The sequence below is a fragment of the Arctopsyche grandis genome, chromosome 2 (genome assembly GCF_051622035.1).
Source record: "Arctopsyche grandis isolate Sample6627 chromosome 2, ASM5162203v2, whole genome shotgun sequence".
Taxonomy (NCBI): domain Eukaryota; kingdom Metazoa; phylum Arthropoda; class Insecta; order Trichoptera; family Hydropsychidae; genus Arctopsyche; species Arctopsyche grandis.
This window is the reverse complement of record NC_135356.1, coordinates 5,630,534-5,702,622: the sequence shown is the minus strand read 5'-3', so window position 1 is coordinate 5,702,622 and position 72,089 is coordinate 5,630,534.

Here is a 72,089-nt window from a genome sequence, read left to right as displayed (position 1 = left end):
CCCAGTCACGGTCATTTTTACTTACCTCTTATTAAGTTCACATGGTTTTCGTGTTATTTATATCTCTTATCTCTTATCTGATCGTTTTCATACTTTGCCATATTGCTCATGTTGGTCATCAATATACGTTAATGTATCGTCTGCCATTACGTTGGAGATAAAATATCGTATACAATGCGTATCAAATATCCAGAATCTCGGGTACGGTGACGTCTATGACGGTACGACAAGCTACCATAATCTATCTTCAACCTTTTCGCCTTGATATGGCGATATCAGATTTTAATTGTTTAAACGCCTATAATTCACTCTATATTTTATAAAATTTGCTCTATAGGTTCTCGTTATCTCTAATATTTAAATATTTATAGTTTTAACTCTCATATGTATATATAAATTTCAAATTTGGCTTCTAGCTTCATGTAATGTAATACACGATATATATTGATTTATGGCCAAATATGTCAGATCTGACATTTCACGGCTAAAAGTATATCTCTTCACGGAGTTTAATCTGCGAGATAAGTATTCAATAAGAAGTTGTGCTGTATCTAATTGTTAATATGATTTACAATAAGCTTACATACATTTAGTTTTTTACAATAAGCTTATTACCAACCTCTTCTTAGTTCGGAATCGGTTTTGTCGTGTGATGAAGTTTGGGTTCTTATCCAATCGTTTTAAAACTTTGCCATTTTCCTCGGTTTATTCATCGATATAAGTGGAAATGACGTCAACCATTACGGTGATAAAAAATCAAAATAAACACGTTTTATTCAGATGTTTCCATAAACTATTGATATATTGCTAGAAAAAAATCTGATATATGTATGTTGTAAAGAAAAAAACAAGCGGCAGAAGCCGTTGCCTTATATTGGATGTAGTGAAAGGTAATAATTTTGTGTTTGTGTGAATAAAATTTTCATTACATATATATATATATATATATATATATATATATATATATATATATATATATATATATATATATATATATATATATATATATATATATATATATATATATACATTTATTGGGAATTAAAATGGTTAATTACCTAACATGAAAGGCCAAACGTTCAGTTAATTTCTGTGTCAGACGCATGCACTCTATTTAATTGCACAAAATTATTGTTTCGGCACAAATTTTACGTGTATTCAAAAACAAATACACACACACACACAACAAAGAGTCTATTATTAAAGCTCAGAAGGATTTTTTTTTTAATTTACATAGGACGTGTTCAATGAAAATATTGGCGATAGTAATTGCGTTTCATAAAATAACTGAGTTATCGATTGAAAACTGAAAATATCTATGTACATATGGTGTGTATTTATACATATTGTATAGAATTAGTTTAATTTAACATATAAATTATAATCGACAATAATGTCAAAAAAGAAAAAAAAAGATTGGCATAGCAACAGAAATACTATGTGATTGAAATTATATGCATATTATATTTGAAAAGAAGAAAATGTGCGACTTAAGATAAGATGAAATTCTCTCGGAGACTGGAAATAATTTAATATTTACTTCCATGCGAGTATACTAAAGATAAAAATGTCATTTTGTGTGAAATGAAATATCCAAATATTATATAATATTATATTATATATTATAATATAGCGGTGACCTTTTTCATATAAAGACTATGAAATTGGATAAAATAGTTCATTCAAATCAAGTAACTGTGTAGTGTATGTACTTTATATCTCATGTCAAATCAACAGGCCTGTATTTGAAATGAATTTCATGTTTTTTTTTGTATACACAAATAGTTCTTCTGTGAAAAATATAAAATGATTCAATTTTATTTAGCCATACGTAAACTTATAGTAATATCGAATTGATTCAAAATCTTAATTGAAAACTGTATAGTATCAACTGTACTGTATCGATTATATCTGATTGTAAGACCACTTTGTAATATGTTTATTGTTGATTTGCATTATTGTGTTGATGATTTTGAATGCCCAAAAAACAATTGACTGGATAAAAATGCTGAAATTCATATTGACATTTCTAATTGACAGAACTTAATTAAGATAAACATGGATCCATATAGATGTTTGAGTATATCAAAGAAATGTTAGTTCGAATGTTTGTCTTATATGCAAATCCGTGGTTTTTAACTTAAAACAATCAAATTTGGTATATTTTAGTTAAATGTTAAAAAATGGTTAAATGCATATGGAATTTAAATTAAGACAATAATTTAAAAGCCGATAAATAAAGTAGGTATGCACGCATCCGATTAGAAAGATGGCCGTGTGATTAATCGTCATTTACTTTTAACCGGTTGTTAAACTGAGAATTTAACCGCGAGAGAGAGGTAAAGCGCGTTCACGTTGAAACTTTTAAAATATGAAAAGACCCATCACGTCTAGATTGGAAAACTTTACCAATAAATTTCGTCAAACATTTAATATAGCCACCGACAGTGGCGGCCGAATAAAAATACATTTAAGTATATATGTACATATGTATCGATATAAATGTATGGAAAAAAATCAATGTGTGTATCAGTAGTATCGTATCTGTTATACAAAGTCTGAAAATGGTTCATTTTAAAAGTCACTATTCAATGTCGGGATACGTCTTTTCTGACTGATCTTTTATGTTGAGGAAATACAGTGTAATATACATAAATACAGTGTAATATACGTATATATATATATATATATATATATATATATATATATATATATATATATATATATATATATATATATATATATATATATATATATATGTATATGTTTAATTCAATTCCTGAAATATCTCATTGAAATTAGAGATTCCTTTAACAAAATATCCTGGATGAACATTCGAGAAATGTCCTATCTTCTTTTTCTCATTTGAAAGATATTGTTACAAAGGATCTTTATTTTTTTTTCTATTTATATGATTTCGTCTCCAAATAATTATGTAATCGAATGGTGTCGTAAATTTAATTATTGCATACTAATTTAATATGTATATTATCAACAAATGTATCGTAATGTATTTCGAAATGTCAATTAAAGTGTGTATAGTTGAACTGATCTATTGCAGCATCAGACAATCACATTTCGTTTCAGTTTCACATTTCTTTTTGGTCAACAAATACAACAATGTTCGTGCGTATGCGGTCGGTAAAATTTGACATTTTTTTTGTTAGAAATTGAGTTTGTGTTTCGTATTTTGAAATATTTACATTAATAAAATTTTAATATAAAATACGTAAGTTGTTGATATTATTTATTTATTTATGGCATACGTATATATTTTATATTAATGGAAATTTATATTTTTTTGACGATAAAAGTAATTGTCAACTTCATGTTACGGACACCAGAACTTACAGTAATATTATTAAATACCTTGCATTGAATTATATTGTAATACTTAATTGTTCACGTTCGTGTCACACTAATAGGATCGACTATAGTATTATTATTAAGCACGTGGTTAGGAAAATAGTTTTATTTTCATTCCAAAATATCTCTAAAGAAGATTTGTCGCATTTTGAAACTAGGCCAATGCACTTTGATTTTGGAATTTGAAAATATATGTACATAAGTGTCGCCAGTCAGAATCCCGAATGAGAATCCAGTACTGACAAAGTCGTCGAAAATGTAAAAATCGATCGAAATTATCAACGTCTCGTTTTTCGTATATGTAGGGGATGAAAACAAATTATCATTCCTGATTTAACATGACGTTTAACATGATTCGATTCGATTTGACGGCGACTCAAATCGAATCTCTAATAAGTGGGTCAACGAGAAATACGATGAGTTTGTGAATTTATTTTGTGATAAAAATCCGACCCATTGAAAGATTTGATGTGATGTAGTATGTGTGTAATTTATTTTTTAAGTTTACGGTCGCAAGTGCCATTTTTGTATCTCGTAAACTTGTACGCTTTTTATGTTGCATCAAAGCTTTTATCCTGAGTGTGTGGCGAATTAATAATTCATATACTCGTGTTGTATCATGTTTTAAGCCTTTAGCATAATGAATATGGTTTGTTGTAAGCACCGGAAGCCGAATAATAAAATAATTCTTATAATACCACTGTGTATCAAAATTACATTACGAATTGTATTGTAATTACATTAGTACACACTTTTGAGTATGTATGCAACACATATGTGAGCCGCTATGTTTGAAAGTGGATGAAGTCCAATTTTCAGTTCCAAAAAACACTATTTATGTGCCTTAATTCACAAATTGTTATCACTTCTTTGAATTTTATATGTCCGTTATCTTGGAAAAGCAGAATAAACGTATTAAAGGCCACCATTATTTCCAAATATTGTTAAACGCAAAACATTATATTTAATGTTTTGCGAAATATTTCTCGATATGAAAAAAGTAGACTTAGTAAATTCTGTTGAATTTTGCAGACCATTGGCAGAAAAGTGGGCTATAAAAAAATAATGAGCAAATTCACCCCCTCCCTTGTGATTTTAATAAATGAGAAAATGGTGCCGTAAGAAAAAAAGCTTTCACAAATTTAAGTGTTTTGGTAAATGTAAACTTCGGTGTTATATATTATATAGATATTTTAACTGTCTCATTTGATCTCATCTTAAGCTGTTTTTTTTATTTTATTCAAATTGCGAGTTATTTGTTTGTATTTATGAAAGAAAAAAAACATTAAAAATTTCATCAACATGGTAAAACTACTGGCTGTAAATAGAAGCTACATATTTTCCAATTAAACAATCTTAAATGGAATTGTAATTGGATTCGGAAAGTCATAATAATAATAAAATAAAACCGTGGTACATACGTTTTTAATTTTTGCTATTGTAGAATAAATATTTCAAATGATGCAAAATAAATAGATAACGATATTTAAAACTGTCATTAGATTTAGTATAAAATGATATGCTGTGTCGCATATCATTTTATACTAAAGCATATCTTGATCATATCTTGCCAACAATTAATATACCTATGTATATAATATTACACATACATATGTATAGTATAATTGTAATCCCAATATGATTTTATAAATAAGCTTAAATGTCTTTAAATGCCTTTGATGAACATTAAGCATTGGAAAATGATTGAAAATACGGGTAAATTAACGTTCATATTGTATGCATAGTCAGGTAAAAATAACATTGTTACAAAATGTAAAAAGGTATATATATACAAATACAAAATGATAATATAATTCAGTTCATTCGTTACAATAACGATCACGATAAAATTGAACCATTCTCCAATTTAAAGAAAATATTTCCTATTTAACTTGAAGTATTCGGAGTGGAACAGATTTATTTGACTCGGTATTATGACCGTGGCTTCAGAAACTTTCCAGCTTTTAAAGTGCCCTCTAAAATTATCTTCGAATATATTTAGACTACTTTACTGCATTCAATAATGATTGAAAACATAATAATTTTTATATGTATGTACATATAACCCAGTCATATTGTATATGTATATCGATCAACGGAAACTTGTGACACTATCGATTATAAGAACTTACATATAAAAAAGTCATAAAATCTTACAAGAGTCAAACACACTTTATAAGTTATATGGTTTTATAAAGTTTGTGTAAAAAATGAAACACTAGCACACTTTCATAAAAAGTGTTGATTCGTTGATTCATAAAAAAGATATCATTTATCTAATTCAAATTTTGATTTCGTCATTGAAAATTCGCAAAATCGGCCTGTTTGAAGTGCGTCGAAAATTCTATAGAATATTTGAACTTTTATATGTGTATGTACATTTTATATACATATATAATATGTGTATATATATATATATATATAGAAAGTGCAATAATTAAAAATTCGCATGCATGCAAAACTTTAGGCAAAATCTGCTTGTTGCAAAAAGTGCGTCAAAAATGGAACTTTTATATATGTACATATGTTTGTGTGTTTTATATTTATATTAAACTAATGGTTTTACCCGGCTTCGCTCAGTATTTTTATTAAATTGAACGTCACGAATTCTACGAACCAACAATAGTTACATATAAAGTCTCATTCGAAATTATATATTAAATATGCAATTATTACACTACTACATATATAATATGTAGTTATCACTGTACAATACATATTATATATTAGATATGTAGTGTTAAGTAGTTGAAAATTCGCATGTATGCCAAAATTTAAGCAAAATCGGCAAAATGTGTATATTTGTATTTTATATTTATATTTATATCTAATATATAATTTCGAAAGAGACTTTGTAAGTATTTAAGTATTGTTGGTTCGTAAATCCGTGACGTCATTGAACAAATGAATATACAAATAAAATAAAACTATTCAAATAAATTGAATAAAATGTTAACTTTTAGATTGGCCATGTTTAAGCGGTTTATATTACAAATACCGAGTGAAGCCGGGTAAAAACACTAGTATAATCTAATACATAAATTCGTAAGAGACTTTGTAAGTATTTTTGACTCGTAAATCCTTGACGTCATCGAACAAATGAATATTCAAATAAATGTTTATCATTAGATTGGCCATGTTTAAGCTTATTATATTACAAATACCGACCGAAGCCGGGTAAAAACACTAGTCTAATCTGATACATAATTTGGAAAGAGGCTTCGAAAGTATGTATTTAAGTACAGTTGGTTAGTAAATCCATGACGTCATCGAACAAATGAATATTGAAATAAAATAAAACTATTTAAATAAATTTAATAAAATGTTTGCCATTAGTTTGGCCATGTTTAAGCGTTTTATATTACATACAAATACCGAGCGAAGCCGGGTAAAAACACTAGTGCTATATATATGTATATAACATATATAGAATTTACAGTAATTGAAAAGTTCATGAACGCTCATAATCAACGCGAAAAGTTTTCGACAACTGGCAACGTAATAAATCACGATTTTCACGCGACACACATTAAAATGACAAACAAATCGGGAAAAGTTTCGAAAAAGTTTCAGCGCGGCTTCGAAACCGTCAGATCGGTCGGCCGGCGTGCGGAAAAGCGCGCCCGGAAATTATGTATATGGGAAAACTCACATCGGTTGAAATTTTCCGAAATATCGCAGCTCGCCGGCAGGTCGACGTCCGTCGACGGCGCGAAGCACAAACTGAACGGAAAACTCACTTAGGAAAATTGATCGAGAGAGCGGACCGGAAGCTGTTCACGTACCGCGTTTAACTGTTCGAGGCGAGTTCGATTCGCGAACTTTTTGGCCGGTTTTGGCGACAGGCCGTGCTCGCGGATTGCCGTCCCCGTGCGGACTGGAGCCGCGTCGCGTTTGCCACGCTCAGGAGTGGGTGGGCGCATGCGTGGCTAACCCTTCTCCCTTATGTCCCCTGCTTCCTCTGGCCCTCTGGCCCTCGCTACTCGGGAATACGTATGGAGACCGCTAACCGCGCCAAAAATCCCGGGAAATCTTGTCGAACGGTGGGTTACACCTGGGTGCAGCCGAGCGGAGCTTTCGATGACTAAATGTCGTGAGAGGGTTAAGCGTTCGCCGGATATTGCAGGAGGGGTGATATTTGGTCGCGGTTCGCAAATTTATTTTGCCAATATGTACATATGAAATTTTTAGGCGTAAAATTTAAATATTGAATTTAAAAAAAAATTTATTTTATTATTTTTTTTTACATATGTACATATATACTAGAGCTTGCAATTAGCCGTCAAATTCCAATAGCCGGTAAACGGGTAATAACTTCTCCCATTACCGGTTTACAGGTTATTTACCGGTAAATATGTACTTATGTACTTAAATTACTTTATTTTTCCTTTGTAAGGTCTCACCTTGAATTTGCCTCAATTATCTGGTCACCTTTTTATTTATCCCATATTAATTGTATTGAGAAAGTTCAACTTAAATTTATTAAATCCTTACGCTACCTTTTTCCTACCTATACCCATTCTACTGTTTCCGACATTTTAAAAATCCTTTCTTTTGACAATCTTTCTGTCAGGCGACGACATACTGATGCTATATTCTTCTTTAAGCTCATAAATGGTTTCCTTGATTGTTCTGATTTACTGAATAACGTTAATTTCAGAATTCCAGTTCGGTACTCTAGACGCGTTGCACTCTTTTCACTTGATCCTTTCAATACTAATTCCCAAAAATATTCTTATCTGCAGCGCGTTTATCGTATGTTTAACGGAGAGCTGAATGAGGTTGATCTATTTGGTATTTCCCTACATCAATTCAGGTCTAACATCAAGAGAATCTTGACCGATTGATTCATTTCTTCTCCTATTCTATTTTTCCAATATTTCCAATATTTTTATACTTTAGTTTAGTTATGTAATGTGCTATTTAATCATATTATAGCTTTCATTCTTTTCCTTTTCATTTGTTTATTTTGTATTTACCTTTTTCATTTGTTTTATATTTGTAAATTTCAATTTCTTCTTATATTCTATTTTATAACATTTTCCAAATATTTTAATACTATAGTTTAATTATGCAATGTCCTACATATTTTGTCATGCCTTTATTCTTTACTTTTTAATTTGTTTTTCTTATATTTATCTTTTTCATTTTTGTAAAAATCTATTATTGGACTCGGATGTTACATATATTATTTATTTACTATTTGTTTTTTTATACATATCTATGTACATCCTGTCTGTTGATTTTTCAATAAATAAAATAAAATAAATGGAAAACAAATAAATAATATAAAAAAATATTGGTTTTGTTGAGTTTATTAAAAATTTTATTTGGTACAATGAATTTTCAGAATTAAAATATGCTCTCTGGAAACAAATCATATCAATACTTTCATCTTTTAGACTTGACCTGAATTTTGTACATATTTGTCCCGAAGATGAAAATGCTCGTTTTGATTCACCCCGTTATGGTCGGCAGGTTACAAGATGTTAAAATGCAATGTTTAAATATTTGCCACGAATTTTTTTGACTTCCAAATACGAAATTTCTCTCTGAATAATATTGTTTACATCTTTTTTCGGTTTATCCACTTTATTTTTGTCGTTTAATTTTTTATTTATTGATAGTTTAAGCTTTTCTAATAATTTTAGGTATCTAGCTAATTTAAAAATACATTCTTAATTAAAATTTTATGCATAATTTCATATGCACTGTCCTTCACAGAGGTGTCTCTTCGCACCTCGCAATAATGCATCCACGGTCTTAGAAGACCTGACCCACTCAGGGAGGGCATGGTACATGAGCACACACACCCCTGTGATAGACACCGCCAGCTGTCTTATTTTTTCTTACTCTACCTACAACTAAATTGTTCTTATTTCTAGTATAATAACTAAAGGTAGGACCGGAAGCGTACTTTTTCTATGAAATAGGGCGTTTTGAGTCTATTTTCCAGGAAACAGGACAACTATAAAGCTAGAGAGCATAAAAAAAGGTTCATCATAAAAATGAACAAAGAACGGCGCAAAGTTGGTACACTCTTTAATAATAACTAAGTATATCTCTATTTCTTATTGTATAATCCTTAAAATACTTATGATCTTACTTATAAACAAAAGACAATGTACTAAGATTTAATATACTTCGAAAGTCTCTTGATTGCTTTCAAATAAATAACTCATGTTTTTAATAAAATTTCATTCCAATACACACATCAGCATCGACATCATCTATGTACATTTCAGCAATTCTTTTTTCCACCTTTCGTCCATTTTTAGAAACCTCTTCTTACTTCAGAAACGATTTGGTCGTGTGACAATGTTTGGCTTCTTATCCGATCGTTTTCAAACTTTGCCGTTTTGCTCGGTTTGGTCATCAATATATGTAAGTGGAAATGACGTCCACCATTACGATGGTGATAAAAAGTCGTAATAGACACGTTTGAAAATATTCCAAAATATTCCATAAAATTCCATCGAATTGATCGTACAGACCGTTCTTCCAGTTTGTTCGTTTTAGCCTCTTCTTACTTTATATCCCTTTTCGCCGCCATCTCGCTACGTCAGATTTTAATTGTTTAAACGCCTATAACTTTTTATTTTTTCACTCTATATTTTATAATTACTAGCCACTTATTAGCTCGCTTTCGATTTTCTCGTCTGACAAAATTTGGATTCTTATCCGATCGTTTTCTAACTTTGTCATTTTGCTCGGTTTGGTCATTAATATACATATATGGAAATCAAGTCCGCCATTACGATGGTGGAAAATAATCGTAATATACACGTTTGAAAATACTCCATAATCTTTCCCGGTGACATCTGTCTACATTGCCACATTTGTCCACACTGTTCCGATAGTTTTTTCCCTTTTTGCCAACCTCTCGCTACGTCGGATTTTAATTGCTTAAACGCTTATAACGTTTTCTTTATTCACTCTATATTTTATAAAATTTGCTTTATAGGTTCCAATTATTATACTTGTTTATTATGATTAATTTTCACCATCGTACTGGCGGAATTGATTTGAATATCTATTGTTGACCAAACCGCGCAAAATGGCTCGGTTTTAAAACGAGCGGAAGAATGTATGATATAATATACATATGTTGTCAGACCAATGAGCGAAGTGAAATATAAAAGAGCCTTGTAAAAATGGAAGAAAGGTGCAATAAAGCGAATTTTATAAAATATATGTAGAGTGAAAAAAGAAAAATAATACAATTTATAGCACGCCCATGTATGCTAATCTGAAGAAACTACAGGCCGGGAACAACATTATGTTAGTCATAGACATTTCTAATAAACTAACCAGTTGATTCTATGTATTACAGAATGACTAATAACCAGAGCTATGTATAGTCGGTTCAAATTTTAACGAATCCGTCTTGACATGTAATTGACATGTAACCCAATTTCTTGAATTATTGGTAATGAAATAGGAATAAATAAAAAGTAAGTACATACAAATTGTATATCAATGAATTTCATACGCAAACAAATCCCGCAACAACACCTTAAAATACGTGCAATTCAATGATTACATTTATAATTTAATTTAATTTTTTATGATTTTTACAAAAAATCATTAACTTTCAATTTATTAGTGGATTTACTTTATAATAAAATTGGACACTCTAGTTGACACATACCGTAATAAAGAAAATAGTAAAAAGGAGTTGGAGTCGGTTGATTTTATCAATAGGTTTTTGATATTTTTTCCCTTTCATGCTGTACACTAAAATCTGATAATATTATAAAAAAAATATATAAAATAGAAAATGATAAGTTACTATTATAATAGATATGACGTATTGTGAATATTACTTATAAATAATAAAAAGCATTTCAAAATTAAAAAAAAAACATATATAAGATAGATATCGTGTTTCACGTGAAAATGTATATAAATTTTATAAAAAATTGAATAAAGCAGTCACCAAATTTTGAGAAATAATGACCTGATAATAATTCGTACGATTGGAGACAAATGTAAAGAAGCTGTATTCCAATTTTCAATTTAATTAATAGAAAGTTTCTTGAGTTGTGTTTAATTTACAATACCTATTATTTTTCTCGTTACTATGTGAAAAATATACGGACTCTGATTACGCGGATTTCGGAAAATTCGTAAGATTCATAAATAAACTAACTCAATGAATTAAAACGGATGGAGGAGGTGGGGTGGAGGGCTTTGTTTAATTTAATTTATTTTAAATAAATATATTGAGTTGTATGTCTCTGCTTAAAATATCACTTACATGCGAATTTATGTATGTATATTATAACGATAGCGGCATCTTTTTACCGAGGAAATCTCAATTTCGCAAGTGCTATTTACTGTTAGTATGTACATACGACATGGACATTTTAAAAGAAAACTTGGAAAGGATCTAAAGCTTGCGTCACTGTTACATACATCTATGAATTATGCATAATAAATACAAAGTACCTTTACTTTAGAGGCTGGTCTTAGTGATTCTGCTTTCATACAATATTTTTAAAATACATGTACTTGATAATAAATTATTTATCAAGCTTTGATATTTTAAAGACCTTTCCAGAGGGACAACTTTGTGAATTCAAAACCGTTCTAACAATAATGATAGACATATATACATGTATCTTTGGCATGGATTAAAGTCACTAAGATTTTTTAATATTTATTTCGTTGCTCCTACTACTACTACTACTACTTTTTTGTAAATGAAAATTCTTATTCTTTGACATTACATATATGTTAAAGGAAAATATATATACATATTTTTTTTATATCAATTTTGAAGGATAAAATCTTAGAAAAAATACCTACATTGTATATTTCCGATAAAATGATAAAATTTTCTTATTTTTATACCTATTATTCATTCACTATTGACTGCTAGATGAAAGGCTCTATAAATACAGTTTAATTAATTTCTGTTTAGCGCAACTCTCATCCATCTACCTAACATTTTTTTCTTATTTTATCCACACATCTTCTTTTTAGTTTTTCTTTCACTCTTTACATACACTCTCTCGGGTACCATTCCAGCACTTTCTTTGTCTATCTTTCGTCCATTTTTCTAACTACATGACCCAACCATTGTCATTTCAATCTCTGCACTCTCTCTATTATATCCACTATCCTTGTTATATGTACATCTCATCCTTGTATTCCATTTCCTATCTCTCCTCGTTATACCGAGCATACAGCGTTTCATACTTATTTCAGTATATTGGACTTTGTGTAACTTTTTGGTTTTCATATGATTCAAGTTTCACATCCATACGTCATCACTGGCAACACACATTGATCAATGATCTTGTTCATCAAGCAAAGTCCCATTTTTTATTTGAAAACGGAGTTCATTTATCCAAATGCACTTCATTTTAATTTCATACGTCTCTTTATTTCCTCTTCCTTGCTAGCAGACATGTCTATAATTTGATTATGCTTATACATTGGTATGAAGACTTGATATCAAGGGTATATGAAGGCGGCAAAATCGTACATTAATCTGATAAAATTTTATTATTATAAAGCAGCAATTATTAATAATATCCAGGTAGGATATATTCCAATTTTCATCCCCTTAATAATGTGCATGTAAATAATTGATTTACATATATTTCAATTGGAGGATTTTCGGTGACAATGTCCGATAGTTTCATGTGGACTAAGTATTGGGCTTAAGTATACACAATTCGTTGAATATTCATTGTATCAAACACCATAGTTAAAATTTGAGTGTTTGCGTTCACACGTCTATTTTAACGAATGCGTTGAATCATGATTATGCTATTATGAATCATGTACATATGTAGAAAAATCGTTCGTCGAACATAAAACGTTTATGGAATGAGTTATCCCAAAAACTCATTAACAAATTGACGAAACATCTGTTAAATCCACCAAATCCCATTCCGAATACATTAATATAATACATATATACATTAAAAATACTTTTAAATTCTCTACTTTTACATACTGTTATAAGGAAAACATTATAAATTCAAAAATGAAATCAAAGCAAAGATACGATAAAACGGCGGTACAACGTACTTACCAAGTAAACGATTGGATACTATTGAAAGCATCCATAGTACCTAGAGCTTTAAATAAGAAGCTACTTCCAAAATGGAAAGGACCATACAAAATTGTGGCAGTCCACGATTTTCAAAATGTATCAATATTAATTGAAAGAAACAAAATAAAAAGAGTACATACTAATTTAATTAAAATATATCATGGTAATTAATAATCTAGTATAATTAATCTAATCTAATTATTATAAATTTCAGAATATTATCAATCATCAACTTAGTCTACGCGACCATCCTCCCTATTACCAAAGGAAGTGGTCTTTATTTTAACCAAATTGGTATGCTTAAGCTAAATGAAGAGACATGGACGACTATTACTTACATTAATACAACTATTATCCCTAATGAAATTCAATACTTAGCACAAGGAACTAATAATGTATCATATAAATGTGAAACAACAAGTAAAAAATTTGCTAGAAATGATTGTAAACGACAAATAATAATGTTAACTAAGGGTATAATTAATTTAGAAAATAAATATGAAAATATAATACATCTCACAAATACAGGAGATATAAACAAACGAGTAAAAAGAGGATTAATTGACGGATTAGGATCAGTATTTAAAACAATTTTTGGAACATTAGATGCAGATGATGCAAAGTATTACGATGAATCAATTGATAAAATAAATAAAGATGAACAACATCTTGTTGAGTTAATAAAAGATCAAACGCATATTACTAAAGATGCTATAACTAGATTCAATAATTCTATAATTAAATTAAAACAAAACGAATACTTAATTAGTAATGGTATAAAGAAAATTGATGTGGCATTAGAACAAACACATAAAAATTTAGATTACACAACAACCATTTTGCTTATTGAAGAACAGATAGAACTAATCCATGCTAATATTGAGAGTCTGTCTCAACGTCTTGAAACTATAATTACTTCTATTTTAATGGCAAAACAAAACATACAAAACACCCTGAAGTTTTATCGCCTATCATACTTTTTAATGAATTGAAAGAAAAATATAATTTATTACCTCATGGAATAGAATTTCCAGTACCTTTGATATTAGAAAACATACACCTTCTGATAGACGTTTCTAAAATCGTAGTTTACCATAAAAACGGAAAACTTATATATTTACTACAGATACCATTAACTACCTCAGTAGAATATAAATTATATAAAACTTACCCTTTACCTATACCTCATACAGATACAGACATATACTCACTCATTATACCAACATATAAATACATTGGAGTATCAGTCGACGATATGAGTTATACTATTTTTGATAATTTAGAAAATAATTGTAAGAATATTATTAATCAAATTTTTATATGTAATAAATTAAATATACTTTCGACACTAAGTGAAATACATTGTGAAACAAAATTGCTAAAAGATGTTACTAAGAATATACCTGAATATTGTAACACAAGAAATGTTAAAGGTAAAATAGACCTATGGCAAAAATTAACTAACAACAGATGGCTATATACCTTGTCGGAAAGTAAGAAATTCACAATTAATTGTAAGAATAAAAATAATGAATATGTTGAATTATTCCAAACAGGAATCATAAAGTTAGATAAAGGATGTAAAACGAATAATGGCTTAATAAGCTTAAATGCTGATAATAACATTTTTACTGAATATGAAAATCCAATGTCAAATATAAATATAATAAATGATAAATGCTGTGTTATAGGAAAAACAAATTATAGTTTACATCAACTAGATCCTATAAAATTAATAAATGTAGATAACACAAACACTCAGAAAGTCCTAGAGACATTTGAAAAATTTAACGATAAATTAGAAAACTGTCAAAATCAGCCAGCCATTGTAAAGCATTCCTCATTTTTTGTAAAGCTAATTTATGGAATAATCATTACTATTGTTATACTTATGCTAGTTAAAATAAGTTTTCATCTTTATAAATGTTTTAGAGATAAGAAAAGATTTAATGTAAAGTATAATCGAAAACCACGAGATAACGTAGAAAACGAAGTAGAAATAGTTCAAATCGAACCGGAAATTAGATCTAGAGAAGAAATATTAAATGCCATAAGCGGCTAACTTCTTAATTTTTATGTATTAATAAGTTTCTTAACAATGGGGGTGTTATGTACCCCGCTTATCACTCGAGTTCCCACAATATCAAATGTACTTTTCACACGCTCATATACGTGAATAACAAAACCATAAAAATTCCTGTAATAGGATATTCTGATAACAAATCATTTATATAGATCGCCATTCGATCGCATTAGTCAGTTATCAACATCGACTCCACAGTGACAGTCATCATAAATACTCCGAGAACGCGTCCTCAATTAACGATCAGCACAGCAGCAGAATAAAGTGAACAAAAGTTATAGTGAAATAGTTCTACGTGTCTCCTATTATAAAAATCATAGTTCCATTATCTATCGGTTTTCGAATATATCTATAATATAAGATAATTGTAACATTTTAATAACAATAAAGAAACTTGGTTGGTTAACCAAGTAGAAATTAAAATTTAAATAAATATCTCCCTGGAACGTGACAATACATATGTATATACATATGTATATCTAAGTTTGATAATTACACTTTTCAAAGCATATATGTATGTACATATATTATATATGTATATATATAAATGATTATGTACATATGTAAATAGTTACATACATACATACATTTTACACACTAGAATTTCATTTATCCGTGAATAATATAAACCTTGTTTATAAAATACTCTTTTTTACTACAATTTTTAACTTATTACCAAAAATACTGTAATACTAAAACTAATTTCTGGGTCGACGCATCATGTAAATATGCTGGATACAATTGAAACTGATCAAAGCAAACAAAAACTATAGAAACCACTCGATTTACAAATTTGAGGTTATGTATGTATGTATTCGCCGATGACTGTCAAACAAAATCGATGACACAATAATAAAACTAATATCTGGTTTGGATAATTTTTTTTTGTATGTAAAATGTGTGGATGCACTTATGTTCTCTATTTCAGTAATTTAACAACGAAGTTTTAAAATAATGAACAATATATATATATTCCCTATTAATTCAATTCAGATTCGTGTAAATACGAGTAAATACTAGTACGAGCCTTTAGCTCACAATTTTACCGATTTAATCAGCACACTTCCAACTTACCTTTTTAAACGAAAACAAAAAATAGTGTGGCCAGAAAACTATCCCAATAAATATGTTTCAATAGGAAATACTCAATATAAAATATGTAGTATTAACAGTGGGAAAAAAATCCAAGTGAAAATACGTACTTTTGACTTTTGATTTGAACTGGACGACTACTTAGAGAGATTTTAAAGCTGAAAAGTTCTACAAATGAAAGATAAAATACCTGACTATAGATCAGCGGTTTCCAAACTTTATGCTACTGCGCCTCCCTAAAAAAAATTTTTTTTTTCCGCGCCTCCCTACCTTTTATTTTTTAATAGATATAATAATATAGACACGTTTTAAATAATAAACCTTTATTTAAAGAAAATACTGAACACTTCAATAGACAGAATAATAAAAAGTTTTTGCTAGGTTTTAACTAGGGTTGCCATACGTCCCATATATACGGGACATGTCACGTATTTCACTACTCGGTCCCGTATTACAATTTGTCCCGTTTTCTCCCTAAACTTTTCTCCAAAAACAGACTGTCGATTTCTTTAAGACTGCATTGATTAGTGGTCCCAATCATTCAAAAAATTTAATGCTTTCGATTGGATGTCTCTCAAGCAAGTTCCTGAATGGGGGGAAATAGAACGAACCGTTGAATATTTGCAAGTAAGGAACATCGATGTTGGAAACAGTGAGCTTCTTTTCAACCAGTTCGTATATTTAAAAGATTATTTAAATAATACCAACGAAAAGTGGGAGACAACGCTGAAATTGAGTATGGAAGATAAATGGCTGAAGTTTTTTAGAGATACCAAGCATATTGAACAGAAGTCATGTTTAATAAAACTATGTGAGTACATATTTGCCATTCCAGCCCACAATGCCAATGTGGAGAGAATATTTTCCCTGGTGTAAAACACAATAGTCGGACGAAAGAAATAAGCTGGCAGTTGAGACAGTTGAGGCAATTTTGGTTTGCCAGTATAATTTTAAAATGACTTGCGCCCAATTTCATCATCATGTAAAAGAGGAAAACGATTTAATTAAAAAAGTTAAATCATCGTTAAAATACGATTGGTCTAAAAAAAGACTATTTTTTTAAAATAAACTATTACCTACCTACTTTTCCATATTTTATTTATATAGCACTTAAATGTCCCGTATCAATGCTTGACAATTATGGCAATTTTAACATTAATTTATACGAACGCGTATATTTATTTCTATATTAAATTACTAATTAAACTACATCTAACACATCAAAATTTAATGCGAAGGATTTTGTTGTTTATCAAATCTTGGGGGCAATATGGAGAGTGCCACTCGTAACTCCTTTTCGACTATTAAACTGGCTTGATATTTGGTTTTCATTGCAGCTAGTGCCGAAAAGCCCGTTTCGCATAAATAAGACGTTACAAACGGTAGAAGTACTTACATTGCTTTGCAATACAAAGATTCATACACTCCACTAAGATTCATCCAAAATTTAATTATGGTTTCATTTTGAACCTTTTTTTTTAGTGAGCTATCGCATGATAATTCTATAAATTTTTCTTTTTCGGTGGTTGTCAGCTCGAATTCGTCTTCTTCATTGTAGTTAAATGGATTCTGTATCCACAAAAACTTTGAGAAATCAAGGTCTTTGAAATAATTGGAAAAATGCAGCACTAAACCATCCAAGTGGTCGATAAAAAGATTTTTACTTGCTTTAATATTGGCTGTGGCCCAGAAATCTTTGGAAAGTGAAAACATATCCAACTCATTCTTTTGTAAATTTGATTTCCATAACTTCAACTTTTTAATGAAAGCTTTTACTTTGTCTTTTTGAACAAGTGGATGTATTTGTGATCCCTGCATTGATTTATTTAAACCGCACAATTTTCCAAAAATTTCAACCAAATAGGCAAGTTTAACAATAAAATTATCGTTCGTCCACAAATGTGCCTCTTTGTGTTGGTTTTCTTTGAGAAAGGTTGCTATTTCTTCTTTGAGTTCAAACACCCTTTGAATTAATTTTGCACGGGATAGCCAGCGAACTTCACAATAATACAAAAGTGAGGTATAATTAGCTTCCATAGGACATTGCTCTCAAAGGACTGTTCTTAATATAGTTTATAATTTTTATAACTTTTGTAAAAATGCTGTTCTCATATTTTTTGACATATTTTCATATTTTTGCAATTAAATGGGCCTCGCTCATATTTTTTGACACTAGAGCTGCTCTGTGAAGCATACAGTGCGTCCAGATGGCATGTGGTGCATTCTTTTTGACCAATGCTTGAAGACCTGCTTTGTGGACATTGAGTGAGCTCCGTCGGTACACAGTCCAACGCAAGTATTCCACTTTATGTGGTTTTCTTCAAAAAAAAAAAAACTGTCTATTATATTAAAAATTTCAATGGATGTGCTCTTTCCAAGAATGGGTTTGCAAAATAATATATCTTTTAATATATTATTATCCGCGACATATCGAACATATGCAATTAAATGGGCATCTTTAGCTAAAACAGAGCGTTTGCAAAGGCGCAATTTTTTAAATCTTCCTCTCCGGATAATTTTTTATAGGAATTAAATGTACATATGTATATACATATATAAAAATGAACGAAAAATAAAAATAAACATTCATACATTGAATTTTTACTGTTAAGCTACGATATGAAGTTTTATTTAATTGTTGATATTATGATATGAAAATTATTTTTTATTAAAAAGTTTTGGCGCCTCCCCTGGCAATAGTCCGCGCCTCCCCAGGGAGGCGCGCCTCCCAGTTTGGAAACCGCTGCTATAGATTCCAATATTTATTTTGGACATGAACATGTTTCAATAGAAAAAAAACTCAATATAAAATAGTATTAAGAGGGCCGGACACCAGCGCCTTGTCCATAAAAACGTATTAGACTTCTCCCTTCCTCAATTATGGCACTAGAGAAAATATTTTTTAATATGCTATGGATATCTACCATTGGGTTGCATCTATCGTTTTTTTTTTGATTAGTTATTTTTTATAGGAGCTAGGAGCCGCCAAACATCTATAAAATCGCCTCTTTTTTACATCCACGAAAAGAGTCCAGCGTGCTTATTTAAAGGTCGTTTTAAAAAAAATACGCACATAGATGCACAGAAAATATCTTTCTCATACCGATGATGAAATTTTTTTAAAAATTGGTCCTATTTTGGAGGAGAAAATAGGAGAATACCAAACCTCGATTTTGTCAAGTTAAAATACGTTTTATCTGGTCAAAGCGCAACTGTCGCATTCACTCAATATATATATATATATATATATATATATATATATATATATATTGATATATATTGTCGCATTCACTGAATATATATATCGAAGAAAGGAACGGCAACAAAATTAAGGTTTCGGGTGTACAGCCCTCTTAACAGTGGGAAAAACTTTTGATTTGAACTGGACGACTACTTAGAGAGATTTGAAAGCTAAAAAGTACTATAGGTTTATATAAATGAAAGATAAAATACCCGACTATAGATTCCAATATTCATTTTGGACGGGAAATTGACAGATTTTGAGACATCGACCGAACAACACCAAGATATAGAAAAATCGCGCATATATCTCCGAATCTCGAGCAAATCAACATTTTTATTACCAGATTTGTGTTCACTGGGCATTGATCTATAAAAAAAGTCGTATCTCGTGTCTGAACCAAAAAAAAATCGTCGTTTGTCGAACAGTGTAATTTCATACACACTGATTTTAGCGGCGACATACCCTCATAAATAGACGCAGTTCTACGCCAAACCACTCTCTTGAGATCAGTCATTAATTAATTTAAGAAATACTGCATTTGGTCTATTATCAGCCAGGTGGCGATTCGACATACATAGATTGGACCCTACACTTGGGCATATAATACACACAGACACTAAAGCTTGCACGCGCACGCGTATTGAACACGTGTTATCTTAATAAAATCAAAATGTGGGGCGTTCCGCAAAACGTTACCTCGCCGCTAAAATTGCCATGTCGAGCGTGTGCGGCGGCATTTACATTTACAAACACCGATGGTAGAAAATCTCAGTACGTGTGTGATATAATTTAACATGTAAATGACGAGCGTGCGAATTAAACCGAGCTCGCTTTCCCGTCGACAATGTACTGCTCGAGCTTCGCATTTAATACGACTATCAAATCATTATTTTTTTCGGAATTTCGGAATTTCGGAAACAGAATTGCATGCGTTATTTTGGCATTGCAACGCTTGCCGGGTTCAGCTAGTAATTTATAAAAATAAACAATTTTCTTATACATATGACCCTATGAAAATTCATTTCCATTATAAGTAGCTTCAAATTCATATTTTAAAACTATTATTTGAGTCATAATATAATATTATATTCAACTAAAAATATATTCGAGAATTTATAATCTTCATACATATGTATATCGAATATGCATTGGAGCTGAGAAAACTTTGGACCCTGGGAAAATTTAATTTACTGACCAAAAGAAGTACATACATATTGATTGAATATGTAATTCATAACAGTTACATTTCGCGCATTTATGTCATCTGATGGATGATAAATTATTTTATTTAGTTACTAGAGAAATTTATAAAATACTATATATTTAAAAAATCTATTAAAGAATCTATTAAAGAATCTTTAAAAAAGCTTTTCTGAGAATCTGGAAATATCAAATTAAATTAAGTCATAACAATTTGTGAATCAAGTCAAACAGAAATAGTGATTTTGGAGCTGAAAATTGTATGTATTTCCGCCACTTTCAAATATAACGGCTCATTATATGTGTATGTATTTATATTTTATATTACATATACATATGTATATGTTACAGTGAAATTATAATTTCTAGTGAGATTATAATTAAACTGGCTCAAACCGTGAATACAGATGTAACAATAGAATTACAAATTCATTGCTAAATGTCAGTGAATTTGTAATTCTGACAAAACGAATATTAATAACATGAATTCAGACCAAAAATTACGCTGTTAGTAATTCAAGAATATTTCACGTTCGTATTAGAACTATTTTGTCGTTTATTTACTACAACAGATTCAATGAAAGCTTATGCATATTGTTATATACATATATAAAGACGGTAATCTGTGTGTGTGTGTGTGTCCTAACGTTAGCCGAAAATAATGAATGAATCGATAAAAAGCCTAAACTTTGTATAAATTCTCATTCGGAGTCGAACCGGCGAAGTCTCACGCGAACACAAATATCCTCTTATAGGTATACCTGAGTTCGGAGACTAAGCCATGAAACCATCGTCGAATATTCAAAGAGTCCTTTTTATTAAATATTAATTGAACTATTTTTGCTTACGTCACGCGATGTAAAAATACGTACTTTTAATATTATCCGATTTCCGATTTCAATTTCGACTTTGATATTGACTTCGGGTTTTATAATTTTATTATTATTTTTTATTCGATTCTGATTAATTATTACTATTTATATTGTAAGTTTATTTTAAATCATGTATCAATCCGAAAGCACCCGTTGAAATTTCGACGAGCATAAAACTAGTGTACATATGTATGTTTATACTCGCATTTATTATATAAGTATAATTAAATAACGTGGGCAACATGGCATGCAATTCACTTTAAGGGAGCAATCGTTTGCTCTCTTCAACGAGAGCAATCGATTTTCATAAAATGAAAAAATCAAAAACGTTTCGAGGAAATCATAAAGCTATTCTACCTCCTCACCTTTTATATAATATAATGCCTATACAACTTCAAAGTCAGCTTGGACAAAGCAGACTACAGGATTGAATGGATTTCAACTAGGGCCATATCGACATGCGACAGCACATTCCTACATATGTATGTGTATGTACGTGCATACACATGTATTAATCTACATAGATACAATTGTGAAAGGGGGTGTTCAAAAAGTTTCACTAAAAATGTCAAATGCTGAATTCATTTTAATTTCAAATTTCTTCCATATAGTATTTCTACCATTATAAACCCTTACGAAAATTACTAGTGTTATTTGATTCTTAAACACTGTATAACAAATAAGTAATTAGATTTACTTAAATAATTCTTAAAATACATTCTATCGACTCTACGAATACACCTCAATTCTAAGCTATCGTTTGCGCTGTTATTTGATTATCACATTTCGGTAGTTTCGAGAGTAGATATATTTTCTTCACAGACTGAAATCGATGATTTATATCAGCTTCCTAGCCTTTTGGGGCTTGTGCTCCTCTTTTGAGTTTAATATTTTTCTGTGAAACACTATATGACGGGCTGAAAAACAGACTGGTACAAGTGACATTTTTTAAAAAAGCTGGTTTAATTGCTAAAATAATAGCATTCCATATATGTATACTATTATTTTAGCACTTAAACCAGATTTTTTTTAAAATGTCACTTGTACCAGTCTGGTTTTCAGCCCGTTATATTTAGCTATACATATGTTTATTATGTACTACGTGTATGTGCAAACTATCGCAATGTATGTGTAATAACGAATATCGTCTCTATTGACAGTATCAAAACGGTTATGAGCTTTAAGAAGAGACAAATAACATGACTAAATAAGACTAGATATGAGAAATACAATGAAACGTAAATTTATTCACCGTTTTAGAGCTTATACCTTTTCTTTTTCATTTGTTTGTCGCTATGTACCATTTTATGTAATTTATAAAAATCTATAATTGGGCTCGGATATTATTTTATTATGTTACATTTATTCTTTATTTCTATACATTTCTACATGTGTTGTCTGTTGATTTTTCAATAAATAAATAAATACCTTAAACATGTTGCAATATATATATATATATCTTAAATCTATTTATCTAAAAAACAGAAACATAGATAAGTCGTTAACGTATAATGCTATAAACTTATGGGTCTTGAGTTCAATCCGCGGCCCAGAGTTGCTGGCCAGATTTTGGCTATATTTGACTACAGGTGGATCGTTTCGAATCCTGTCCTACATCTCGCAAAATTTGAGTTTACAGCAACTTAATAGATGTCTCTATGATGATTGTAATGTTTGATGATCGATGATTGTCATTGGCTTTGAATAATACTTACGTACAAGGTTGACAACAGATGTCGCGTTATTAAAATGAGTGTATACCTTTATGAAAATAATTATAAGTAATAATATTTCCACAGTAGTCAAAGAAAAACCGGGTTTTCTTAATACGTTACGGTGACATTTACAGCCGTATAATATGAATACATTTTATAGCGTTACCTCCTACCTGCATAGTTACTTATCAATGGTTCCTATTTCAATAGCTATCCGACATCCGAGATCGTTGCTCTTGTGTCTGAATGTAATATTTTCCACCTAAGTGAGTGTAAGTTATCGGAGATTATTTCAGCCCACTTATCTGGTAGCCTGCGCTCATCATTATTTTCGTAATTTATTGTGATGCATAAGGTGGAATTTTGATCTTCGCAGGGATGTTTTGTATTAGCGGCTGATTCTTATACATATATTAGTGCTGGCTATAGATGTAAGACATATTCTACTATGTATTTTTTTATTTTACATTTTTACTTTTTCTGCTATTAATAATTTTATGATTTTATTTTTATTAATATTCTGATATTTTTTTCTCATTTCACTGTATTTTTTGACCATTGCGGCACATTAGGGATTCCTGTTATGCCACAATGACCCATACATCTGTTAAAACCTTGATAATATCAATAACCGAATCAGTGGCGGCTCGTTAGAATTCATAGTGGAGGAGCTGCAGATATTAATCGGGCTGCAGTAGCTCGTTGATCACACCGGTGACCGAACACAAACAAAAAAAGCATATATATGTACTATACTGGGAGGGCTGCAGCCCGCAGCCCATATGGACGACAACATTAGCATGCATATGTAATATACTTGGAGGATGCAGCCCTGCAGCTTATATGGACGAGCTGCCACTGAACTGAATCCATATTTGCAGATGCAAGTGTAAGCATTCAAATGATACATAATGTACATATTGTCGGGAACTCTTGATAAAACAAGCATGAAAAGCTCATATATTTAATCGATTATTATTTTGACATATTTATCTGGTAACCTGCGCTTACCAGATAAATATGTCAATTTTTTTTTTTGATTTTTAAATGCTTTTTATTATTACGAAATTATGTTCACAATACATCTTATATATATTTTAATAGCTACTAATCTACTGATCATTTTCTATTTTAAAATTTTAATTTAATTTGGTTAGTAATCATAGCATTATATTATTCTAATTTTAATGTACAGCATAATAGGAAAGAGAGCTCAAAAAAATATTTAAAATTCTTATAAATGCTCATAATACATTTGTTAATTTTAATGTGATGTATGATATTCTACTGTTTTTATAGTATTTTATAATTCTATTATTTTAAAGTATTTTTCTGCTTTCACCTTTTATTTATTTTAAATCTATGACTATTACTATTATTTTTATGGTTTTTATTTTTCTCTCTTATTTTCTTATGGAGGCCATTGTGGCGCATTTGGTTATTCCTGTAGTGCCACAATGGTCCAAACTAATGTTTGAATAAATATTATACACACTTTATATTCAATGTGAAATTAAGAATAGGACTTGAGGACTTTATTTATTCTTTTATTTGATTTTTTCACCTTCGTTCATTTTTTATATATTATTTTACTTTTGTTATTTTTTTATTATGTTTTTCTGCTTTTACTTTTTTCTTTTTATGTATTTTACTTTATTTTTTTTTCTTCTCTTTTTCAAATGTAGGTCATTTTGGCGCATTAGGTTCTTCATGTAATGCCACAATGGTCCAAAACTATTAATAAATAAATAAATTAAAAATATACCATTCTGTTAACAGGTAATAGCCACTTTGCGAGAACTTTCTGAACGCCTAACGTATGTAAGTATATGTGTATATTTACGATAGATACACATTAAAATATGATACGAGTTGAATCAAGCCATTGTTTTATAATAAATGCACAATCAATGGATATAATATAATATTATCAGCCGTATGAAAATTGAAATGTTGTCGGAGCATAAATGAATCCGTCATACAATTATTCCGGGCGACATGCATCCATTATTGTGGACATGCACCGTTGCATGACTGATTAACCCCAGTTATGGCAAACTAGCTCCACGGTAACCCAATATTGTATACTGTAAAAAACAATCATAATATGATTGTGACCCACGGATAATTTCAGCCGTTTCACAATGATTGGTCGATGTCGGCTACCAATGATGCTGATTGTTTCATTAAGTCGATTGTTCCGAAAAGAGACACTCTCGTGCCGATTGTAAAACACGTTGTGCTTTGGAAATAATTAAAAAATTGTACTAACAAAGTGATTTTAATTAAATAGACTAAGGCTTTGACTTGCGTAGTTAAACTAGACCGGATGTGAAACGAAACGTTTTAGCTTAGTGAGTGTCAGCGGGGACGCCTATCGGTTTTTTTGGAAAGTTTAATAGCTGCCGTTTGGCACTCTAAAATTTAAAGTGTTGTAGCGCGATAGGGATGGGACAATTACTAGAGGGATCATTTCGATAAGGTGAATAGATTTTTAAAATATCAAAGGACACTTTGGTCAAAATTATGTTAAAAAAATTCATTTATAGTAGAACCGATCTAGCTGTACACTTATTTAAAATGTACATGCTATCAAATTCACCCCCCACTCGATTCGCGATGGCCAATTACATTTCGTTTCAGTTTCGCATTGCATTTTGGTCAAGAAATACAGCATTGTTCGTGCGTACAGCGGTTGGTAGAATTTGACTTTTATTTTTGTTAGTTTTGAGTTCGTGTTTCGTGTTTTGAAATATTCACATTAATTAAATTTGTAAGTTGTTGATATTATTAATTTATTTGTAGAATAAGTATATATTTAAAACTAATGGGAATTTATATTTTTTGGACGAAAAAATTTATTGTTATGGATGTCATGTTATGGACAGCAAAACTTATGGTAATATTATTAATGACCTTGCATTGAATAGAATTTCTTATTTAATATTATATAGTTAAATAAGAAATAATTTAATAAAGAATAAAGAAATTATTTTACGTCCTTTTAATGTTAGAACACACTGCACGAATGCGATAGCATGCTCGGTTCTCGTAAGACTAGCTCTACATTGGATCGACTAGAGTCTAGTTTTCCAAACGAAGCTGTAAATTAAAATCTTGTGTCAGATTGAATCGATGACCTTGAATTTGCCTCAATTATCTGTTCACCTTTTTATTTATCCTATATTAATTGTATTGAGAAAGTCCAACTTAAATTTATTAAATCTTTACGCTATCTTTTTCCTACCTATACCCATTCTACTGTTCCCGATATTTTAAAAATCCTATTATTTAACAATCTTTCTGTCATCCGACGACTTACTGATGCTACATTCTTCTTTAAGCTCATAAATGGTTTCCTTGATTGTTCTGATTTGCTGAATAAGGTTGATTTCAGGATCCCAGTTAGGTATTCTAGACACGTTGCACTCTTTTCACTTAATCCTTTCAATACTAATTCCCAAAAATATTCTTATCTGCAGCGTGTTTATCGTATGTTTAACGGGGAGCTGAATGAGGTTGATCTCTTCGGTATTTCCCTACATCAATTCAGGACTAACATCAAGAGAATCTTGACCGATTGATCCATTTCTTCTTATATTCTATTTTATAACCTTTTTCCAACATTTTAACACTTTAGTTTAGCTAGGCAATGTGCTATTTTGTCATGTTATAGGTTTTATTCTTTTATTTTTCATTTGTTGATCTTTAATTTATCTTTTTCATTTGTTGATCTTTAATTTATCTTTTTCATTTGTTGATCTTTAATTTATCTTTTTCATTTAATTATCTTTGTAAAAATCTTTAATTGGACTCGGATTTTATAAATATTATATATTTAATCTTTATTTTTATGCATGTCTACATCTCGCTGTCTGTTGATTTTTCAATAAATAAAATATGTATAAAAATAAAATAAAATACATATGCATACAGAACATTTTTATATGTATGTATAATGTTTATACAACACAAATTTTTCCTGAATAAAATATGGCAGTTCGCTGCTAACCTATACAAAAACATATGTATGTATGTTAAAATGCAATTAAAAAATTAAGTGAACTAAAAATCACATCGATTATGTTCGCAATGTAAAATTTAATGAAATAGTCATTCAAAAGCATTATATAAATTGATTTTGATCCATATTTTCCGTCATTATTATTTTAATACGTAGAATTTGGTCAAAAACACTTTCATTTAAATTTCATTTAAATTTAAATTTAACACATTTAAATTTCAACGGCTGTTTTTATGCAATACGTTTAGCTCGGATTAATTAGTATGGAAATTAATTAAATTTTGAATTATTAATATACTAATAATATTTTACCGAGTGCACAATTATGTGCACACGGGCAACTAGTATAACATAAAATCATTTTAATTTTAATTCTCCATTTGTTATTTACAATAAATATACACGTATTCATGTACTTAAAAGCTTACGTACAAACATGCATTATTAATTTATTTTAATTTTCCGTTTCAAATCAAAATAATCAGTCATTTTATAATATAATATAACCTAATTTCATCTTTCTATTGTGATAAACGTAAAATGGTGATATTTGTCGCTACGATTTAATTACAAATCGAAACCTTTTTCAAGCACCTAAAGTTGCGTACCGTTATATTTTTCCAAGGCTCTGAATGTTCTCGAAAAGTGTTCTGCCTTTGGATATTTTGTATTCTACGAACAATGTAAATAATCCGACATCTCTTAACAGGCAGATGAACAGGTACATACATATATAAGTAACGATGTGTGTATAATATGTATGTGAACACGGAATATTTCCGTACAACGTTTAAATACACGGAAACCATAAAGCGAGCTCAAATATATTCATAATTATAGTAAAAATAATACGTACATATAACCAATTAACAAATGATCCACGAAAATCAACAGAATGAAACTCTGGAAAACGTACAATATCTTTTTGAATCTATGCATAATATTTTATATAATAACGTAAATAAATGATATGTAGTAAAATAAATTTTTAATCATTTATTAGTATCTTTATATTATACGTTATACTGAATTGTTTCAATTAGTTATTATATGAATCTAGTGTTATGGCCGTTGAAATTTCAACGGGTGCTTTCGGATTGATACATGATTTAAAATAAAGCTACAATATGAATAGTACTCATTAATCGGAATCGGAACTGAAACAGAAATCGGGAATCGGTTATGCCAATTAAATTAAGCAACAAAAAATAATAAAACCTGAAGTCAATATCAAAGTCGAAATCGGAATCGGGAATCGGATAATATGAAAAGTACGTATTTTTACAAAACCTAATACCCACAATTATATATAAAAAAACCCTGGTCATTGACCTCGCATTCTTGAATATTATAAATTACATATATATTAAATTTAGAACGCTTTCTTTGTCAGCCGTCGTGGTGTACTGGTCTACAGCGCAGATGAGCAACAGAGCTGCTCGGGTTCAATCGACAATTTCTAAATTTCATTTGATTTTTCAAATATCGTTAAAATATAACTAATTTTAAAATATATATTTAATTGTATAATATGAAAATAAAAAAAAATTATTAATTAAATACCTCCATACTTGTTAACGCGTCCTACACATACATACCCACATCGCTTCCGTTTATATATATATATATATATATATATATATATATATATATATATATATATATTATTATTATTAAGAGGTTTTTTTTACCGTTTTTGTTCTCACAGTAAGCTTCCCGGACATGCATACAACAAATCCTGAAAGTTACATCATAGTCGGTTGAGTGGTTTAGGAGCCTATACGAGACAGACAGACAGATAAACAGACATTCAATTTTATATATTTAATATCATACAAACATCAAATTATAAAACATCGTTTTATTATTTTGCACGACCAATTGGCACAAAAGTCATGTATAATATTACATATATGTATAAAATTGAATGTCTATTTGTCTATCTGTCTGTCTCGTATAGGCTCCTAAACCACTCAACCGACTATGATGTAACTTTCAGGATTTGTTGTATACATATCTGGGAAGTTAACTGTGAATAAAAACCCTCGTAATAATAATATTCGTAATTAAGATTTAACGGACGCGAAAGTTTGAAACGCCATTGTGTAGTCAAGGAAATGTGTTCGTTGGTAACCACGTTACCAGTTGGTTTATGACGACATGGTTAAATTGTTCGTGCAAATATTCTAGAAAAGCGCATCCATTTTTACATACCTCCTTTACGTCTCACATGGCTTTCGTGTCAGTGGTCATTTTTTCCAATTCGATTATTTAATTTACGAAGCGACAACGTATGAAAAATACATATGTACGAATGCAAGTATAAGTAATTAGTAAGAATATTATTGGAGTTGTTTTTTTGTTCATCCAATCTTTTGATTATGAAACGTTGACTCGAGTGTAGCTTTTGTGTCACAGCGATCGTGCGGTTGTATGGGTGTATATATTTTAATATTTGCGGTGTGCCGGGAATTTCAATAAAAGGGCATTAGCGAAATCGATACGTTCTGTAGCACCAAGTTGTGGATTAGCTGGGCTCAATGTGCATCGGCAGCATCCCGATCGTCCGGGGATTACTCTATCAATTATGCTACCGCCGAGTTTATTCCCACGGTGATATGATTCCATTTCAACATTTCGAGTTTCACTCTTTGTTTGCACAACATTCTCATTTATATCCTGTTCTATAACCATTAGCATCATTACCTTTTTTTTTTCAACTTTTTCATATTCTTTTATACTACGGTTCGGTTCGAATAACTCTTGCTTTTCAGATTAATCATTGTGTTCTATCATCGTTCGAAATGCACTGATCCAATAGCGAACCATTCGCTTGCATTTCTCTAACGGATAGTTGAACTCGAATATTGTGTATCCAACTGGCAATTTTCCTGTACATTTTTTTCATCCGGTCTTTAAAGACATTAAATAATCTGGTTCGGTGATTACACTGTTCGACACAAAAAATCATTTTGAGAGACGAGATATGATTTTTCTTATAGATCTATGGCTCTATCGGTCTCCGTGACGAGCCAGAACGTTAAATTACAGAAAACGTAAATATCGGAAGGCAAAGATCGAAAATCGAAAGATCTTAAGTCGAAAGATAAAAAAAAGAGTGCATGGTAAACGGTATATACTCACGTACATACTCACTTAATTTGCGCGAGCAGGATACAACAGGAACAAGAGGAACAGGCTTTTCCTCCCGTATTAATGTGCGCGCGCAGAATGTTGTACTCTGCTCGCGCAAATTAAGTGAGTATGTACCGCTTACCATGCACCCTTTTTTTGATCTTCCGACTTAAGATCTTTCGATTTTCGATCTTTGCCTTCCGATATTTGTTTTTTCTGTAATTTAACATTCTGGCTCGTCACGTAGACCCATTGCTCTATCTATTAATTGGCTCGAGATTCGGAGATATATGTATGTATGTATGTATGTGTTTTTTAAAACGCGCGATTTTTCTATATCTTGGTGTTGTTCGTTCGATGTCTCAAAATCTGTCAATTTCCTGTTCAAAATGAATATTGGAATCTATAGTCGGGTATTTTATCTTTCATTTGTTGTACTTTTCAGCTTTCAAATCTCTTTAAGTAGTCGTCCAGTTCAAATCAAAAGTCAAAAGTACGCATTTTCACCTGGGATTTTTTCCACTGTTAATACCATAAGAAAAGTCATATCTCGTCTCTGAACCAAAAAAAGTCGTCATTTGTCGAACAATGTAATCGAGAAAGTCGAGAATTCAAGGTTGCCGTAATCCTTTGTTTCATAGATTACACAAAAAATTCCGACTGTGTCAATTGGAACTGTCTATGGAAGGTTTTGGAAGAGATGAGTGTCCCAAAACAGCTAATAACACTCATTCATAATGTATATTTGCATAATACGGCAATAGTAAGAATAGATGGGTTTCATTCGGAAAAATTTCAAGTCCAAAAAAGCGTCCGACAGGGATGCATTTTGCCTCCTGATCTTTTTAATATACATATATTATATGGGGAATACTATATGAGAAACATAAGATTCGCAGACGACTCGACATTAATGGCCAGCAATGAGGATCAAATGGCTGAATTACTTCGTAGAATGGAGATAGAGAGTAGACACCAGGGTCTAGAGTAAATAAACACAGAAATAAAACAAAAATCCCTTTCGTTGACGGATTTGAGACTGTTATAAATTCCAACGCTCTAAAAGAATACGAGGAAGTCGACGTCTTTATCTACCTAGGTGCCTTGATCTCAAGAGTGGGAGGATGCCAAGTGGAAATCCGCAGAAGAGTAGGAATGATGAAAACGGCGATGATTAGTATGGTAAATATATGGAAGAATCGCTCTATTATGAAAAAAACCAAAATCCATCTGGTGCAATCCCTGGTGTTCCCCATTGCATTACATATATGGAGTCAAACCATGTTTATTTTAAATTAAATTTTTTAATAAAATTTAAAGAACATGAAATTTATTGTTTAAAAATTTAAGGAGTGGGGGGGGGGGGCTTAAATCAATCTGCCTAGGGACGCCATATACCCTCGGGCCGGGCCTGACTACACGTATATTGTAGTTTTGAATCACTACACGTGTACGTTTATAATATTTTTTTACATGAACAACAAAATGTGTTTGCATGTAGTTTATTTTTTGCTATTTTTTATATTTTGAGCGCACATGTCACTGAATACACGCAATAGTAGCCGTTGTAGTTTTTTTTTGTGTCGCCAAGGCGATCGCCCAGGGCGGGCCGACTCGAGTAGACGACATGTCGCATATTTACTTTTCCAAAGGTGCAGCTTTTTTTATGTTATCTCTCGACATTCATAATTTGACATCGGTTTATTCTGAGAACGGAAAAATTTATCATTTCTTCGACAAAACATAGTAATAAAATACAAATTACGATATTGCCGAGATATCAACCGTGACGTAGTTAATGTCGGATTTGGTATTCAACCACAAAAGAGTACACATGCACTCTTATGGGGTTGATCACATCCATATAATTAAGTTGTCATACTTCGATCAATCGTATGAACATACTACGTACATACATACGTTTAAGTTAGCCGCGATAAAACGATATTTCGTTTCGTTGCATCGAAAAATATATATGTTTTGTCCCGAACGAGTCTCACTTACCACCTGTTCCACGTATCCAGAGCCGTGAAGAGAAATTTCGGACCCGCTCCGTTTTTTTCACCACAAATACTTTAAAGACAATTTTATTTGTTTTCAATTGGTACAAGTTGTTTTTTTTTAGGGTTTATTAATTATACTGAGCACTAAAAATTACATTTTTTACTTACCGGTGTGGCGACTTATCAATCTGTTTGAATCATTCATTGGATAACACTCCTGTAGTTGATCCTATGTATGTAGCGTGAGACTACATAGGATCAACTACAGGAGTGAGAATCGAGCATTCTGTCGCATTCGTGCAATGTATTGCACGAATGCAACTTTATTTTTTTTTTTTTAATTATTTCTCATTTAATTATATAATATTATTACAATATGATTCAATGCAAGGTCTTTAAATAATATTACCGTCAGTTTTGCTGTTCATAACAATTAATTTTTTCGTCCAAAAAATATAAATTCCCATTAGTTTTAAATATATACATACTTATTCTACAAATAAATTAATAATATCAACAACTTACAAATTTAATTAATGTGAATATTTCAAAACACGAAACACGAACTCAAAACTAACAAAAATAAAAGTCAAATTCTAGCAACCGCTGTACGCACGAACAATGTTGTATTTCTTGACCAAAATGCAATGCGAAACTGAAACGAAATGTAATTGGCCATCGCGGATCGAGTGGGGGGTGAATGCTATAGCATGTACTCAACTATACATTCCGGAATTTGGGATACTATTTCTTGGTATTTTTACTAAATCAGTTTTTTATTTGTTTTTTCAACTTTCACATATCGAACAACTTTGTTAGCTTACAATCATTAACATATGTATATATATTTTATTTTTTTTGTTTTATATATAAATTTTAATTTCTTTCAAAAAACATACTGTACTCTGAATTACAATATATGTATATTTGGTATTTTTTGATTTTTAAATGCTTTTTATTATTACTAAATTACATATGTTCACAATACATCTTATATCTATTTAAATAGCTACTGATCTACTGATCATTTTCTATTTTACAATTTTAATTTAATTTTGTTGGTTATCATAGTATTATATTGTTCTAATGTTAATGTACAGCATGATAGGAAAAAGAGCTCAAATAATTTGGTATACACTGAATCTAATATATTATGTATATGCATCTATAAAATATATGGATCGCAATCTCAAAGCATATCTCCATGCATAAGTCTTTGAAAGTTTCAAAAGCTCCAGCATTGGGATTTCAGAGTTTGCAAACGCTTTCCCGTGAAATGGAAGTCTCTCGTCCATCGATCTTGACCCTGTCCGTTCGCAGTAGCCCTAGGGTCATATCCACATCCACATTCATATACATGTATGTATGTATGTATATGTATGGGATAGTTGGATCGTGGAATGCAACTGGACCGAAATGCATTCGACGACGTCGCGAGCGCACGAAAGTGCAGAAGTTGCCCAATGTAATGACCATCTCTAATGCACCCATGACGCTGCATGCACACGTGCGCTCGACCCGGTACATGGTTGGGTTTGCTAAGTACGGGTATATCGTTTCAGGTAAATCTAGTGTGACTGAAACATGTGACTTTGCAGTATGGCTGGATTACGGTCAGTGAAAATTTCATGAGTCTACATACGTTCAAACATACGTACTTCAATTTATATTCCGCCAAAACTTCGGACTACTTTCAAATGAAAGCTATAGTAAAAATAAATCAGCTGATAACTAAAAATAATTGTACGTGATGTATGTATGTAAGCTTATTGTAAAAAATTAAATGTATGTAAGCTTATTGTAAATCATATTAACAATTAGATACAACATAACTTCTTATTGAATACTTATCTCGCAGATAAAACCGACTGAGGAGATATTCAGTGAAATGTCAGATTTGACATATTTGGCCAAAAATCAATATATATCGTGTATTACATTACATGAAGCTAGACGCCAAATTTGAAATTTATATATACATATGAGAGTTAAAACTATAAATATTTAAATATAAGAGATAACGAGTACCTATAGAGCAAATTTTATTAAATATAGAGTGAATTATAGGCGTTTAAACAATTAAAATCTGAAATAGCATATCAAGGCGAAAAGTTTGAAGATAGATTATGGTAGCCTTACGTACCGTCATAAACGTCACCGTATCCGAGATTCTGGATATTTGTTACGCATTGTATACGATATTTTATCTCCAACGTAATGGCAGACGATACATTTACGTATATTGATGACCAAAATGAGCAATATGGCAAAGTATGAAAACGATCGGATAAGAGATAAAAATGACCACTGACACGAAAGCCATGTGAAACGTAAAGGAGGTATGTAATAAAAATAGTATATAAATAACGCTCAGTGAAGAGATGTATGTAGCTCAGTGAAAAGCTGTGAAATGTCAGATCTGACACATTTGGACGTAAACCGATATATAGCGGCTATATGCCATTATACGAAGCTATACGCCAAATTTGAAATATATATATATATATATATATATATATATATATATATATATATATATATATATATATATATATATATATATATATATACATATGAGAGTTAAAACTATAAATATTTACATATATATTAGAGATAACGAGAACCTATGAAGCAAATTTTATAAAATATAGAGTGATAAAAGAAAAAGTTATAGGCGTTTAAATAATTAAAATTTTACAGCGAGACGGCAGGGTGAAAAGTAATGAAACTACCGATGTGAATGATGAATTGACAGATAAATGTCACCGTGTAATAGAATGCAGTATTTTCAAACTTGTCTAATACGATATTTTTTCACCATCGTAATGGCGGACGATACATTAACGTATATTGATGACCAAAATGAGCAATATGGCAAAGTATGAAAACGATCGGATAAGATATGTATATAAAAAAGTCGTCCTCATTGTAATAGTAAGTGAAACGTAAAGGAGGTTTGTAAAAATGTAGTAAAATATATAATACTGGTGTTTTTACCCGGCTTCGCTCGGTATTTGTAATATAAATAGCTTGAACATGATAAACACGTAAAAATATACCAATTAACATCCTCAGAGGCATTTATTGTCAAATTTGTAAATTTGCAGCATTTTATAAAATTCGAGATTGCTGAAAACTCGAGATTTTTGAGAAAATTGGTGAGGTTGCCAATCTGTTGGAGCCGTTTAAATGAAAATCAGGTAAATTGACAAACTCTGATAGGAAACCATCAGCCTGGAGTCACAAATCCAAGGTCTGGCCACTAGAAACCACTGGTATTTGAACCTGTGACCACTCTTCAAAGCATTTTATGCTAATCACTATTCTTTTCTGCTGTTTATGCTTGAGGATGTGGCGTGACGACCGACCGTGTTGAAGAGACGCGGGAAGGCTTGACAGCAGGGGAGTGGGGGGTTGTGAAGCACCTGACATGTGCTCCTGATATTGATATTGAGCATTGAGAACGATCGGCCTGGAGTCACAAATCCAAGGTCTGGCCACTAGAAACCACTGGGATTTGAACCCGTGACCACTCTTCAAAGCATTTTATGCTAATCACTATTCTATTCTGCTGCTAATGCATGAGGATATGGCGTGACGACCGTCCGTGTCGAAGAGACGCGGGAAGGCTTGACAGCAGGGGAGTGGGGGGTTGTGAAGCACCTGACATGTGCTCCTGATATTGAGCACCTGACTTGGAACGGGTGACGTCGGCGTCAGATGCGCTGCGCGGTACACACATACACACATACAGGAAGGCACACACACACACATTCATTAAGTTGAGCGTGTAATGCACGCACTCAACTTTTTACTATTAATACGTGCGTGCGCCTATAAATTACCTTACATTATATTTATATACATATAACAATTATTATAAATATAACATGAATTTTAATTCGTGTTTCAATTCCTTTCCGAAACCACCCGTACAAATCAACGGGCACAACACTAGTTCTATATATTGTATGTATATATATATATATATATATATATATATATATATATATATATATATATATATATATATATATTCTAAGAATATAAATAAACAGATCAATATTCAGTGTCATTTACTTGTGAATTTTATGATATTCCGTAAGGTCATTTATTATTGTAAAGGCAATTTTGGACGAAACAAGTCTTTTGAAGCGTTCATTTGCATTTCTGAGCAAAGTTTACCTTTTTATGACCGATAAAAAATATCTCCCAGAAGATTTAATATTCAAGGGTGTCGTGCGCTTAAATAATTTTAATATATTTATTATTATATCCATGAATCTTCAATGAGAAAAAACAAACACTGCAAGCTTTCCACAATTATTGACTATTTTCATTGTTACAAGAATAAACTGAGATGATGATAGACGAATTAACTTAATTAAATTTTAATACGGATGATTTTTTTTACTATGTAGCTTCACCCTGTTAGTTTAGAGACCACTTCCACTCTTTCGGTCGCTTTGATATTTTACCGACATACAGAGATGAGCTAACATTTGAGTAAGCTTATGTCTCCGACATAAATCTAGATGAGTTGAATCAATAACAAACTCACTTAAAATTACATCTGAATATTGTGTCGAATCGATGACAACTACATATCCAAACACGGTTTTCCACCACCCCTTCACAACTCACTTGAAAAGTTACTTGTTTCACTCTCATTTACTTATGTACATACATCTCATATAAACTTAATATTACAAGCTTCAATAATTTCTCATGTTGTTTTTTTTTAATTCACCAATAGATTAAATATAGTAATATATTGGTAATATTCGTCGCCGAAAGAGAAATGTTCTGGAGTGTCCATATTTCTATTTGGAAGTCCAATGGAGATCGCTATTCTCAACATTGAGGGTATCGAAAAGAATATATTTAAAATCAAGACTCTTTGGTGCCTTTATGGAAGGTCTTTAATAATATTACTCTAAGTTTTGCTGTCCATAACATGTTGTTGACAATTTTAAAATCTAAAATATATAAATTTTTCAATTAATATAAAATATATAAACGTATTCCACAAATAAATTAATAATACCAACAACTAACATATTGTTGCGTACACCGCCGAGTAGTTGTAATAAGATTAGGCCGAGTAGCATCCCAGAGACTGTGTGACCGTTATAATTAGTTTCAAGGATTGTATCTAAACTCTAAGTGCATGTAGGCTAAACAATGGCCGTTATTGGTCCCTTCTCAGAAGTGACCGATACCTTGGTACCGAGGGACCGAATGTCGTGGGAATACACATCCGAGTACGTGACCATAATAATAGGTAAACAAATCAGACGTCGAAGATGTCCTGAGAGACCTGCCCCTTATAAGGCGGTACTTAGGTGATATCAAGACATTCTGGACTGAGCACTGAGCACTGAGCATTTATAAGAATTGTAAATAGGTTTTTGAGCTCTTTTTCCTATTATGCTGTGCCACTCATTCCTGTTTTCACGTTCTCGTTCCCATCTTTGGGCAATTTAAAAAAAAAATAATACATCAATATTATATGTACATTGCTGTAATATCGAATTTTTAATACTGCTTTAGATCGTCCACTTTAGATATTATGTATTAGATTTATTATCAGCATTTATAAGAATTGTAAATAGGTTTTTGAGCTTATTTTCCTATTATGCTGTACATTAACATTAGAATAATATAATACTATGATTTCTAACAAAATAAAATAAAATTTGTAAAATAGAAAATGATCAGCATATCAGTAGCTATTAAAATAGATATAAGATGTATTGTGAACATAATTTCGTAATAATAAAAAACATAAAAAAAAATCAAAATCAAACCAATATAGTCCGAATGTACAAGTATTTGTTGATTAAATACATATATTATATGATCAAAACTAGTCGAATTTAATTATCGAATATATGCGGTCATTTTGAGATCAAATCATCGCAAATACATTTCAAATAGCGCTTCAAAATAGCGCAAATACATTTGAAATAGCGCTTCTAATATACAGGTATGTTTCAATTTAGTGCGGTCCACCACACACAGCGAGCTCACATACCAGTTCCAGCTAAATATTGGGTATTTTTCCACAAACGAACGGGGACAGCATCTGGTTATCAGGTGGCATCAAACATCGGCCGCGGTCTGGTGCGTTTAATTCAATGACTCACCGGCAATGAAATTAATTCCCACAAATTAACGGGCCGCCGCTACTGGAGTGAGTCAGGAAGAGGGGAATCGTTCGGTGACTCAGGAAGCTATGGGGGTGATCCACACCCCGCGTGATTCACAACCCCACAACAAACACACGGGGGACACAGTTAACGCCCCTATAAAAAAATCTCCGTTCGCAATACCTGAATCACGTTTTGCCGTTTTTTATTTTTTTGTTTTATTTATTTTTTGCCCTTGGCGTTATCTCCGCCTATACCCGTTTATGTGGCATACAAATAACTCTCGACAGCGCGTCAGTAAAGTTTGAATGTTTGCATGCAATAAATAACCAACAATGGGAAATAAGCTGTCAATTGTGGGGCAACACCATAGTTATTGGCCACTTGGAGTAAAAAGTGAAAAATTAAAATGCATGTAATATTATTTATTTATTTATTGAAGAATCAACAGACTTCAGATGTAGAAATTCATAAAAACAATGAATAAATATAACAAAATAACATCTGAGACCAAGATTTTTACAAAATACATATTATATCTAGTACGGGTCTACGGGACGAGCCAGAATGTTAAATTACAGAAAACACAAATATCGGAAGGCAAAGATCGAAAATCGAATGATCTTAAGTCGAAAGATAAAAAAAGGGTACATGGTAAACGGTATATACTCACGTACATACTCACTTAATTTGCGTGAGCGAGATACAACAGGAACAAGAGGAACAGGCTTTTCCTCCCGTATTAATGTGCGCGCGCAGACTACGGGAGGAAAAGCATGTTCCTCTTGTTCCTGTTGTATCCTGCTCGCGCAAATTAAGTGAGTATATACCGTTTAGCATGCACTCTTTTTTATCTTTCGACTTGAGATCTTTCGATTTTCAATCTTTGCCTTCCGATATTTGCGTTTTCTGTAATTTAACATTCTGGCTCGTCACGGTGACCGATCTAGTACATACATATAGACAAACAAATGAAAAAGAAAAGCATAAAAACTAAAATATGACTAAATAGGACAATGCATAATTAAACATAAAGTGATATAATATAATTGGACAAAGAATATATAATAGAAATAGAAATAAAAATGGATCAACCAGTCAAGACTCTCCTGATGGCCGTCCTGAATTAATGTAAGGAAATACCGAATATATTAACCTCATTCAGCTCCCCGTTAAGTATATTTTAGGGAATTGGTTTTGAAAGGATTAAGGGGGACCACTAGTGTGACCGCGCGAAAAAAAGGTGATTTTCGGGAATTAAAATAAAAAAAACTACTGGATGGAATGTTTTATCGTTTTATGGATATATGTATAGATATATATTAAATACATAATAAAAGTTTTTAGACAAAAAAATTGAAAATTCAGCGAGTTATACGTAGTCTCCCAAGGCTCCAAAAAAAAAAGTACCCCCACTGCTGCAGTGATAGCGACCTTCACAGTGCCTGAAATCAAAAAATTCAAAAAGTTGATTAAACTAGAAGATAATTGCCGTACCATGAACTTCGATCAAAAAAAAAAATTGAAATTTAACAAAATGGCGGAGTTTAAAAAAAAAAAATCAAATTTCGCGCATAAATTTGTTGATTTTTGGCCTGCCAAAATTACATTTTTTATTCAATCGGAAAACTGGAGGTTCATGGCACGCAGAAACATATATAAAAGAAGCTGAAAAAAAATCAAATCGATCGGATGATTCATTCTCGAGTTACAACGGCAGCAAATTTGAAAAATGTAGTTTCGAGAAAAACGCGTTTGAAGTTTAAGTTACTGATTTCGTGGTTATAAATCAAGAAATATCATACCTACTGTTAATCTGCTATTCCAGGCCCATACAGTGCACCTTCCTCTTCTTCGAAAGACAGCTGTTGGGCTGCTAAAGCTTTTCTTCGAGCTAATCGGCCCTCTTTTGAAGCAGCCTGTTAACGATGATCTGCCATTCGAAGCCTCGTATCATCTTTGTCAACGGCATAATCGTTCGCTGCAGGTCCAATTATAATTCCCATTACATTGAACATTTTTAAAATTGATGAATAACCGTCATTAAATATTGATGTAGCAAAATAATTTGATAACTCTATCGTTTTGAGACCACTGTGGAGGTGTTTCGGAGCAAAGTGCCATAGCAAGCCATTATAACTTTCGTTATTGTTCTGAGTATTATTAGTAATAATTTATTACCCAGACATCTTTCGAGTAAATCACGCCGACTCAAGTCTTCAAATATTGGTTTCAGAGCATTTTTTCTTTTCCCATAAAACACAACTCTGACGGTAAGTTGACTTGACACACGAGTCGATGATCTTATTACTAAACTTTCCAACAAGAGTTACTACGCCAAACCGTGAAGTGTGGCCACGTTTCTTCCACGTGCCATCTCCAGAAACCGTCAAATTTGTCTCGGAGTCTTCTTCTTCCAGTGTCAACTTTTTCTCTTCTTCTACAGCTCTTTGCATACTAAATTTACAAATTGATTCTGCTGATGTCCATAAATTCGCAAAGCATCCACTGAAAGTTTGAGTATGGAATTTACGTATTAGATTCCGATACCTAAAAGTCGCATCACAGCCACTATGCGTCTATTTATTTCAAATGCATTACCAATCATAGGCCCGGAATTGATGTACGAAACGCCGCATTCACATATTACAGCAATTTTGAATCCTACGCCTCGCGGACTTGCTTGATTGAACGTAATTTTTTTTTCACAAGTTTTGCACATCACTAAATTACTTATTGCAGAAAAAACAAATAAACTGGAGATTACTATAACCGTGCGTTGGATCAATCACAATTTCTTCGTCCTTATTGTGTAAAAGTTTGTCAGCTGACGTACTGGTATTTGCGGTGAACTGTTCACATGTATGTTGATTCGCCGAAAATTTTCGTTTTTTAGAAGTTGATCTACGCGTGGGATCAACATGGGAACCCTTTTGTTTTGAATACTGAGAACTCATTTTTGCTAAAATTTTGTACGATGTTCTCACTATAACGGTCACAATAACACTGGAAGAGAGTTTAAATGTGCCAAAGTCTAGCATCTCCAAAACAGCCAGGTATACGACCCGTTTTTAATGACTTTTCTGGCTGACAGAACCAGAACAATAACTGCGTTATGAATCATAACGCAGTTATTATGATCCATACGCTAACGCAACTTTCGAACCGACGTCAGCTGCTCTTCGGATGGCTGTAACTCAAAAACTATTCGAGATATGCACTTGAAAATTTAGTATGTTATTTTTAAAGGTATGGACTACCGAAATGTGCAAAAAAAAAAAAAACGATTTTTTCAAAATGTCACACTAGTGGTCCCCCTTAAGGGAAAAGAGTGCAACGTGTCTGGAATACCTAACTGGGATCCTGAAACCAACCTTACTCAGTAAATCGGAACAATCAAGGAAACCATTTAGGAGCTTAAAAAATAATGTAGCATCAGTGAGTCGTCGCCTGAAAGAAAGATTGTTAAAGGATAGGATTATTAAAATATCAGGAACAGTAGTATGGGCGTAGGTAGGAAAACGGTAGCGTAAGGATTTAATAAATTTTAGTTGGACTTTTTCAATACAAATAATATGGGATTAATAAAATGGTGAACAGATAATTGAGGCAAATTCAAGGTGAGAACTTACAAGTTAAAAATAAAGTAATTTAAGTACATATGGATGATATGGTTTTGTTGAGTGATGTCGGATTCCAAGAGATTTATATGCTTTATCAGTAATGAAGGAAATATGTTCAAAGAAATCGAGTTAATTATTAAGTATTACACCAAGATCCTTAATAGAAGATGATGTATTTAGAATTCAATGGTTTAATTGATAATAATAGGTGATAATATATAATAGGTAAGTGGATGGTGCAAATGTGTTAATTTATTCTATCTATTTTTACAAGACTTTTCTATGTTTCACTTCGCTAACAATTCAGTAACTATTCCTACAGTCTTTCAATCATTTTGAAACATTGTCATTTTGCGCGGTTGAAAATTTAAATTGATTCTGATAGTTCGATGGTGAAAAATAATCGTAATAGACACGTTTAAAATTGCAAACATTTTGGACATCTTGGCGTTTAGCGGTCAGTAACCTTATAGTATGTTTGACTTTCCACCACCCTTACGTTTTGTCAGATTTTAATTGTTTAAACACCTATAACTTTATCTTTTTCACTCTATATCTTATAAAATTTGCATTATAGGTTCTCATTATATTTTTTTATCTAGCTTTTCTATATTTTATATACAAAACATAGAAAAGCCTAGTTTTTAAAAAACTTTTTTTTTATATACATATATAATTATAAGCTTTTTAGCATCACTCTATTATATTCGATGCGATGTACCGTGAGACTTTGAGAACCGAGCATGCTTTTGCATTCGTGCAATGTTTTATAGCATTGTAAGGACATAAAAAAATTTCTTTATTTTTTTTAAATTATTTCTTATCTAATTTTATAATATTATTACAATATAATTTTATTGTAAGTTTTGCATTCCATAACATGACGTTGACAATTACTTTTACCGTCTAAAAAATATAAATTTTCATTCATATAAAATATATACGTATTCCATAAATAAATGTATGAATATAAATATTTCAAAATACGAAACACGATCTCAAAACTAACAAAAAAAAGTCATTAACTATATATTATCACTGGTACCAAAGTAATATAATACAAACATTCAAAAAAGATAATACTTCACGTTTTCGCTTGTTTCCTTTTTAGTTGTCAAAATAATTATTACTTTAAATTTCAAAAACAATTACTTTGAAGTTTAATTAAAAGGAAATAATATGTGGATTTGACAAATGTGTCGCTTAGAGACTGTTGTAGTAGTACTCTAAAATACATTTAGCTTTAAGAAAGTTGAGTCAAGTGAAAATCAAAAGATTGTGTAAATAAAATCCGTGAATACCGTCTGAAATGAACAGCCACTAGTTCATCTCAAGAAAATAAGACGTCAAAGACCAGTGCTGAGTGGATGTGGTACTATAAAAGCATGTCAGAAGACTGGGATTACTGTTTGTGAACTTTATGAAGTTCATCATATAAAACTTTCCAAAAGGAAATTAAAATTTTTGTGTATTCTTTTTATTTTGACTTCAACCATCCAATATCCAGAAAATGGTTTAAACAATAAACACAAATACATTCATATACCAGGTAATGAAATTTTGAATATAATCACGCAGTTAAAAGATTAAATATGTTTTTAATACAACCCAAATGATTTTCTTTGGATGAAGTGTCTTGATGACAATATTTTCTGTTCTCTTCTTATCCAAACTACATACGTACATATCAGGGTCGTAGAATGGTTATTTGGAGATACTATTTTAGGAGATAGAAAGAGGAGAATAAAAAAAAATAATGAAGAACTGCTCAGTATTATATGTTTTCTATTATTAATACTATCGACAATATTGCTAATACCATGTCGCCAACTTTTAACAGACCCATCAATTCAAAATCGGTACTAAAAATCCTTTGTGAATCGTTATTGGTTTTCATAGCGTTACTAGTGAATAGCCCGATGAAACATCATCGCATGGGTATAAAATTATTATATACTCGTATAAACCTAAAAAAAATCCGGAACCGGAACCGTTATTTTCGTAGACTCTCATAGATAGTTTTCAATTTTTTATTTGTAATAATTTTCATTTCTTAAAGTTAACGTTAACAAAATGTTAATTAAAGTTAACAAAATGTAAAATTTTCCGATTATACACAAACGGTCATTGACCTCGTAGCGTTGAATATTATAATTACACATAACAAATTAAGTACATATTCATATGATGTGTATTTACAACACATATCCTGGGCGAGGATATGGCGTATGGAGCGGGCCCGTGAGCACATCTCGTTTGGAATCAGAGGTCCGAGGCTCGATTCCCGGCTCCCGCCCGTAAATAAAATCAATTTTTTTCAAACATTTTTAAAATACAAATTAATTTCAATAATTTCAATTAAAAATATATATTTAATTGTTTTATATGAAAAGAAAAAAAATGGTTCAAAACCTCACTAAATAAAATTATTATAATTACGTATTTTTATATGGCGAGAAGGAATATTTCAATTAATGTTTAAAAAAAAAGGCGAAATGAATAATTGGATTTGGCGTGATGTTCGTGACCATTAGCTCAATTTAGACCTATATTCAGGCTATTTGAGATGAGTGGTTTTTGTCGAGTCGCGGCAAAGTCGACTCGACGAAAAATGAATTTATAGATTTTTATTATCGATTCATTCATTATGTTCGGCGAGAGTTAGGACACACACACACACACACCCACAGATTACCGTCTTTATATATATGATTAAATAAAACTTTCCTAAAAAGTTGTAAAAAGAAAAAAATAATATTATCGCCATATCTTAGACCAGGGCTCAGTCCATTTTTATCTTGTCCCTTACACCGCCTCTCGACCAATAGCATTTCGTGCAGACAATAGAAAATTGTACATATGTACGTACGAAATGCTATTGGTCGAGATGGGGTGAAAAAGACAGCAAGTGCGTTTTACCCAAGTGTCTTCCTACAGGGTACGGATTACATATAAAAAACTTGATGACATAAATTTTCTAGATAATGAAATCTTATAGAAACAATCGACTCTTTTTAAAGGTGATGATATTTTTTTTATTTATTTTATACTTATTCTCTATCCCCAATATGAATAGGGTTTGCTGCAAATGATTGCAAACCACCCGGCTGCATGCTCATTTCGATTGAATTTTAACCGTTTGAATTTCAGCATGTACGAAAGACGAGATATTCATGGGGTTGCGCAGGTGACATTTCGATAAACATTGAAGATTGGAAATTCTTAAAATTGAGTTGGATCTTTCTGGCAAGTTTGAAATGGCAAAAGCCGAGACCAAAGTATTTAATGAGCATGCGCCCGTTTGGTTTGCAATCGTTTGTAGCGCAGGGATATGAATAATATCAATACGTGATAGTTTTCCGTAGAAATTGAGTACATGTTATGCTATCATATAATTTATAATATCGCTATTCTGTTTGTCTGTTTGAGATAAAGCTCGCCGTACCAAAATAGTCGTTTCGATTCGACATACATATGTATGCACGTCACAGCTAAACTACTGCCAAAACGTATACACGAATACAACAACAAAATAAATAATCTTGTATATATACCATTTGCTACCAATGTTTCTTCTTGGTAGAAAATTTACCGCCATCCATTAAAAATTTATTTAGCTAATTACATTGTTCGACAAATGACGACTTTTTTTTGGTTCAGAGACGAGATATGACTTTTCTTATAGATCTATGTCCAGTGAACAGGAATCTGGTAATAACAAATGTTGATTGGATCAAGATTCGGAGATATACACAACACAAAACCGTGTTCCCCTAGTACGAGTTTTTAGCTCGAAATTTTACCGATTTAAAATTTAGCTTACTTCCAATTAACCCTTTTAAACGAAAAAAAAATAGTGTAGTCAGAACATTATCCCAATAAACACGTTTCAATAGAAAATACTCAATATAAAATAGTATTAACAGTGGAAAAAAATTCCAAGTGAAAATACATACATTTGACTTTTGATTTGAACTGGACGACTACTTGGAGAGAATTGAAAGTGGAAAAGTACTACAAATGAAAGATAAAATACCCGACTATAGATTCCAATATTCATTTTAAACAGAAATTGACGGATTTTGAGACATCGACCGAACAACAACAAGATATAGAAAAATCGCACGATTTTAAAAACACATATCTCCGAATCAAACTTAATATCCCAATATCCTAACACCCATGCGATGATATGTCATCGGGTACAACACTGGTGATGTTATCTTCGTATATATAGGTATAAAACGTACGCATTATACATTTGTACAATGCAAAATGTACCAATTTAATCCTACAGTGCTAATGATTATGATTTTGCAACTATGATAGTTGCTAAATCACAAAATGAAATTAGACTAATTTTGACAGAACACGCCCCATTTAATATGAAACATGTAAACACTGACAGCAGATAAAGGCTATTATTAGGTGGTATTATTGTTTGCGTTGTTTCCATCGGAGAATCCGCAGAATTTTACAATTTCGGATTTTGCACATATCAAGTTCACTAAATAACGAAGGTATTTCAATTAAGAGGAAGGACGATTGTTTTTCGTCAAGGCGGGTTTTGAAGGGATTCGAAGAGAGGGAGGGGTCGAAAATGGACCGAAGGGGAGAAGGGGTGGTTAGTTTTCGCTCTTCTTTGTGCTGAAATTACTTATTAGTTCATATAAAACTTTACGGGCATCTTGCATGCGAAGTTTGCCATTGAAAGGCCCAAGTTGGTCGTGGGCATGGGGCATGCCTTGAATAATTTCCAACGTTAGTAATGACTCCAAATATTTGCTATTAACCCGAGTATCTTTGGCCGTCCGTTTCCTTTAACTCGATTTTCATTAATGTTAGAGAGACCTCCCCCGAAACTTTCACATATATACAACTTTGTGTCGCTACGATGAAAAAGTCCCATAAAACTACTTCAAAAACTTGTCCATTCCACCATTTATAGATTTTAAAACTACCTCCTACCCATCTACCAATGCCACTGAAAAAACTACACTGTTATACAAAGATACATGTACATATGTACATTTATTGTGTTATACATACGTATATATTCATACATATATGTACATATTTATTTATTTATTTATTATTAAATAGCAAATTGCTGATGAATTATTTCTCAATTGACAATTTTAAACTTAAACTAACAACTTTAACATAATAATATGATATAATTCCAAACGTTATTAAACTTACATATATATGTAATTACATAACATAAAATATCTACGTACTTTTAAAACTATTAAAATCCCACTGCCAATTGATATAAGTAAATATGTGATACAATTTCAGGGTGGTTTTGGTGTTTTTTGATAACTTCAAAACTACCTACCCACCTACATATAAACAGTATAAACCGCCAATATAAAAATTAATTAATTTAATAAAATTTAAATAGATGGCGGTAAATTCTCAGAGATTTGGAAAATCGAAACGACTATTGCAGTACGGCGAGCGTTATTTCAGATAGATAGACACACACAGACACACATAATAGTGATATTATATAATGAAGGTAAACGGATTATTTCGCACGTTGCGATCTTGCACACGACAATAGTTTCCCACGAAAATCACAAATATCTGGAATATTTGGCACTCCAGTTCTCGTTAGTACGATAGCAAGCGTGGGTAACTCTCGATGGATGGAACTTTCGGGTGCCAGATGATCCGTGATCGAGATTTTAGTGACGTCAATAACCACCGAACCGATTATATTATTTTCACTTGACTTAGTTGACTTCCTTATTGGAATATTTTTTTTATTTAAAAATAGATAACAGTTTCGTCGTTTTTATAAATCAACTACATTTTCAGGTATAAATAGTATTCATATCAATGTATAAATTTTTCAATTTTCGATTCAATGAACGATAAAGTGCATTCGCTTCTTAAAGATGTTAAAGTTGCTGTTATGATAAAATTTCTCATTCGAATGAAATTACTTCTGTTAGACGTGCCATTCGTGTTTGAAACTAACAGTACATACACAGTGCAAAAGAAGTAGATATTTGAATAATATTTAAATTGAATTTCTGTAAATAGTTAGACATCAGGCAATTCAAAATTGATTTATACATACATATGCATGTAAATATATGTTTGTCCATTTCCATAAACAAATTGTTCTTTTATGTATGCGCTATTCGCGTCAGTAAATTAAAACACCTCGCTCAAAAAATTACTATTTATTAAATTCAAAATGTTCGAGAACGGCCATTTTATTTTATATTTCAGAATTTGCACATCGGACAAATTACGTAGGACTCTGACCCATATACAAAACTGAAAAGATTTCTGAGAAGACTAAAATAAAATAAACGTTTGGTTTCATTGATAAATAATTATATCAACTGATGCTAGCTGTAGGTAATATGTATATATATATAATTGAATGTCTGTTTGTCTCTTTATCTGTATGTCTGTCTTGTATAGGCTCCCAAACCACTCAACCGATTACGCTGGAACTTTCAGGATTTGTTGTATGTATGTCTTGGAAGCTTACTGTGATTACTCTATATTGACTACCCTTCTCACCCACGTATTCAATTTCATATCTCTCTTTGTTATGCCAAACATACTTTTTTGAGTGCATTGGACTTTGTACGATATTTTGGTGCTCAATGTCCAAGTTTCACATCTATACGTCATCACAATTTCCATTGTGGCGCATAAGGTTCTTCCTGTAATGCCACAATGGTCTTTTAAATAAATAAATAAATCACTGGTAATACATTTTGATGGAAGATCTTCATCATCAAGCAAGTCCAGACATAATTTCAAACGTCTTTTTATTTCCTCTTTTTTTTCTACTGCACATGTCTATAATTTACGCAAAAGTATATAATGTTTATGAATCAAAATCGTTATATAATAAATGAATGTTTGTCGATCAGAGTAAATGCTCTTTCAATTTTCTCTATTACTAAAATGAAATATAACTGCACGTATAAAATTTTCAGAATTTAATTATACGACTGGCTGTAAAATTTTTGTAGCGTTGAAACATAACCAGAAAATTTAATAGATTACATGGTACTCATTTTATAGATTTAACCGTTTTAATTAAATTGGATTCATATACATACATATGTATGATATTATGTATATATATATACATACATATGTATGATATTATTAAACAATTTGTATTCGACTGTTTGTAGACAATATATGTATGCATATCTGTATATGAATAGGTAGTACGTAGGTAATATTAAATTGAAAACGTGTTTGTATGCGTGTCCGGGATAAAATCTTTTATACATAAGTATTTGCGGCCGAACAAATTGTACAATATATCAATGATCCTGGGAAGGTTTTAAACATACATAATATATGCAGGAACATAATATATCCAAAGTTACCCAAGCTGAAATTATTCGGTAACGGGCACTATTTATTATAATAATTGTTTATATTATATTCTTAGTGTGTGTATACTCGGACAATGTACACTAAGTTTATGTGTTTTCGGGCAACGCCAGGTAAGTCTGCTATTACACATTATGATAGTATAATAATACATGTATCAAAAGCAAATCGGCTCAATTACAATATAAGCCGCAGTTATACGTAGTGTAATTGCATTCTGTACACTGAATGTGAATTGTTGTATATTTAAATATATCTGTAAGCATTTCATTAGATGATAAAACAGAAGAAATAGTTAATATATATGTATATATAAATATATATATATATATATATATATATATATATATATATATATATATATATATATATATATATATATATATATATATATATATATATATATATATATATATATATATATATATCGGTATATTGGTACTACCGGGAATACAGTGCTGGAAATTTTCATTCCCGGGATCCCGGTGTTAGCACCGAAAATCTTAATGTAAATAAATATAATATAAAATCGAAAATCAAAAAAGTACCGAAAAAACATCCCGGGATTGGAAACATTATACTAGGTACATATAAAAAGTAAAAACTTCAACTTAGATTTAATAATTTGCTTAACACAGTGAACAAGTGAATCTAAGGAAAAACCTTGTAAAAAGGAGTAGAAATTTTCATGCAGTTATAGGTATATGAATAGTATATTATACATAATTATTGTTTCACTAGAGATATATGATACTTTAGAACCGTTCCTCATTAGAGTTTGGATTTGAGTTGTGAATTCAAGTTATTTGAGATGGGCAATAACCAAATCGACTATAAATTGAGACGCAAAGTTCATCCAGTGCAGCCAGATGTGGTATATTATAATATAGTTGATATTAACTGTATAATATAGTTATATTTTCCATTCTAGTCGAACCGATCTAGCATGAGACTTGCGTAAAATGTACATGCTATCGTATTTACCGCCACTCAACCCGCGATGGCCGATTACATTTCGTTTCAGTTTCGCATTGCAATTTGGTCAAGAGATACAACATTGTTCTTGCATATAGCGGTTGGCAGAATTTGACTTTTATATTTTGTTAGTTTTAAGTTCACTTTTCGTATTTTGAAATATTTACGTTTATAAAATTTTAATTTAAAATACGAAAGTTGATGATGTTATTAATTTATTTACGGAATTCCTATACATTTTCTATTAATGTATTTTTTTATGTAATTGATTAGTATATTATTTTCGTTATGTATTAATTTATGTTTAATTGTTATATTGTTTTGTGTTATATTTTTTGACCAATGTGGCGCATTAGGAATTCTTGTAATGCCACAATGGTCTAAATTTTAAAATAAATATATAAATTAATGGACATTTATATTTTTTAGACGATAAAAGTAATTGTCAATCATGTTATGGACAGCAAAGCTTACAGTAATATTATTAAAGATCTTGCATTGAATTATATTGTAATAATATTACATAGTAAAATAATAATTAATTAAAAAAAACACAGAAATTATTTTACTTCCTCAACGATGTTACAAAGTATTGCACAAACGCGACAGAATCTTGGTTCTTGTAAGTTTCACGCTACATCAGATCGGCTATATTATATAATCGACTATATTTTTAGTACATCTTATATACACACATACATACATGTGATAGATTTGAAATAAAATATATTCAAATTAATCAAACCAAAACAGACGCCATATTATTTAGTGTTAGAAAGCATAAGCCAAGTTTAGATCTGAAAATCCCATCTGGAGAAAGTCTGAAATGGCAGTCAGTAATAAAATATTTAGGAGTAACGTTTGATAAAATAATAAGATGGGCACCTCACATTGAGGCAGCGAAATGCGAGGCGATGCGGGGTATATCCTCGATATATCCAATATTTAATCGCCATAGTTAAAATAAATAAAATAAAATTATATCGCGCACTCATATTACCATTATTAACCTATGCTTCACCTGTATGGAATAACGCCTCGAAGACGCAAAGCTCTACCGCATTCAGGTGCCCTAAAATTTAAGTGCCAATAAAATTGAAGGGTGGTAAATACTTAGGGTTGTCAATTTTACGTAAGTTTCATGATAGATTAGTTCGACTTAATACATATATTTTAATTGCAGATATATTATTTAATTATCACGGCGGTGTATTATTACTCTCAAATAAGTCTCTATATATGTATAACATATTAAACCAATACAGACGCGCTCATATTACCGTTATTCTCTTATGCTTCACCTGTATGGAATAACGCCTCGAATACTAACCTTTCCAAGCTCCAACTTCTACAAAATAAATCCCTAAAAATATTTTATAATACACCCATATATACTAACTTGAAAAAACTGCATTCCATATATAATATTCCGTTTGTTACAGGCATTACTAACAAAGTAACCAGTAGATTCTATGACAGAATCACTAATAACCATACTAACACACTTGTGAAGAGTCTCGGTGATTACAACAAAATGTGTATACCCTTCAGGTATATGCACAGATTACCTAAACACTATCTGCTTTAGGTCATCGACTTTAGAGAGTCTTTAATTAATATTATGTATTAGATATATTATGAACATTTATAAGGATTGTAAATAGGTTTTTGAGCTCTTTTTCCTACTATGCTGTAGATTAACATTAGAATAATATAATACTATGATTACTAACCAAATTAAATTAAATTGTAAAATAGAAAATGATCAGTAGATCAGTAGCTATTAAAATAGATATAATATGTATTGTGAACATATTTTCGTAATAACAAAAAGCATTTAAAAATCAAAATCAAATAAAATATAATTTACAATAAATACATACAATACAAGCAATCCTCTTGTTTGGTTCGAATAATCGGAAGCTTGCCGCATAGGCAGTAATACACAAAATCACTAAAATAATTATATTTACAGCGACGAACTGTATGTACATATCATGTATTATACACTTGTAGTGCCTAATGGGAAGTTTTGATTCGTCTTCGGACCTAAATAATTGGTAGTTGATCGACGGGCCTAATCATACCCGGAACCGACCGGGAAGCTGTATGCGTACCGGATTGTCGACGCAATTAACGACCGCTCATTCTGCCCTACTATTTGAGAAGCACTTGTGCAAATTTGCGAGATACCCTCACTCTGTCTATCTCGAACGCCTCTCAAGCACAAAATTCTTAACTTCAGTTCCTGTCTTTGTTGACTGAAATAATTTCGCAAATTCACATAATTTTACAAAAAAAAAAAAATATATACATATATATACATATATGGTCAAAAGTATGAAATATTGGATGCAAACTTTTGAACATTGATTCATTGTACAAAACTTACATATCAATTTCTATCAACAGTTTCATAAATTTTAAACAATTCCCAAAAAACATTCGACCTACATATTTTCAAGAAATCAAGAAAAAATATTGTTGCGTAGGGGTGGGTGGAGGATCCAAGTAAAAGGCCAACAGTCGTTTCACAGCATGTATTGATGATTAAGGAGATACACGCACTGGCAGTGCTCAGTCCAGAATTACCTGATATCGCTTACGTACCGCCCTATAAAGGGTAGATCTCTCAGGACGTCTAATCTGTTTACCTGTTGTATAGTCACGTATTCGGATATGTATTTCCACGACATTGGGTTTCCACGACATTGGGTCTCCCCGTACCGATTCTGAGAAAGGACTAATAACGGTCATTGTTTAGCCTAAATGCACTTAGAGTCCAGATACAATCCTGGAAGTAAGTGCAAGCACTTAGTTAATCCGTTAACAGATATCCGTTGGTCTAAGTGCAAGCACTTAGTTAATCCGTTAACAGATAACCCTTGAATGGTCACATAGTCTCTGGGATTCTATTCGCTTAATCCACGGCGTACGTAACATTATTTTTCATATATTTTTTTGAAGTCCATAGTTTTCATATATTGTAAATGGATGAAATTTTTTAACGTAATTGGTAACTATGTACTACTCAAATTTTTACTATTAATACGTACGTAATTTTTACTAACACAACCTCTATGGTCAACATTGTATATAAGTATTATTCAAGACCAATTACAAATCATCATCATCATCATTTACAGCCATTCGCCATCCACTGCTGGATGAAGGCCTCTCCAACACGCTTCCACTCGTCTCTGTTTTGCGCAACACTCATCCATCTCATTCCGCACATTTTCCTAATTTCGTTCACCCATCTTCCTTGCGGTCTTCCTTTTACTCTTTTGCCTTCTCTCGGGTACCATTCAAGCACTTCTTTTGTCCACCTTTCGTCCATCCTCCTAGCTACGTGACCCGCCCATTGCCATTTCAATCTCTTCACTCTATCCACTATGTCCACTACCCTTGTCATATTTCTCACCCACGTGTTCCGCTTCCTGTCTTTCCTCGTTATGCCAAGCATACAGCGTTCCATACTTCTTTGAGTGCATTGGATTTTATTTTGCATCTTGGCGTTCAGTGTCCAAGTTTCACATCCATACGTCATCACTGGCAAAACGCATTGATCAAAGATCCTTTTCTTCAGGCAGAGTGGCATTTTTGATTTAAAAACAGCATTCATCCGTCCAAATGCACTCCACCCTAATTTCATACGTCTCTTTATCTCTTCATTTTTACTACCAGACATGTCAATTATTTGACCTAAATATAAATAATTATTTACTACTTCTACTGGTTTATCATCTAAGGGGATGCTATCAGGCATGCAATAACTATTGAACATTAGTTTAGTCTTATCTACGTTAATTTTTAATCCTACTTTTCTACTTTCCCTGTCCAGCTGTGTTAGTCTGATAAGTAGGTCAGCTGAATCACGAGCTACTAAAACTATATCGTCTGCGAACCGAAGGTGACTCAAAAAGCGACCATTGATGCTTACTCCGGCTGTATCCCAATCCAATTTCCTGAAAACTCCCTCAAGCACCGCATTGAATAACTTGGGCGAGATTGTATCTCCTTGTCTTACTCCTTTTCCTATGCTAAATCTATCTGTACCTGAAAAAATTTTAACCGAAGCTGTGGCATTCTTATATATTGCAGCTAACAGTCCCACATAGGGTTCCGGCACTCCCTGTGTTTTTAGAGCGTTAAGTACTGCATTATGACTAACTGTATCGAAGGCTTTCTCATAATCGACGAAACCTAGGCACAATGGCCGTTGATATTCGTTGGCGCGCTCGATTAGTTCGCCAACTACTTGGAGGTGGTCCATTGTGCTGAAATTTGCCCTAAACCCTGCCTGCTCTATAGGTTGGTTCTCGTCGAGGATATTCTTCAGCCTTCCTGTAATAACCTTCGTGAAGAGCTTGTAGACCGCTGAAAGTAGACTAATGGGTCGGTAGTTCTTGATATCGCTTTTGTCGCCTTTTTTGTGTATTAAAATGATAGTTGCGTTATTCCATCCTTCTGGTATAACTTGGTTCTGGATGCATTTGCTGAAAAGCCTAGCTAAGATATTAATTAGGGGGGGGCCGCCACATTTTAGTAAGTCAATGGGAATATTATCTTCCCCTGGGGTTTTACCGTTCTTTGCAGTTTTTAGCGCGGCCTCTACTTCGCTAGGCAATACTGCAGGAACCCTTTGGCCGTGTGTCGATTCCAGAGCGGGGAATTGGCCGTTGTCGTTCTCGTATAGTTTTGCATAGAACGTGTAAACTCTGTCTATGATTTCTTCTCTATTCCTAATTATTACTCCGCTCTCTGATCTGATTGCGATCATTTGGTTTTTGCCTAAGAAAAGATCCTGTTTGCACTTTTTCAGGCTACGGTTATTCTTAATGGTATTTTCTATTAGCTTGCTGTTAAAATCCCTGACATCCCTGACTATTCTCTTTTTAATTTCCTTATTTACTAGATTGTATTCTTGCTTATTATTATCCCTATCTAAATTCCTTTTATGCTTAATTAGGTTTTTTGTTTCCGCTGAAATTTTGCTTAATTTAATCTGTTTCCTGAATCCACCTAATTTCTTACCTGTTGAGGTTAGAACCGAACTAATTACAGTGTTCAATTCCTCGATGTCTGCTTCTGGGTTTAATTTCCCGTATCGATTTCCAAGTTCGAGTTCGAATTCCTTTTTCCTAGACCTTAGTTGAGCGAAATCTGGAGAGTTACTGCATCCTTTTATTAATTTCCTACGTTCGCAATTTATATTAATGGCCATCTTGGCACGGACTAATCTGTGATCGCTACCTATATCTACTTTACTTAAAACACTAACGTCTTTAACGGAGTGCAGGGCATTTGTTAGGATGAAATCGATCTCGTTTCTGTCTCCTTTAGGACTCTCCCAAGTCCACTTATTGTTGGTGTTTTTCCTGAAAAATGAATTAGTGATAAAGAGCCTGTTGTGTTCTGCGAATTCTATGAGGCGATCGCCTCTGTCGTTTCTTTGGCCGGTACCAAAATTGCCTACTGCTCTTTCAGTATTTGCCTTTTGTCCTATTTTTGCGTTAAAGTCGCCCATGATTATTTTAAAGTGGTGACGGCTATTATCGTATGCGTCCTGTATTTTTTCGTAGAAGTCTTCTATTTCCTCGTCTGGGTGGCTAGATGTGGGGGCGTACACTTGGAAGATTTGACAAGTGTACCTGCTCGAGATTCTTAATACTATATAGCATATACGTTCCGATATGTCGCTTATTTCTATAATATTTCTTTCTATTCTCTTATTGATAAGAAACCCTACTCCTCCTATTCTACCATTTGGTAGCCCTCTCCAGTAGAGACAGTTACCACTTTTTAGGATTATTTGGTTTTGCTGTTTTCGTCTTACTTCACTAAGTCCTATTATATCCCATTTGATATTTTCTAATTCATTCTCTAATGCAAGCACACTTCCTTCACTCGATAACGTTCTTACATTGTACGTGGCTAAATACAGGTTTCTATTAGCTAAGCTATCATCCATCGTCACTCTTACCTTGTTGGAGGTTTGGATATTATTTTTCTCGCATTTATCCAAGATGTGTTGAGAAAAAGGCGGTACTTGAGAGAGATTTCCATTCAAGGAGTGAGTTCTTACCGCCATAGACTCTTCTCTGTGGTCAGCTTTGACAGATAGTCATCCTAGGTATCACTTGGATCACTTATGAGTTATTACATGCCATTTAACAGGGTTACTTTGTAAGTGAAAGTAGTTAGTTATGATAATAATAGATTAGCAATTGTTATACTACTTTTTTACAGATCTTTATCGTGAGACGCCTCTTTGGAGACAACGGATTTATATATGTGAGTGCGGTTTGCAATTTAATATTTTAATAATAAATTTAGTAAAGAATATAAAATTACACGAATTACTTTAATATAAATTAAATATGAAAAAGAACTATTAGACAGTTGGGAAACACCGTTTCTGTTTGCTATTATTCTATTAAGTAAAGTTCGTTAAAAATTTTTGTCTGAAAGCAATTATGTGGAAGATTTATTGCTTCTGTGGGACCGAATTTTGACTGGCGACCCTTATTTTTTTTGTATTCAGGTAGGGAGATGTATCTCGTTCGTATACGCTTTTGTAACTGACACAAAATTAACACAAAATTTTTCGCAATCACTGATATTAAAAACGCTGTTAACGGCCGATCGTCTGTTTATTTTTACACTTAAATTATACTAGGATGCAATTAGTAAAATAAGTGATTAGATGGTTAAATTTTTAGATTAAATTTCGTGCAATAGCCGGGTTTAAGCGAGTAATAGCGGGAAGAACGCAGAAGCACGTCTTCCCCGCATGACACGAAAGACCGAACTCCAATTACAAATATCGATCATTAAATATTGCAATCACATAGAGACAATTTTTTTCAGCATTTTTCAAAATCAACAAATTGTGGGCTGCTGTAAACTCAAATTTTCCGAGAAATAGGAGAATATTGCCAATTTGTTGGAAGTGTTTCCAATGAAATCAGATAAATTGGCAAACTCTGAAAGAAAACGATTGACCTTAGAGTCAAATATCCAAGGTCTGGCCGGCAACAAAGTCAGTGATAGAACCTGTGACCACACAATCGAAAACATTACATGCTAACTAACCACTGATCTATGTATGTTAATGCAGAGTGAAAAATATTTCAATTTTAATGTAAAGAATTTATTTTTAATTTATTTAATTAGAAGTAATTTGAAAAATCCGCCAAAGTTAAATTGTCACGTTTTCACTGCTAAATTGATAAATTCCGAAAACGATTAACCGAAAATTTCAAAGAGCAATATCAAAAAGCTTTCAAATAACAAAACGGACTACCTACCTTTACATACATACATATGTACATATGTACATTTTATAAATCCTTAAATCATCTACCAAATCTCATTAAAAGTTTATTTCGTCTAAAATGTAACATATTATAAATCCATTTTTTAAGCTCATTTCGAAACCAATTATCTCATTTTCATTGGTTAAAATCATTTTTAAACTATGTACATACATAAATACAATATGAAAATACATTTTCTTTTAAATCTTTTCAATTAATTACGTAAAAATTTTTAACAAATGACATTGATAATATTTAAGATTACATATATAATCAGATTTATTGAAGAAGTAGAAAAAAATCTGAAGATTGAAAAAAACATCAGCAAGTTTTCAATACATTTGACGAGCCCTTTACCGACCTACATACATACCTATATATGTACATATGTATGTACTACTTGTATAGCATTTGCCATAAACGACAGACCAGCTTGGGCAACGCAGCATAAATAGCGAATCCAATCTGTACATACATATATAATGAGGACACAAAGTACAGCGAGAGGGCGCAAAATGAAAAAACGGAAACTTTGACGATATTTGACTTTTAACACGCTATCGGTCGGCGCTATTTTTACAAAGAAGCGTCCGCTCTCATCACTGGATACTTTCGTGCGGTTAATGAGGGTCACTGTTTTTGATCAGGACCCTTTCGGGGTCCTTTTTACCGCCGTAAAGGGATCATCGTCGTCCACCGTTTTACAAAAGATCGCAGTCCTTTGTGCGTTGCTGGTGGGGGTAGAAGGGGTTTAGGGGGTGGTAATCAACCGCTCCCGAAGGGGGTCGATTACACCCCCGAAATCGCACGAAAAGGTCCCGTTTTTAAAACCCGAAAAGCGGTCGCACTTTTTCGCTGCAATTAATTTATAGTATATGAACGTATCTCGAAAATTGTTAAGATATTTTCGCTTACTATCAGTATCTTATGTGTATGATAAATTAGGGAAAATGTATGGGATGAGATTTTATTATATTTTAACATATTATAAATAGTTTGAAGTCATCAGCAAATAAAAGATAATCTGAATACTTAATTATTTTGTAAATGTCATTGATGTAAATAAAAAAAAGAACAATGTCCCCAGATTGGACCCCTCAGGTAACCCCAGAATGCGAAATAAACTCTCTTGAGGAATTACGGTGGTAATAGACAAATTGCCTCCGATTTTCAAAGTATTTTTCAAGAAGTTGCATCGAGCCATTTGATAAACCAAAACGTCTTAATTTTAAAAATAGAATATTATGGTCCACCATATCAAAGACCTTCATGAAATCGGTATATACTACATCAACTTGGTTTCTCGTACCAACCGATTTGGTTACATAATTAGAAAGACATAACAAACGAGAAAGTCTAAATCCACGTTGTTTGTCAATCAAATATCGTTCACAGTGATTGTAGATATACCGATGCAAAATTGCCTCGAATACTTTGGCAGGAGCAGAAAGAAGTGCAACCGGTCTATAATTTATAATTCATAAAGTCATCTTTTTTAAAAACATAGATGGATGCGAGTTGCTCGAAACAGACGAATGGAAGCGTTTTAGAGAGACCTTAATACAGCAGTGAATGTCCGTAAATGATAATGATGTATTTTATTTTATTTTATTTTTATTGTTACAAATCAATATAAACTCGCCATTACAGATTTGCTCCAATCCGACGGATGTACGTTAACGAAATACAGAATACATAAACAATCAGAAATACAGTATTACATACATATACAATCAGAATATATAGCATATAACAATTAATCAGAAATAATAATCATAGAGACATCTATCGATTATTTTTAGATTTTTTTTTGTATACAATTTTTATACATAAAATAAATACAAAATTATAGAGATTTCTATAGAGATATACATATATAGATTTCAGATTACTGTGTATAATTATTACAAATTATACACAGGCAGATTTTGTGAAAACAGGATTAGATCTAATACCAATTTTCAGGAACCGTTTCAGCAATGATCAGATAAAATTGGCAAACTCTGATAGAGAAACAATCGATTTGGAGTCACAAAACCCCCAAATCTAACCAGCAGATGGCGAGGTCTCGAATCTTTGACCTCAGTGGTGCTAAATATATACGCTACCACTAAGCCAACTGCCAAAGTCGTCAACTGATATGTTGACGACTTTAGCAAAATATTTTATCACAGAACCATAGATACATATGTACATACACACTAACAGATTAATGAAAGATAACGGTGATTGCAATGACATGTCTAGGATATAAACACAGATTGACTATAAATATGTATACTTTTAATATCATTTCTATTTGTCAGTTAGTCTGATAAGCTTCCTACCCTCTTCCGATTGTTTTGAAACTTTGTTATTTTACACTTTTTAAAGAGATAGATAATAGACACCTGGGTAAATAAATAAATCCCTGTTCACATATTGTATTTGACAAAAAAATCCTTAAACATAAGACAAAGAAAATATGCTAGATATTTGACTCTATGTAGTAGTATCTATTGCAGAAGATCTTATATGGTAGTCAGATATTATACGAAAAACGTTATTCCCCAAGTGACGTTCCCGTATTACTAAAACCAGTTACTTGGTGACAGCATGCAATTCCTTCAATGACCATTTTCAGCAAACAACTTCATCACACGGCTTTAAGCAAGTACAAGTATACATACATAAATATGCACGTACGAAGTTTAAAATCGAAGTCGACGAACGTAGTAGTAGGTCACGCCATCCGTGAGCGTCTATACATGCCTAATTGATATTATCCGACGAAATTGCCTCATTTTAACCCTCTGTACTGGCTTCATTACACCCTCAACTCTGACGTACCCAGTCACTCGATTAATTTCAAAGGCGGGCGCCGTGTTGCACGGGTTGGCGCCTCAAATTGCATTATCAATACGTAAAGCGCATGTAGCGTGCCGTTGCAACTTACCCACGGGGCTTGAAAAATCTTTCGATATTGGGGATGGGGTGAGTGTTTTTGCAATTGTATGCAACGCTTGCGGTGACCACAATTTCCGCATCGGGGGCTCTAAACGCTTCCTCTCGATTCTCATTTACTGCGGTTCATCGTCAGCGAAGTGATTAAAGGTCTGTTCATACCTAGTCGGCACGTATCTGCAGTACATCTAATATGTATATATATATATATATATATATATATATATATATATATATATATATATATATATATATATATATATATATGTATATAAATATATATATATATATATATATATATATATATATATATATATATATATATATATATATATATATATATATATATATATATATATATATATTAATAGCTACTGATCTACTAATCATTTTCTATTTTACAATTTTTTTTTTTAGTAATTACATATAGTATTATATTATTTTCAATGAAATCGTTTCTACTGAGCCTGAATGTGATATTTTCCACCTCAGTGAGCGTAGTTATTGGAGATTATTTTAACTTGTTTGTCTGGTAGTCTGCGCTCATCAGGTATGAGTGGAATTTTGTTCTTCCATTTGTTTGGGCCTCGTGGGGATGTTTTTGTATTTACAGCTGGTTCTTATATTATATGTATATTGGTGCTGGCTATAGGTGCAAGACATTTCCTGCTTTGTATTTTACTATTTGATATTTTTACTTTATCTGTTATTATTATAATGCTATTTTTTTATAATTATGTATAAATGTATTTTTGTCTGTATATATACATATGTACCTTTTTATTTTTCATAACTCTCTGTATTTTTTCGACCATTGCGGTGCATTAGAGACTTCTGTAATGCCACAATGGTCCAAACTTAAACTTAAATAAATTTAATGTTAATGTACAGCATAATAGGAAAAACAGTTCAAAAACCTATTTACAATTATTATAGATGCTCATAGTACATATACATATATTATACATAACATTAGCTAAAGACTATCTAAAGCCGACGATCTAAAGCAGATTGTGTTTAGATAATCTGTGTTTCTCATCTCAAAGTAAAATAAATAAATCACAGACTAACTTACCAACACACACTTTTTTCCTATGAGAAAGTCATCAGTAATCGATTACATAAGTCAAAATAACGAGGTCAAATTATCTCATGGTATCCCGGAAATCCCTGACTTTTCTTGCACCGTAATCCCGGTGTTGAGATCGGTTTGAGAACCGGGATTTCACTGCTGATAGATTTTAGCGTAATACGCCTTTTTCTTTGTCGATTCTTCAAAGATTATATATTTTATCGTAAATGTACATTATTATAATTGGTTCCAAAACGTGCAACCCAAATAAAAAACTTTTTTTTAATTGAATTATATTTTTCTGGATAATGAGCATTGCAACACGTTCAAACCTTGACATTTTAGTCATTATTTAATTATAAAAATTATACCACTGTAACATGAGAACATTACCACTGAAAAAATGTGTACTGTTGTTTGAAAAAAATAATTTAATATATTTGAAAATACCAAACACGAAACAACGTATTACAGCATATACCTTTATGCTTCAAAATATGAAAGTGACGAAATTCCATTTTTCTTCATTTTGCAGAACGTTAAGTAAAATGTTTTGCGTTTAACTTTATTTAAATACAGATTATTGTATTTATTTTTATTAGATTGAATAAACATTAGTTTAAAAAATAATAAAATAGTTTACAAAACACCATTTTTCAGCATTAGCGATTAACTGAGATTTTGGTGCTTTTTTTTTCTAAAAACCCCCCTGTGGCAAAAAATGTTCAAAATGATACGAGCTACATATATTCCTTTTAAAACCTTACACTTACTGTATAATTAAACCATATTAACAGTAGTCAATAATACCCTGTATAATTATTGACTACTGTAAATATGGTTTTAATTTATATCTATTTATATTTAGCACTAGCTGAAAAATAAACGAAGTTTCATAAAATAAACGAATCTGAAATTACACAGTTCGTCATTTGTCGAACAGTGTAATTTCAGATTCAAATCACGTGATTTTTCTATATCTTGGTGTTTCTCGGTTGATTTCTCAAAATCTGTCAATTTCCTGTTGAAAAGTCATATTTCGTATCTCAATCATTTTTAGTTTCGAACAGTGTTATTGGCGCGTAGTAAGAGCACGTACATATGTATTTATGTTGGTTTGGTTATATTTTAAAGAGAAATTCAAATTACAGTTATGGAATGGCACATCGACGAATTTCCTAGCGGAAAATTAGGTTACATGCAAAAGCTGCAATTTCCTCATACTAATTAACTACATATTGCTTTTTGCTATCGAACTACATAAATATTCCTATACCTTTTTATCACATATGTATGTTCATAACCAATGCTCTCATACAATGGATTTCCAGAATTATATTACTTTATCTCTTTCTAATTATTACCTTGTATTACTTCCAAATAAATTTTGCTACAGCAATTTTTGCAACTTTTAAACGAATACAATATAAAGAATTATAAAAATAAATTAAATATACAAAATATACATATAAATTAAATAGACATATCTACGTGAGAGCTAAAACCATTATCACACGCACATAATATATGTATATGTTTATTTTTTAAACTAAAGTTATGTACTACCTAACACGCGTAAACGCGTGAACGGACTGAACGCAATGCATTGTTATCCCGCGAAAACGCTTGAACGGACTGTAAAGAGTTAACTATATACATTCATATTACCTATATATAGATAGTAGAGTGATTTTATATATATATATATAAAATCACATATATATATATATATATATATATATATATATATATATATATATATATATATATATATATATATATATATATATATATATATATATATTATGTATATGCATGTCACAGTGAAATTATAATTTCACTGACTTTTCAGTGAAATCATAAACAGTTACATTTTCATAGGGTATAGTTCAGTCAAATCATATTTTCAATGGCTCCTATTAGTGAAATAATTTTTTTTTACAGTTGGATGATAGTACGTTCCCGGTACGAATCGTGCCACCCCACGTCACAACCCCGATCCTCTCTATCCCCTCTCCGATGACATTGAGAAGTGAATTAGTAACTTTGTTATATCAATTATTACTAATTGTAATATATCCGTACTCACTGCTAGAGTCACTCAAATTATAATTTTACTGACAATAACAGCTTCACTGTAACAAATATAAAACGACCGATTTGAATATGCCAAACAACGAACTTTCATCTTCCGAAACAATTTTAAAGATTTTGTTGCAAGCTAAAGATATTTTTGTTTTTCGTATCGTGTATAACAAAAGGCTGTGAAATGTGATACGTGAAAGTTAAAATGTTAAAAGAACCGCTTTTGCGTAATTTGATCTTTTTATTATGACATTGTGTATATAGCTAGCTATCTGTGATGCTATGTTGGAAACTGGTACATTTTCTTTAAATGGACGTTGGGCGTTCAAAAAGATAATTGGTAGTTATTATACGAATACAAAATTATTTATAATTTATCAATGTGAGCGTTGTTAGACAATGCATGAAAGAAAATTGCAGTTTGGAATCTATTGGTCATTGTAATGAGGGCTGAGAGATCATCGAAGACGACGGATCATCGAATTTAGTTTCTGAAGGCAATACCCGTGTCGTGGAAGCTATGGTGAAAAGTAATAACTGAACAACAATGCTAATGATAGTTCAGACTTCAGATATAAGAACAGCAGGGCTTAATTTTAAGGCTTTCGAGTGTCGAGTGAAAGTCGTTGCGCAAAATGAAATCTTTTGTAGTGCAGAATAAAAGAAAACAGGATTTCTACCGGAAGGGCTAAGAAGGATGGTGACATCATGTGGAAGAATGTTTTATGTTTTATAGCATACTGAAAAATAAATCGCTTATATCGATTTCCTGTCTGAATGCAACTTATTGATTATATGAAAAAATTAAACCATTACCAGCTTTTTATTAGTTTCACTAACTGTATGTAAGTTAAGCAAAATGTAATTTTTTACGTCAAAACAGGTCATTTTGGCTTCTTCACATTTCATAAATTTGTTAATTTTTTCAAAATTATTTGTGTTCAGATTAAAGGTACATATATGTACATACTCAAGGATAATTACGGAAACATGAACAAATTATGATTTTCTGAAAATCAAGCTTCCCCATACAAACGCCGCAGATACATATTTAAATTTAATCAATTACGAAATCATCAAAAACACCACATGCTGTATTATTTTTTCTTACTCTAACTACAACTAAATTGTTCTTATTTCTAGTATAATAACTATGTATGTATATCTCTATTTCTTATTGTATTATCCTTTAAATACTTAGGTAATAACTTATGATCTAACTTATAAACAAAAGACAATGTACTCAGATTTAAACTAATTCTAAAACTCATCTATCTCAATTCATCTACATACTTTTAATACTTTTTAATCTACCCACATTCAAAATACCTCTCATAGCTATATTTTGTAATGTTTGTATCTTTCCTAAATCTTGGCAATTAAACATGCTAAGCACAGTGGCATAATAATGTCTAATAAACAGGACAATTGTATTATACATACATAGACTAAAATTCTACCTTTTTCGACGTAAAATATTTCTTAACCTACATACATACATAAGATACCAACTTTTCTAGCAATTTTTTTAAGAGGGCTGTACACCCGAAACCTTAATTTTGTTGCCGTTCCTTTCTTCGATATATATATTGAGTGAATGCGACAATATATATCAATATATGTATTGAGTGAATGCTACAATATATATATCAATATATATATATTGAGTGAATGCGACAATATATATCAATATATGTATATGTATATTGAGTGAATGCGAAAGTTTCGCTTCGACCAGATAATACGTATTTTAAATCGACAAAATCGAGGTTTCGTATTCTCCTATTTTCTCCTCCAAAACTGGACCAATTTTTAAAAAACTTTCATCATCGGTATGAGAAAAATATTTTCTGTGCAACTATGCGCGTATTTTTCTTCAAATCGACCATTAAATAAGCACGCTGGACTCTTTTCGTGGGTGTAAAAAAGAGGCGATTTTATAGATGTTTGGCGGCTCCTAGCTCCTATAAAAAATAATTAATCAAAAAAATAAAACGATAGATGCATCCCAATGGTAGATTTCCATAGCATATTAAAAAATAATTTCTCTAGTGCCATAATTGAGGAAGGGAGAAGTCTAATACGTTTGTATGGACAAGGCGCTGGTGTCCAGTCCTCTTAATGATGTATGTATGTATTCAGCGTGCACCTTAACACTTTTAAAATTCAGTCTCGAGTCTATGTGGATTCCTAGATATTTTATATTACCAACTATTTCAATCATTTTATCATAATATTATAATTTATTTCCTAAATAATGCCAACATCAAATTTTTTTCGATTTTACAAACACAATATTGAAAATAAACCAGCGGCTTTAAAAGTGCAATAAATTCATTTTCGATCAGAGTTTAAATCCTGCACCGTTCAATATACATACATACATACACATATGTAATATAAATAATCCCCTTTCGCAATACCAATAACTTTAAACAGCACACAGTTGACCCGAATGTGTCAACATTTTAATTCCGCGCTAAAAACACATTCGAAACGAATTTTCACGCTCTCGCCGCAAAAGAGTAGTTTTTTCCATCTGCAAAATAAACGTCAAAGAACACCGAAAGGTTGATTGAAATTTAACAGTTGAAAAACGAGCTACAAACACAACACACATATGTACATACGTATGCAAACATTCAAACATGCAAACACTAACAAGTGTATGTGTGTGTGTGTGTGTACACACAGAGAAACAATGGTGCGATATTAATATAGGGCATGATGAATATAGTGGTGTCTGTCCCTTTGTTCATGCCTTATGGCCCTCCGAGGCATATTTGGGCACTTAATGAGAACGGGCGAGGCGACTGACCCGAAACATAATTGCATATGGTCGCACAATTTCAACTCAAACACGGTTACGGAACAAACCCCCTGGCCACCGGCCTCACAATGCCGCCAGCGTAACGGGTTGAAACAAAACACAAAAAAATTGTATGTATACACACACACACACACACACGTGTATAAATATAAAATGTAAAAAAAAAAAAACAACACATACGTATAAAATTAATTACATCGCATTTCATTGGAGCGCTCGTTACCCTCCAATTATAAAGCGAATGTTAATTACTCTTGCGAAATCTCTCCATACATGCGTATTTGTATATTTACGGTGTGTGTTTTATCTCTCGCAAACGGAGCGTATTTTCTTGCCGTGAAAAAAATACCCAAACCATACACAGGAAACGGTATACAGAACTGTCAGAATTGGATTCGATGAGTAAATGATTATTTTTTTTATTAATAAACCGATTTCAATGATATAATTCCAGGGCGTCCAGAGTCCTTAAAAAAAAGATTGTAGAAAAAATTAAATTATATTATAAAAAAAAGTTTTTTAAAAACATACCTCTTCTATAATATTTATATAAAATTATTATTTTGAATAAAAATATCAATAATTCCTGTTTTCTGTTTCAGTTCCGGAATAAAAAAACAATTAATGTTTACAAATTAGATTACAAATTAAATGTTTAAGAGGTTTTTATTATAAATACCGTGCGAAGCCGGTTAAAACCACTAGTAATATATGTAGATAATCCAAATGAATGATAAAATAAATAATAATAAAATGGTAACAATAATATACATATGTTCATATAATAATATGAAATAATAATAATAACAATATTAATAATAAATAATTATTATTTAATAATAGAAAATTATTGTCTATATGTTTTTAGGGTTTTGTGCATCCGCTCTAAAATCGCCAGACAAACGAACGACAGATTAACAGAACGGCAGCTTTAAACGTAATTCTGGTTTTCTCGAATGATTGATTGCACATCAGATGACGAGTAACCTTTCGATGTGCACAGATGCAATTATTAATATTGAGTTGGATCTTTCTGGCGAGTTTAATAAGGCAAGATTCGGAACTTATCGAATATTGCCTTATTAAACTCGCCTGAAAGATCCAACTCAATATTAATAATTGCATCTGTGCACATCGAAAGGTTACCCGTCATCTGATGTGCAATCTATCATTCGAGAAGACGAGAATTGCGTTTAAATCTGCCGTTCTGTTAATCTGTCGTTCGTTTGTCTGGCGATTTTAGAGCGGATGCACCGCATCCCTGTTTTTATTGTCTTTATAGTTTTCTGAAGCCACTTAATTTTCTCAATATATTGGAAATGTTTATAATAAGGTTTTAAGTTATACATATATAAATATATATACAAATATACATATATAAAACTTCAAGAAGGTGGATACTTGAAATGTGAAAAATATAGCGGCCATATTTTCACGGCAGGCAGACATGTATGAGAATGAGATTTTATGTATATAAATATGTATATGTATATATAAATATATATATATATATATATATATATATATATATATATATATATATATATATATATATATATATATATATATATTTTAATATAAAAATATTACAAATGGCACTCTTCCAATTTTATAATGACATTTCCAATAATACGTAAGAATGTAGTCCGTGAAGCATATTAACAACCATTTGTATGTAAAATTTATGTTTTATTTATATGCAAATCAATTCGCAATGAATCCAAGCAAAGCGAGTTTATATCAATGTTCAAATATATCGTATGTATAGGTATGTATGTATATACATATTACATATGTATGAATGCGTTCACAATAGCATCTTCGCCGAGATAGATATTAAATTATTCTTAGAATAACGTCTGGCAAGTGTTTCATTTAACGAGATAATGTTACGCTATGATAGATCAGAAACTACATAAAAGACAGTGTGAAAATAATAAAAGTTTTCAATTGGAAATTTATTGAGATTCGATTATCATTTCATAAATATGTACTGAAAATTAACCAACTAGAAAAAAATATTGATGCCAGGGATTGATTTTGAATATATACAATTTATTAGCTTTTAATTTAAATTGGTGTATCCACATAAATATTGTTGAAAATGGTGCTACAAACGTGCAAGATGATTATCAATAGTCCTTTAACACATGATTCACGTGCTTCAATCATGAACAACGAATGAAGATAAAGATTATGAAATATCGATATATTATATAGAATATAACTTTTATTTTCTGTAAGTTTTGAGTTCGTGTTTCGTATTTTGAAATATTTACATTAATAAAATTATAATATAAAATACGTAAGTTGTTGATATTATTAATTTATTTATGGACTATGTATATATTTTGTATTAATGGAAATTCATATCTTTTAGACGATAAAAGTAATTATCAACGTCATGTTATGGGCAGCAAATCTTACAGTAATATTATTAAAGACCTTACATTGAATTACATTGTAATAATATTATATGTGTAGTTAAAACAGAAATAATTTAAAAAAAATAGAGAAATAATATTATTCTCCTTCTATTTAAGTTCTCGTAAGTCTAACGCTATATCGGATCGATTATTCATAGATAGTAAAAAATGTACCTTGTCAAAAATAAATGATTCAGTATTAAACTAATCTCTTTCACTAATAGCTTGTATCAAAGCTTAAAAAAATAATTAAGTATTGATTAGGATGTTAACTGAATCTTCATCATCCTGGTCAACTTTTTAAAAAGATAAAATACCCCTGGAATTGAAAAAGGCGTTCTTTTTCATGGTGAATCTGTAAAAATCGTAATTTTCACCGATTTTCGAAGGTTTTTTTAAAACTTAAATACTACTTTAGTAGTTAAGTTATTTTCATTCATGCTATCTTATAAATGAAGTAATTTTACATTGAAAAAATCTCACACGGAATGATTTTCACATTACTGAGATGAGAAAAAAAATCCGAAACTTAGTCTGAATCTGAAAAGAAGTAGCGCCAAACGCAAAATCGGCTTATCTCCAGTCCATTCTTGATGTTCTTTAGCCCTCCCTCACCAAAGTGGGGTATGCAAATGCCCTAATTTTTCCGTTTTTCGTAATAACTATGTGGTTTTAAAAACTATACACTTTTATTTCTTGTATTCCTAAAATGAACTACAAAAAAAACATTTTAATAGATTTTGTATGATTTAAAAAAGGGGTACATCGTAAAAAAATACATTTATAAATTTCTACGTTCCAAAGTATGATTTAAAGGCGGTAGCGATAAGTCATGTTTTTGACTGTTCGCTTGCATATTCTTGTTGATCGATGAATCAATGCGAGAGAAAGAGACTGCCATATTTTCGTAAGCTATTGTTTTCGTCGCTTTTGGCGCGTGGCTATTGAGTCATGCAGTCGCCTGTTGACCTTACCTATGTACGTTTGCATGTCGATACTTTATTTTTATTTTTAATATAAAAATAGTCAAAAACATGCTATACGACTAAAAATTTTTATGTTGATATATTATATAATATGATTAATAAGATATACATATATTGAACGCAATTATTTGTATTGAGAAAAGCTGTATTTTGATTTTAAAATACTGGGGTCTTACTTGACCCCAGTTAGGGACACTCGTTCGATCTCGACGCTCCGTCCTTCAAAGGTTAAATAAGGTTAATATGTATGTACATATGTATCACAGATAAATTATTTTCATTAACTGACCTAAAAAGGTAATTAGTACTAGACTACTGAGACTAGCACGAGTTTTCATCACAGATGCGCCAAAATCTTCCATCACGTATGGTTGTGAAATTATAAACAAAGACAGCTCATACATATATATATATATATATATATATATATACATATATATGCATACGCTTTGGGGAAACCTGCCAGGTCACACTGGTCATTTAATTGTTGTTATTATTTTAAAATAATAATAAATTAAATAAAAAAATAAATATGTATACATATGTATGTATGTATTCACATTAGTAATAAGCCAGAGGTGTGAAGGGGCTGAAAATCTGGCACATCAACGCGATCACGCATTTCGATTCATATTAACGTCTGTCGAGTCGAATTGACACTCATCCGATCGGTATTGTCGCTTTGTTGATTAATAATAATTACTGCGTAGTGCGGATTTCGTCGCTGCGCTCCACTGGAGTGGATAATAATGTAATGTTAATGTAAACGATACGCCGATGGAATAGAATTTCGCAATTTCCAAGGAAAACGATCCGCAGTGTGCGCGAAACGTGTTCGAAAGCGATTGGCTTCTGTTGTTTTTCTTTTTTCATTTTTCATTTTTTCCCTCACCACTCTCGAAAGTGAAAAGCGAATTGAAAAATGTAAACGCATTTATTCAGAAAAAAAAAATTGTTGGGAAACATGAACCAGTATAGCTTAGTAGTTAGCATATTTTTTTTAATTTTTATTACATTTTTATACCCATTTGTAAACCCCAATGTGCCTTCCTGGCCAATTACAAACAATGCAGCATTTTTATCTCGATTTACGGGCAAGTGTGTCAGATCTGACATTTCACAGCTAGAACTACATCTCTTCACTGAGCATTATCTGCGCTGTTAATTGAGATGTTACGATACGTATTCAATAAGAAGTTATGTTGTATCTAATTGTTAATATAATTTTTTTACATAGATATATATCAGGAAGGCTTGACAGCAAGACCCCAATGCGCCTTCCTAGACAATTAATTACAAGCAATGCAGAATTTTTATTACATAAACCACTGTAATTCGAGACGCTGAAGAACACGAAATTAACAATTAATTAATCAATTTATTGAGATATATATGGATTTAGACTTGTACATAATTTTTTACAAATTGTACATACATTAAATATAAAAGATTTGTGACAGCAGGTAGGATGATTTATTTTGACAATTTT